We start from the raw sequence: 72,089 nt of genomic DNA on the forward strand, positions 1-72,089 counted from the left end.
CTTTTGCTTTTAAAATTCGATTTTGACCATAAATAAAAAGGGACCCAGATTGTACCAATTAAAGTTTAATCCGGTAGTTGAGCAAGCGGCTTAAACAGAAGGGTATTCAAGAGAAGACGGTGTTTCCCCTTTTGATAGCCAGAAAAGGTAATGAAACATGTTCTCATATGCTTTTGGTACGAGGGTTCGTACGTGATAGCAGAATTATTGATATATAGGCCGACAGAAGCGTGGAACCAATATTTACTGCTAAGCATATTGTATCATTTAGCACAAATGTTTGATTTTTAATTTTTAAATATTAATTTGGTTATCGTGATACAAAAGTTTTTAAAGTGTTGGTTCATTTTATGTAGAAAATTGAAAATGAAATGCTTTGATGTTCTTTTCCCCTTAGTTCAACATGCTTAATGCCCCCTTTCCACCTTAGTCTATCATGCCTAATCAATACCGGTTTGTTGTTGGTACGAAACACATCGTATTAATTTAAAGCTTATTTTAAAAAAATTCTCCAGAAAAAAAGCAAGATTCTGCGAGGATAAAACGAATCCGTCATTCCTTGTTTCACTCCCTCGTTCTTTTATCATGCCGCACTTGAACAATTTACACTCCTCGGTCATTGCAGTCAAGTGCGACAGTTTGAAGCCTTTGAAAGAAAATGTTTCCCTTGGTGAAAGGACAAATCATCATAAATTATTGGATTTGAACCCTCGGTTACGGGGAGCACGTGCTTAAAAGTGAAAGAAAAATCTAACACCATGCCTTCGGAAGGGCTCGTCTACTTTACTCGTCCTGTCCCTAGCCAAGACCAAAAAAGCAAAGGAAAATCGAGAGAAGAAAAAACACGAGACAATGGCCGAACATACGGACGAGGCGTAAAAGAAAAATTCCTCCATAATTTCACGTCACACAGCCTTCCCAGCTGGCTTTCTGGCCAAAAGGTCGCCAAACGGAAGAAGGGTGACACTGGCGCTTTTCCCTCGGCCATATCGACATGCTAGTAAATTATGTATCATTCGTTCACACAAAATGACACTCTCGGCAATCGTAAATCATCTACAGCGCTAAGCATAACCCCTCGCAAGGGATGTATCGTCATAAGGCCCATTCCTTGTACGGTGACCCTTGGCCGAATAACTACCATCGCTAGTCGCTACCGTTATTTCCGCATAGCAGGTTAATTACCGAGGGGCCGGACAACGTCCCTAGCTGTTGGAATTCCCTCTCACTCTATCTCTTCACCCTTGGTACGGGTTGACGATTATGATGTACGAGAAACGTGTTGCTTGCATTTCAGTTGTTTCCGGGGAGTGATTTTCCCCAATTCGCTTAAACATGTGCTCTTCATCGTTTATCATAAATTGAAGATAAACGTTTTAAAATAAGATGGTGTTCCTTCTAAACTTTGCATCCCGGCATGAGCGATAAACCATTCGAGTCCAGCCTTCGGGCTTAATTCTCTATAATGCCAAATGTATTTCAAAATAGTATTCTAAAGTAATAGTAAATGTAATCCCGAAGGACAATCTACATGTTTACAATTTATTAGAACAAACATCATAAATTCATGGTAGTTTAAGGTCAAAGGTTTATGTCCGCTGCCTACTAACAATGATTTGATAAGAATGCTGCATAGTTATGAATGTTATTACCACAATAGATAGGGTTGCAAAGATAGCCACAACTTTTACCACAAATTGTAACCCACATTCAATGGTTGCGACATCGCAATTTATGATTGCATTATAAATTACCTGCTTCTGGGTGGCTTCTGGTAATTGTAACGATAGCAATGCTTGAAATGGAGTAGCAGTAGTAGCAGCAATGGTAGAAGTAGTACTTTTTTAAATTAAACTATGTTACTTATTTGTTAAATATTTTTTTAAATTTATTTATTACATGATGACGGCGTTTGCCGTATTATCAAATTTGTTAAAAATATTGCATCTAAATTTCATTTATATTTAAATCTTAAACACAGCATTAGTTCAATATTCACCTGATCACGAGCTTTACTGGCATGGGTCTATATGCAATCTATTTTCTGTATTGCATAGAATATTGAATCAGTATCTTATTTATGTTTTGTAATTTTATTATATTGGGGCGGCCCGGTGGCATGATAGCAGCGGCGCCGGTCTTCACACGAACGGACCGGACCAAAATCCCATCCGGACCAATCCCCTGTACGCAGGACAGACTATCCAGCTACGGGTAAATAAGGTCTCGGAAAGCCAGAAATGGCAGTTCTACGACTTCTTTAGGTTGTTGTGTCCATAAATAAGAAGAAAAGTTTTATAATATTTCTTTAAATTTCATGATGATGATGATGGTCCCACCTCCACCCCTGCATAGCACCAAGAAAGTGAATTGACTATGCAGAATTTGACAGAAAAAAACTGTCCTGTCGAACATATTGTAAGCAAAATAGGAGGCCCACTTTATAATTTTCCGGTACAAACGAAATGGCACCCGGATCCGACACACGGATCATTCGCCGAGATAAGCTGTTTGATATAATAGTTTGTTTCGGGGACTGCCTGTACTGCATTAATTCGCATCGTTCATTTCTCTAATTTAATCTAATCCATTATTCTTGAAGAACATATTATCTACATTTCTCTATTTATTTATTGAAACTGTTAAGAGTATAGTGGCTTGATCATGACCATAATAAAATAAAGAGTAGAGAATGTTGATTGCACTTTATTTATGCTTCAACTTCGAGTATCTTCATATGGGTCGTCATACAATCGATCGAGAATTTTCTTCTTTAGTCGCCTTAAGATAACATCAAGAGGTCTAATGACGTATTTTTGTATTGTTCTGCCGTATAATATACTGTAAACAGAAAGATGTCTCAAACTACCAACCAAATAATTTAATGTTTTTAATGAAATAACTTCCAATATGGTATGGTATCGTGTGAAGATTGGTGCCACTACCATCAACACTAGCGGGACCACCCCTACTCTAATTGGTGTTAACTCTCTGTCTCTCTTGGTATTTTGGTATTTTAATGAATATAAAAATGGTAGTATTTTAACATAGTTTCAAAGAAATACAATCTTCCTTGAACGTGTCTTAAAATTTAATATTATTAATGTGCCAATCTTATACTCTGGATTGGATCCTTTGGTAGGCTTATAAAGACTTTGCGTCTTTTTCCATTTCGCACCTAAGTATTTTAAACTGTTCCTACCACCTCTATCCTTGTTTGTTGATCGATTGTTTTTTTTATTGTTTGCTCGTTGGAAGTGTTGCATAAAAAATGTACCAGGTTTATTGCCAATAACTCAAGTTACAAGTTTCCACTGCATGCAGGGAAAGTTCTTCCATTATCTGTTAAAATGGACAACGAATATATATTATAATACAATATTTCTGATAATAGTAATACCTTTATTGTAATTTTGCTCACAGTTTTGTTGTTTTTGTAATAGTCTCACATATTTTTTCACCATTTATTGTATTTGCCCATCTACTCTACATAATTATCATTTCGGTTCGATTATATGTTTTTGAAGTTCCCAATTACACGGCTCGAAGACGAACTCGATGAACACCTCAGTCTTGTAATATACTGCAAACAGAAAGATGTAACAAACTACCAACCAAATCATTTAAAGTTTTTAATGAAATAACTTTCGACTAAACGACTTTTATATGGCCCGGAATACTCGGATCCTTCAGCAGTGACCATCCGTGAAAACACTAGGTACATTTCGATTCCAAAAACTCCATTTATGACCCTGTAGGTCACGCACCGGAGTGGCGAAAAGTGCTGAGACGAATTATCTTGTAATGCTGACTACTCAGCCGAGGTCGTAAAACGAAGCAGCTAAGCATTAACGTGCGAAGCGAAAATCCACCCAAGACTGCAGTGGAGTCATGTCGTTTGTTGGTAGCTCGCCTCTTCTCCACTCTATAAAGACGGAATTCATTCTAGGCACAAGTGCCCGGTTAGAAGAAGCAATAGCCATAACAATAAATGATGCTGGAATAGGAAAGCAACAAGAAATAGATCTTAAATCGAGAGCCTTTTTCCCTTTTTAGGTGCCCTTGGTCCTACGAAATCGGAAGACGCTAAGCTTGAGCATACAGCCATATCGGGGGATCACAGTGCACACTGGAATGGATTCGTTCCAATCGGCCGGTCGATTAGTCGTCACCCTTCTCGTGGATAGAAAAATCGAACCTTCCGATGACCAGCGGTCACCGGACGGAAATAACTGTGGGATTAATAAAGGCTAAAGGAATATTCCCTGAGGTAAATAAAACAAACCATAAATGTTTATGTATGATATATAGAAATGGAATCGAAAGAAACGCCTTCCGTGACGATGTTTTCATACAACACGACTTACCTGCGATAAGCTTTCGTAAACCGTACGGAAAATTTCCAATTTTCCCCGGATCAAGTATGGAAATGCACATATTTAAGAACACTGTTATGTTCACTGAAATTGTTCGATAATTTATGTTTGCACTAGCTTGCACAATATTTTAAAACTATTGTCGTGAATTGTTTGAAAGTAACCATCATTTTCTTTTGTTGGTTACGGCAGTACATGATATTATTTCGCGTGTTTCTTGCATTGCTATCAAACGCCATCTCCAACTTCAGACAGACAGAAGCCAACAACACTGTTAAACATATCCTACTTGTTGAAACTGCGCTCCGTGGTTCGCCATCAGGTTGAAGGTAATGGTAAAATGTAATTTTCCCACAGCACATTTACTTTCGGTCGGTGTACGGTCCAGTTTTGCTGCTTCGTCTCGATATAGCCTTAGGGCATTTTTAGGGTGAAAAAACTCCCCCATTGTATGATTCGTTGATTCGATTAACACCCCCTAGTGCTCGCGAAAAATATGCTTCACATTGACTAATCCCAACCCACACTTAAAAAACACGTTGTTAGGATACGAATAAAGAGTAGCACATTAGCCTCACATTGTGGTCGGTTCAAGCTATGGTTGAATGCGAATAAAAATGATTTTAATTTAATCAATGTTCACGCTTTAAGAAATTCGATGCCTTTAGGGACTTGAAAGAGCGTGCTCAAATTATAGATTCATTGTGACTAGCATTACATAGTTTTTAGTCCTTAGTATTGGATCATCGAAATGATGATGCGTTTCAAATATGTCAGGTAATAATTATGAACATTGTCACATGCTACATGTTTCTTGCGACACTTACAATTGTAATGCGACTGTTGAAGATGTACGCTTGGTTGTTTCTTATCTTATTGTAAACAAGAAACGTATATTTTCCACAATATATAATAACAACCATTGGTAAAAACTGTGCAATAAGAATATATTTTCTGCCAGTTCATGTCACACAAACTTGAATATTAACTATGAACATTGTATAGGAGGTGATACTACTTGTTATGATGCAATCTGATTAATCGGAGCTAAGCACTGACAGCCACTCAGCCATGGCCCGCGATTGTCATGTGTGCGATGTGTGCGTGAGTGTCCTGGGGCGCTGACCGCAGGATCGGGTCAGCGCGCAAGCGAGCAGGGATTCGGTGGGAAGACAGCAAAGCGTTCGGTGTGCTGCTGGCGATGCGTGTGTAATTGTATTTAGTAATAAAGTATCGTCTATGTCTTAAAACTTTACAAGCGTTCATTGTGCTATTCGGACACCCCAAAAAAGCAAAGACATAAAAGTAGTGTTAACCAATTATTTTAATACATTAATAGTATGCGGCTCGACCGTTCATCCGATAATAATAAAAAATACTGCTATTTCATGAAACCAAATGGCCAAATGAAGGTCATCACCTTCGGAGTAATCACCTTTCGATTTAATGCACCTTTTCCATGTCTTAAACTGTCATGTCTGTCAAACAAACATGTCTCCCACTCCTCGAAGCAGGTGGAAAACGCGGATGCTGGGATGTCTTTTAGTTCCGCCGTCGCTGCGGCTTCTATCTCCTCGATAGTGTCAAAACAGTGTCTCCAAAGCGGCCGTTTTAGCTTCTTGAACAGCCAGAAGTCGGTTGGTGCCAAATCTGGCGAATTCGGCGGTTGCGGAACAATATGGGTGCCAGTTGTTGAGAAAAACTCCCTCAAAATGATGGCCGTATGGGAGGGCGCATTATCGCGGTGCAAAACCCAGCTGTTGTTTTTCCACAAATTCGGCCGCTTTCGCCGGATGGAGGTCCCAACACTTTCCGAAAGATCTCGGCTTGACTATCGAATTGACTCGCCGACTCTGCTTTTCAGACTAAATCTTTACGTCCCAGCTAGAAGGCTCCGTGCTAGGATGTTACTTGACGACGTTTCGGCTCCTCTGATCCGTTTTTAATTATGTGCCGAGAAATTAATGCTGTTTGTGGTCGTTACGAACCTTACATGTCGCGTTATGCGTTTTTAAACTGTATTCGTGCTGTGCGGTCAACTTCCTGTTAATTTGTTTTCTTTTGCTATTTTGTAAAACTAATCTTAAAAATGCTTCAAAGGGGTCACATGAGGCCCATTGAATTTAAAAAATAAATAACAAATAACAAATCCTTGATTTAGACGACGTTAGCGTCGTCGGTCGAGGTGGATGGTCTCCCCAGACGGTCCTCGTCTTCGACCTTTCACGGCCATTCTTGAAATCACTGTACCATTTGTACACATTTTTCTTCGACATACATTCTTCCCCGAAGGCTTTTTGTAACATCCGCAGTATTTCCTCAGCGTTTATTTCATTGCGCAAACCAAATGTGGTACATGCGCGCTGCTCCACAAACTTGGACTTGGTCAATATGGACAAAAACACTTGGTGCAGCTCCGAAAACAAATTGTCACTAGGTCCCGGCTAGGGGTTCATGTGGTGACTAGAAACGTGGCAGATCTGACAAAAAAATACATATTAACTTATCTATTTTATCACTTGGCATTTTGGTACTTGATATTTGGTTTAATGTTGTTTAATGACGCGGAGGTTTCAGAATTCTTTTAGTTGCAAACAATATCCGTGTTTCTGCCACATAATAAATGGATATTCTTCTTTCTTCTTTACCGGTACAACAACCTCGAGAGGTCTAGGCTTGTCATTTCTGGCTTTCTATAATTTTATTATCTCGTAGTTGGATGTCTTGCATAGGGACGATCGTTCTGGATGGGATTTTGATACTACCGGGTCACCCCAAGGATGTGCATTATCGAATATGTTTTTACCAACATTACAGTCAGGTTTTGATATTAAGAATGGTTCGTTAGCATTTATGACTCCCATGCTATTTTATATGCGTCTTTGTTGATTTGATTTGTTGTTGAAAGGGACTATTTGTGTGTTCACACAAATATTTGATAAAAAAAACTTATCTCTATTGCTAATTATAATGTATAAGGTTTAGATGTAGACGACTTAACAATTTTATTGCATTAACCAGCCAATCCTCCGCGATCAGGTCAAATACAAAATAATCCCAAAACTGCTAGGGGTATGAGTTGTTAGGCAAAAAAAAAGATTCTGTTATATTGCAATGTCCTGTTCGCGTTGCAAACTTTCTTAAGGTTATTCCTAAAAACATGAACAAAAAGTAGATGAAATAAAGCTTTATTAAAACCATGCTTATAACTTATGTTTACTTTATCTGGGTGGCTGGTGCACGAGCTAATATCTCTTCGTAAAATTATGATATTAATTCACTAGCAATACATATGAAAAGATCGTATGTTTTTGTAAGGCCCAGCAAATTTCTCTTTCCGGGTAGGCTGGGCATTGTCGGCTCTAGGTCTCTCGCCCCCCACGGCCACTCAGTCCGCTTACAGGAAGTTCCGTCTCTGACACCAGAAAAGAATAAGAATATAGAAGAGAACAGATAAAATAAATGTTGGGACATTTATATAACCTAAAAGTAGGAGTACATCTGGCCAGGACAGGATATGAGAGTTTGCAAGTTAAACAACCGACTCCTTTTTTCATAACAGAACAGATAGTTCAGATAAGCTAACACCAAGTACTTGGCGGATAACAAAATTTTCTTATTTTTCGATTCGCGGTCTAGGATGTTATTAAGGATTAGGTTAAGGATTTTATCGGGCAGCCCGATAACATGAGCCTCGTATCACTCCTTCTATCCTCCCAGAACTGTAATTTCTGAAATTAGATCATGACCAACCTCCCGGGGTAATTAAGGGCCCCAGCTGTAATTCCGCCCAGGGCCTCCAAGGAGTTTAATGCACCGCTGCAGGTGGACACTATCCCAGAAGAACGCAGCGCGTACCCGAGTGTTCCAGCGTGAGACCCAGCAGAAGAGCGTACGCAGTACTGCTATGATAGCCAGCATGATAATGACGCTTACGTCATTCTTGGACGAAGTCATCAGTGCCGTCAAACAGCTGAAATATAACAAGTCAGCTGGTAGCGATGGGCTGGTAGCTAAACGGTTCAGGATGAGACCGGAGAGGTTTGCCGCTATCATGCATCGGCTGGTTGTAAGGATTTGGGAACAGGAAGAACTACCGCATGAGTGAAAACTGAGTGCAATCCTGTCCAGAATACACCTCCGCAGACTTGCGCCACTTGCTACAGATGTCGTTGGAAGCTACCTGGCTAGGTTTGTTGGAAGTAAATCTACCACCGACCAAATCTTTACTCTACGGAAAATTCTTCAGAAATGCCGGAAGCAACAGATCCCTACGTACAAGCTGTTCGCACCACCTGTTAACTTCAAGGTGGCCTACGATACCACAGATCGGACCGAGCAATGGAACAACGTGCAGCAGTACGGATTCCCTGGGAAGCTGGTGCAACTGTTGAGTATCACTATGGACAGGATGTAGTGCAAGGTGAGGGTATGGACATGCTGTCGGAATCGTTCGCATCTCACCGGGGTCTGAGGCAAGGGGACTGACTCTCCTGTTTGCTGTTTAACATCGCTCTGGAAGGTGTCATGCGAAGCGTGAGCTTTGACATCCGGGGCACGATTTTCATTCGAACTCTCCTATTCCAAGGCTTCACGGATGACGACGACATCATCGGACGAACATCTGCGGCGGACATCCCGTCTGAAACGCGAGGTTGATAGGATTGGATTGAGGATCAATGCGACGAAGACGAATCACCTACTTTCCGGAGGCTCTGATCGTGATAGAACACGACTCGGAAGTCGTTGACGGCAACGATCTCAATGGCTCAAAGGCTCTGATCGTGATAGAACACGACTCGGAAGTCGTTGACGGCGACGATCTCAATGGCGGGTGCTATGGATTATCTTTGGCGGCGTGTGCGAACAGGGCGCGTGGAGAAGCAGAATGAACCTCGAGCTAACTGAGTTATTTGGCAGAGCTGATAACCTGAAGGTAGTCAAAGCCGGAAGGATACGATGGTTAGTGTTATGGACCACCCTATGTCGCATCGGTGGATCCGATACGGTAACTCACCGTTGACATGTAACAGACAGCGGTCGATGGTGTAAGTGCGACCCGGGCGCGTGCGGCCAGACACTTCGGCTCGGACAAGCGACAGTGATGAACTTTTGAGAGGCGGGATTGCGAATGTTGTAAGGTGTCGAATTTTAGGTAAACAATGCATTACTTTGTAATACGTGTGTTGTAAACGGTTCACGTGTATTTCATTTTCGTGCATGTATGGTGTCCTATTTGGCGCGAAAGAAAACATAAAAGTTGGGGCACGTGATGAGGATGCCGAACTCATGCCCTACCAGAAAGGTGCCTGTCAGCGACGTCAGTGACTGAATCAGGTGGAGTAAAATATATCTGAAATTGGTTGCAGCCGTGGATGGAGGAATGCAGCCCTGGACCGAATTTACCCTCTAAGCGGAGCGACCTGGCCATATCTATCCGACGTGCTCAGCCCTGAGCAAGTCTAGAAGAAGAAAAAGAAGACTCTTTGAGGAAAGAAAGGGCTGCTTGAAAAAACCGTTTTTTTTTTAATTTTTTGTTAATAGTTAGCTGGAGGAACAGTCAAACATCATTCATCATCACCGACCAGTGGACGATCTCCTACTTAAGTATTTTATCCCCACAACGACAAACCAAGTCCACCAACAGTTGCAGATATAAACGGGAAGCATAAAGGCGCTCTCTATGCGTAGATTGCGAAGAAATGTACCAATCTCCGATATATTTGACTCCACCTGATCCAGTCACCCAAATAGCTGTGCTCCTCTAAAGCATAAAATGAATTTGATAATGTAAGCAATGTCAATTTCAATTCAAAACGGAAAAACAGCATAATTTTAAAATACTCATTTACTGTTCTTGAAATTTATGTAGTACATTGTGACCTTTATTCATCGGTGAAATCTTGTTTAAAAATTCAACGTACAATTCAAATTTCTGGTAGAAATCGACTGTCTTGGCACGGCACACGTTCGGTTTTCGACCAGTAGCTATAAACGCATCGGTGTTGCTTCCGAAACCTGTCAACGAACATATGTTCTGTTGACCAATTTGCACACAGAAAATAAAATAATCTGTATTTATTTATGGTGCTGCGAGTTTTTTCTGTGATTTCATAAACAGTGCAAACAAATGATCAATGTTATCATCTATATTAACAGCCGGTTGCCGATCTCGGGGTTTTAATCGCCTAAAGCTAATATCCGAAACCAACCATGTGGAAAAGATAGCGAATTTTAATCCTGCCGGATCTTCAAAACTTACGAACTGTCTCTTTTCAACGATTGCCGGTGCGGACCGTTGGGAAGATGGCTTACCTTCGAAATTCAGTAACACTCCACCGAAAGATGCACGGGTTGTCATTTGTGGAGGTGGTATTATGGGTGCTGCCGTAGCGCATCAATTAGCACAAAGAGGATGGGGCCAGCATACAGTTCTGATTGAAAGAGGACGAATTGGCGAAGGCAATCCACTGCATTTTAGTGGTTTACTTGGCGAGTTAAAACCAACCCATTCCCAAGTGCTGCTTGCTCAAACATCGCTGAAATTAATTCGGGATTTGCATGCCAAAGGTCTTCCCACAGGATGGAAACAAACGGGATCGTTAAACCTGGCTCGTACACGCGACCGCATGACCATGTTCCGACGTATGAAATCGCAAAGCGTGTAAGTAGAATTAGCCAATAATGGTTAGCAACATTGTTTAATAGTTTTATGTTTCTTTCATTTTAGGGCTTGGAATGTAGAGTGTGAAATTGTAACACCAGAAAAATGCAAAGAACTATGCCCATTAATAGACATTAGTGACGTAGTAGGAGGATTATGGATTCCCAACGACGGTGTTGGAAATCCTAATGCTTTCTGCCACAGTTTGGTACAAGAATCTCTAGAAAAGGGTCTAACGGTTGCGGAAAACTGTTCAGTTGCTAGAGTTATACAAAAAGATGGTCGAATTAAAGCGGTCGAAACTTCTAAAGGCACCGTGGAATGTGTGTACTTCGTGAATTGTGCTGGGTTCTGGGCGCGACAAGTGGGACAAATGTCGGAACCGTACGTTAAAGTACCATTGCACGCGGCTGAACATTATTACCTTCATACCAAACCGATTCCCGAACTCGGTGAAACATTTCCCGTTGTGCGGGATTTGGACGGACACATTTACTTCCGTGAAAATGACGGCTGCCTGTTGGCCGGTGGGTTCGAAGCAAAGGCGAAACCTGCCTATGAAGATGGGGAAATACCTGTTTCAACAGCTGAACGCAAACTTTTACCGGATTGGGATCATTTTCATCCGTTGTTAGAGGAGCTCCTGCGTCGATGCCCATCGCTTAAAGATGTGGCACTGGAAAGACTTTCCAACTGTCCAGAAGCGTTTTCCCCGGATTGTAAGTGGATCATTGGGGAAGCTCCCGAGGTAAGTGTTTATTGGTGATTCAAAGCGTGTGCACATTCTAATTTGTTCATTGTTCACAGATACAAAATTATCTGGTTGCTGCTGGAATGAAAACTGTTGGAATGTCTGCAGCTGGAGGTGTAGGCCGTGCAATAGCGGATATAATAACACAAGGTAATATGAGTATGAGTAAAGTGTCTGCAGGTTTATTACATTCACAGATTGCTCTACACTTATTGGTACTGATATTTGTGCCTCTTGAGTTTAATTTATTTTACTTACGATATTAGTTTTGTTATGTATTTCATGTTATTCATGTTCATTTTGTTCAACTCAAACTAAATTCAACACCCCTTCTTGATTTTAGGTTATTCGACAGTAGACCTTCATGAACTAGATATTTCCCGATTTTTGGGCTTGCATAACAATCGAAAGTTCCTTCGTGATCGTGTCCGCGAGGTGCCTGGATTACATTACGATCTCAACTATCCGTTTCATGAATTCCGCACCGGACGTAATCTACGCATGTCGCCCATTTTCCCCGCACTAAAAGAAGCCGGGGCTGTCTTCAGTCAAGTGATGGGCTACGAACGACCCGCGTGGTTTGATAAGAAAAATGCCACCGATGAGAAGGGTAGTCCAAAATTTCGTATTGCCACGACCAACGGCTTTGGCAAACCGCATTGGTTCGACCATGTACAGAGCGAGTACGAAAATTGCCGAGAAAGAATCGGAATGAGTGATTACAGCACGTTTACAAAGATCGATCTATGGTCCAAAGGAAACGAAGTGGTCGATTTGCTACAGTATCTTTGTTCGAACGATGTGGATCAACCGGTCGGATCCATAATTCACACTGGTATGCACAACCGTCACGGAGGTTATGAGAACGATTGCTCGTTAGCACGATTATCAGAGAACCAGTATGTATTCTACATGTATCTGTTAAACATTGAAACATTTTAATAACCACTTTATGAGTAATACTTTGAATAACACGTGTTATTGAAATGTATTTGTTTACGCATTGAAATCGTTTAGTTATAACTTTACTGATCTAAAGCGAGCTTTACATTACTTGATTACTCATAAAATGTGTGTGGGATATTTATTCCACATTCAGCTACATGATGATTGCACCGACGGTACAGCAAGCCCGATGCAAAGCATGGATTGAACGACATCTACCACCTGGAGGACGGGTCAGTGTGTCGGATGTTACGTCGATGTACACCGCAATATGTATCATGGGACCTTTCACACGCATCATGCTTTCCGAGCTTACGGATACAGACCTGTCGCCGAAAAGTTTTCCATTTTTCACTTGTAAGGTGAGTGATTGAAGTTTTCTAACTGTCTAAACACACAGCGTATTCGAGGATAATTATACCCTATCGATTCGTAGGAACTGGATGTCGGTCTTGCAAATGGAATTAGATCATTGAACCTAACGCACACCGGAGAGCTCGGTTACGTGTTGTACATACCTAACGAATTTGCGTTACACGTGTACACCAAGCTAATGGAAGCAGGTCAAAAGTATGGAATACGCCACTGTGGCTACTACGCCATGAGAACGCTACGTGTAGAAAAGTTTTTTGCATTTTGGGGACAGGATTTGGACACGTTCACTACTCCGTTGGAGTGTGGTCGAATGTGGCGTGTGAAGTTCGATGTGAGTATATTAGTATTGTGCATGAAGAAAGCATTTAATCATCATTTATACCAACTTCTGTGTATCTTTATAGAAAAAAGTAGATTTTATCGGAAAAGAAGCATTGCTCCAACAGAGAGATAAAGGTGTGGAGCGGATGTACATACAGTTGCTAATCAACGATCACGATCCAGATCTCGATCTGTGGAGCTGGGGCGGTGAGCCAATATATCGCGATGGGTTGTATTGTGGACAAACTACCACCACGGCCTATGGATTCACCTTCAAAAAACAGGTACGAGGCGGGCAATTAGTAACGAAAATATTTTGTATGTTCATGTGCTTTTTTATGCCACAGATTTGCCTTGGATTCGTTAAAAACTTACACTCAAGTGGACGGGCGCTTCCAGTAACGAATGACTATGTGCTAAGTGGAGATTACGAGGTGGAAATAGCCGGAATTCGTTATCCTGCAAAAGCTAACCTTCACTCTCCCAACTTACCCACCAAGTATCCGGATCAAGAACGCGAAGCGTATAAGGCAACGCGCGACAAAACGGACGAGTCGAATCTTTTGGCGTATCGGCCCAATAAGTAGCCATTTGGCAGAGTAATTAGAAAAAGTTTTACTGTTGAACATTTTACTTTGTTCGAATGTGCATTAATTTTTGTGTAAATTTTTCACTTGATTGTTATTTACTAGTGTTCAAATAAAGGGATTTATTTATGCCATTTTATATGTATTCTGGAATAATAATTTTCTAGTTCGCTTTTTATCTTCCATTATTGTAGAATGGCAATATAATTGAACGGTAATGTGATCCTCTAAAAGTAAACTCAAAAAGGTATGACTGCTTTAGTGGCATTTTTTTAAGATGTGGGGGATGACGTAGATAACGGGGTCGGGAAGAATTAAAGGCACAATGGAAACAGGGTATTATATTTTTAGTGTAGCGCACGGCTGATCAATTAAATGTTTCCAACCTTCGAATCGTCACTCTCCCAATTTGAATACCTTCGAGATCCTGACACCAACATTATTTAGCATACATAAACATACCAAGAAGAAGTATATCTCCATACCCCATATATGTTTAAATATCGTTTCAGGATTCCTTAGCTCGGACTTAGCTATGGGTGATCATCCAGAATTACGGATTGCTTTTAAAACAATCGATGTAGTGTTAAATTTCTTTCAACATTTAAAATTCTTCGTTGATTGAAGCATTTGGACGGAATTTCCTACTTCTCCTTCAATATAGCCTTGGAATATGGACTCACAAATCCAAATTATCTCTTACCTTATATTATCAAATAAGTACCCTTTAGCAGGAAGTTTCCGGACAAGGAAGTTGCAGGGATGCAATGGAATGAAAACCGGGACGATTGGGACTGAACTGAATACCAGTTAAAGATGTCAGTGGAATCTGTGATATTTGTGGGCAATGCTTATACAGATGTGCCAGTGGATGTTAGTGGAATCTGTGATATTTGTGGGCAAAGCTTATACAGAAGGAGAATCGGCCAGGAGGGGACTGAGCTGCTGTCAGTACTAATATCGAAAAGAAAATATATGTTATAATTTAATCGATAAAGTGTAAAAGAAAAAAGAATTCGGTAGGCCTTTCAACATTACAGTATTATGGTAGATAGAAACTGTCTACACGTGTCCTGTGTGCTCAGCGGCATTAATTACAAAGCACCATCAACGGTATTGTTGCTAAGTGCCTCGCTAAACAACAGCAGCGAGTCAAATCGGTTCGAGCGTAGCAGTCCCTTCCGACGGATCAGTGGTCGGCTGGGGAAATTAGCAAACAAACTTAAAAATACCCCCAACTTGAACAGACTTGTAACTTCCAAATGATAGCCAGAAGGTACGTAGCTTGACACCCGTTATACAGAACTGTATATGTAATATATGCCATATATTTAAGAGTGTTATAATCAATTTCAACGATTCTTTCTGATAGTCACTAAATAGCAAGCGATAGTTTTGTAGAAGTATACTTACTCTAAACAAAGAAAGAAGCAAATGAGTCATTCAAATCACTTTCTGTGATTAACAATTCCTCATACGAAAGCCAAAGCATAGTTAATAATTTGCATTTACAATACGTTAAAGTGCTTTACCCTAATCACTTCGGCGATTGTCACAGCAGAAATTCGTATCTCAGTATCCTTACTGTTGAACGCATTCCATTAACGTGTCCGCTTTTGCTATAATTACCATCCCCGAACTCAAAACGTAAGGTACTATACTACCTACGGTTTGATTGACGGCTCTATTATGAATTAAACGTTCAATTTACACATTCAAGCTAATCCCCTTATCATTGGACCCCTCGCAAAGGCTCGAGTGGGGTGTCAAAGCTGGACAGCTGTCCCGGCAGGGTTAAAGCAACAAGCATGCAAATTACCGTTCCAGTACGAATCCTCTTGGAGCCCACATGGCATGGGCTCACAGGTGGTGGAAGGCAAACGCCTTCCTGGTGGTATCAGCGCTGCGATTTCTATTCGGTGCACAGGCAGTTATTTTTGCCGACCGTGCTTCATCATCGAATCGTGATTGCCGGAACCGGGAGGGACGTCCTCTTATCGTCGGGACACGATGGAGAAGAATTTTCAATTTCGCAGCTGCAAGCGAAGGTGCTGCCTGTAGGCTTTTTACGATGACGGTCGTACTGCTATCATCATGCGTCGGATTCGGCACTTATTGGCATTGGTCTGATGAAATGGCGTTGACAAATGGCGTAATTGCATCGTCCAATTGCCACAACCAGAACTGTGCTAAATCAAAGCGTGCCTTCAGCATGGAAGTGATCGGTGGATTTGCATTACCACTGCTAGTGACCGTTAGCATTTATCTTTACCGCTGGAATAATCGACCGTTGATTCGGAGCCTTAATCGCAATTCCGAAACTATCTACCACAGTCAGCAAAATTATCGGAACGACCAACGGCGCGATAATTCCTGGAAGCTGTACATTCGACTCGTCACCAAGCAGGTGTTTGAAGTGGTGTCCCTGGGGGTCCTGTGGTTAAATCTCAGACCCTTTAGTCACATAAAACAGGACGGTGATGATGGGGATTACCATGTAGGCAAATTAATTTCATCGATGGCATCGATGCTTCCGGCCACCGTCTGCCTACTGGTGTCAATCGAAATGGGTATTAATTTTTCATCATTGGCCCGCAGATTAAGCACCTTAAATGTGTCCCTGAACTATTTCGTCCGTTGCATTTGCGTCAGCGATGATATGACAAGAGTTAATCATGACACCAATGTAGTGCAAGCACAGTACATGCACAGAATCAACAAGAGTTTATCGTGTAAACCAAATAAACGTAGTTATTTGCGCCATCTAGTCTTACAGTACGATGCACTTGGTCAATATACAGTAGATGTGGTACAGTTTTATGCTCCAATCCTACTTAGTATTGTTGGAATGCATTTTGTACTCCTCACTATGCAGGTAAGTTAACATATGACGAAAATAGTCTTTTGTCCTATTTGTTTGTTTCTGTTGTTTCTTTTTTGTAATTTCATTTAATTTCAGTTAATAATTTCTTAAAGTATATGGATGTGAATGAGTGAAAAGTTAGTTAAAAACAACATTTTATTTGTCTCATAAACTGTACACACATTTTATTCGGATTCTTCACATTCCCATTAATTCATTAGTTAATAATTAGTACAAGGCATTTCCTCCTTGTCAGTGTCCATGTTGCCTTATGCTGGACATGTTGTCCGAGCAAATCTAAATGCTACAATAAATACCCCTTTAAACGAGCAACAACTCATATAATGAGTCTGTTTGTGAAACTTTTTGATGATTTTTTTTTTGCTCGGAGTCACTGCACTGATAGAACTTTTTCCTGATGTAGAATGTTCTAAGGTAGCTATCAGCTGAGAACCATTGTAAATGTACTTGAAGCGTTGACCACCACTTCGGGATTGAGAATTATAAACTTTAGCATAGAAGAGTCTCTAACGAAGCACATCGTTAATCCTTTAAAGAACCTTCTAATCGTCTAATCCTCTAAAGAACTTGTAGATGTCTGAATGATAAGAAGAAAATAGTTATTGCAGCAAAATATAGAAATAATTCTCGATTTCCTGAAGACATGCTTTTAAATTATAGGTTTTAAAAGCTTCGCTTATAGCTTTCTCCTATGTTAGCAACACAAATAATGCACTAATATGAGATAAATACTATTTATCATTTTCCAGAGCGAAAATTAAATTAATTTGGAATAAATTAATAGCGTGTATTTTCATGTTCTACGTTGGTATATGTTCTTTTTTAAGTGTAGTAGCAATAAACCACTGTTATGGGGATGGATCTGAAGCCTCTAGACGGATAAGCTCTGAGATAAGATAAGATAAGCTCTCCATTCCCTACTCCAACACGTTACGTCCACGGCGTACAGATCGGTTAAGTTGTTTTTCCAAATTTTTCAACATTCAAATATGGGTACACGGGAAATCCCTTGGGAGGATGGCTGATATGGATAAATAGGTTGAAAAGGATGAGGAAATTAAAAATCAAATATGCCCGATGCGATTAAAAGATCTTTAGAACCGTATAGCGTCCTTCTTACCGGAATGAATGAATGAAAGCTGACGAAGCACACGAGAAGGCGCGTACAGCGGAATTCTGGTTGGTAAGGCAAGAGAATCAATCTCGTTCCCAAGCAAACCACTAATAAGCAATGCTTGAGCGGCAGAGCGACGATCCGAGCGATGTCCTTTCCCCAAGGACTCTGCTGGTTACTCTCGTTTTGGCTCGCTGCAGGACTCTAAACAGCCAGTGATCGTAGGATCTACGCCGAGATTGGAAGTTGGAGGATAGGCCTTGCAAGCCAAATCCATAAATACTGGAAAACAACAAACAGTCAGTTACTAGAAGGACCGTATCAGACCAACCGGATTACGCCCTCACTAAGAAAGAGAAATACGATTGGAAGCTCGGAACGTGGAATTGCAGAGCCCTCAGTTCGTTATCAATCTACGAACGGTTGTGCTAATTGAGGAATCGTGGCAGATTCTTCAACCTGATCATTATAAATGTGCTCAACCCGCACCTAGGGAGCACCGATGAAAAAAATGAACTCTTCTTTACTCAGCTTTACGATCGCTGCCCACAACACGATGTGAAGATCGTCATCCGGGACTTTATTCCTGAGGTCGGACGGCAAGAGTCATATAAACCATCAATTGGAAGCTGCAGCACCCATCAACCGACAATTGACAACGGTTTAAGGCTTACCAACTTTGCCTCCTCCCAGCACATGAGCAATCGCATCTCCTTCTTCCAGCACGTGTCACGCTTTAGCTACACGTTAGACCACCACAGCAGACATATTCCCAGATTGACCACGTTCTCATCAATGAAAGACACTTCTCAGACAGAGCAAACGCAAACGTTTTTTGGTTATTTTAAAGTTACACCAGTGTAACATATCTGCTAAGGTCTTGCGCACATGCATAATATTATACCGAACTCAAAATTGTTTATGAGGCGTCAGGAAAAACACATGGCCAAGCGCTACAAGCACACGCGGAAGATTCTAGCGCGGGATAGTAGGACAGTGCAGTTAGGCTCCGTCCAAAGACGGAGCAAAGGACCCAGAGAAAATGAACACTTAATACATACTCGTGCCGTCTTTCATTTACAACCATTGAAAGTCCCCCGACCCGCGGTAAGGACTCAATTCGTGCACCGATACCGTCAGATCCGAAACGCGAAATTCGAACGTGAGTTCAAAGTCCTCTGCCTTTGATCTGTTAAACCGCTCACACAGCTAGTTCTCGCGCTTAGTGCAAACCACATGGTGACCCGCAGATCATTTCCACACCAGAAACATGTTGTCGCTAGCAAGTTTCGTGGACAGCCAATCGGACTTAACTCGGATTGGCCGAAGTTGTCTAAAGTGGCAAGCAACTTTGGGGTTCCGTTAGGAGGAGTGCTGCCCAAGGACAATACAACCGACGCGATGTCCCTAAACGATCACAGGCGGATACTGGTACAAGCTAGCGCAGCCAAGCGTTCTATCGGCCGTAAGCCACGTATCCTGGTGGAGGAATAATTCGATGAAGCTTGGAGACGAGCACTGTGCGAGAACAATACAGCCCGCTGGAATGCTCCAACATGAGTCTCGGCAGAACGTGGAGAAATATACACGACTGAGAACGCAGCAGACATAACTCTTCCAGGAAAAGGAGAGCTGATTTGAAGATTCGGACGAATAGCTAATCCAACACCTATTTAACTGTGAAAACCGAGCAACACCGAGTCAGGGGAAACTCGAGGAAGCAAATGTTGAATGCGGCACGGAGCGAGTACACTCCCAACATCGTCATTTGTCGTCTAGAGGGGTGGGGGGAAGAGGTGCATCATTACGGACGAGCGAGAGGTGATAGACAAGTGGAAATTCTACTTCGATGTACACCTTAACGGTACAAATATATGAACTTCCGCACCACCACCGCACTGAAGATTAATGCGACGAAGATAAAGTACCAGCTTGCCGGAGGCTCTGTCCGTGATAGGGGATCATCAGGGGATCAGAGTATCAGTTGACGAGGACGATCTTGCGACTGTAGAGGAGTTGTGGAATGCTGCATATATCGTATACTGATACGTCCGGTAGTCCTCTACGGGTACGAGTCCTGAAATATGCTGATGGAGGATGATTCTCGAACGATGGTTGCTACACACCCATCTATGTACACCCCATATCTTTGGCGGTATTTGTGGAAGGCCATCTGAAGAAGGAGGAATCATCACGGCAGGACTTGGGCGATTGTGAGATTTGGTGCAGCCAGGTTTGGAGGAGAGAGGCCCTGAACCGAGTTAGCTGAAAACGGATTGGTGACCATGTCAGCACGACGTGCTCAACTGTGAGCGGGCCAAGAAGAAGCAAAAGATATTTTTATAACTGTATTAATTGATAAAATGAAAAACAAACAATATTAAATTTATACTTTGAAGGAGCATTATTAAGTTGTGGAACAGAATCATTCTCTGTTCACACAAATTGTATGTCTCTTATAACGACAAAAACACTGGAACGGTTTAAACTCGCTACAAGTGATATGACTGTAGTTTCATTTTGAAATAAATTATTCTTTAATTTCCCTTACTTACATCGCCAAGCATGTTTAGCAAATCTGTGTGGGGGAGATTTTTTTTTATTTCATTTATTCATTTTTTATTCTTCATGCAATTTTATTCTGTTCCACTGTTCGTACACAGCAAACGATAAAATTACGTAAGTTAAAATCATCTTAAATCACAATCTCGTAAATTTGATTCCAAATTTTGAAGAACAGTTTAGGAAATTAAAAAATACGGAATTGATGTCTAATTTCTTAATTTTTTTTCGTTTCATGAAGTTAGCACGATTTAGTTCGATCTTTAAACGTTGACGATTTCTCCTTTGAAACACGCATATGCCATATTTAAAAAAATTGTATGTATGTTTCATTAGTTACAATCGTTGCGATATTATTTGAACCCTTTCCCGGATTTACGTGAAAGTTTTGTTTTCCTTAAGTGTTTATTTCCATTTTCAAGTCTACATTGTTCATCCAAATTATTTTAACTTCATTTTCTCAAGCTGTTTCTTTGCTATCGACAAATGTCACGCACAACGAGCGATTCAATGAATATTAACCAACTCGGTCAAACGCTGTTACCAATGTTGTCAGCGATCACCAGTGCAGGACAGATTATGTTTCTCGTTGATATAGCAGCGGATTTCAACCGAAAAGTAAGCTAGTGATTTTTTATATGATGCAACGATTTAATAATTACTATAACTATACTATAATAATACTATAATATTCTCTTAGCTTGACGATGAAACAGTAGCAATTTTGGGGCGTTTATCTTCAGCCACGCATCGTAAAGATCGAAACATGATATCAACGTATGACACCAGGGAATTAGATAAATGTGTAGGTGTTTGCTGTAGTTGGAACAAAAATAATCATCTAACACATCTGCTTACATTGCATTCTACTTATATATCATGCGTAGGTTACAACAATATCCTTAATTGTGAACAGAATTCGAGATGGGACAATGTTGTATGGCTACTTCGATGTAGACCGCAGTCTCGTTATGACGGTAAGCATGACGGTAAACCCTGCATGAGGTAATATTTTTGTCTAACGCATCTCCCTTGTTATGTTTCTTGTTCCAGATTGTTGCTTCGACTTGTTCGTATTTAATCGTGCTAATGCAAGTGATGTAAACAATACGAAATATCTCAACTCATGCATTGAGGTACAAGAATATTATGCAAAGAAATATATTTCCTGAATGATTTCAATGCATGGCGGTGTTTAGGACATTCTGAATAACGCAATGCACGATCAAAATTTTAGTGTTTTCCATCTATTTGTTGACTAAGCTTGGTTTTCAATAAACTGCCATTTGTGAGATCAATTATTTTCACACTTACTTATTCGCGGGGTATTTGCGTTGCTTAACCAACACACACTGCCATTGATTGTGTCATGTATTCCGTTGTTAAGCTTATACACAATTTAATGACTTTTATGCCCAAACGAACACGTCCTGGGTCAGCATTTGCTCTACACAACTATTTCAGCATGTGAACTATGCTTAACACAAACGAATCCCTTTCACACTTCCTCTGATAATTTTATCTGCATTAGTAGAACGATAAAACCGAGAGTTGAACCCGATATCTGGAACACACAAAAATATTAGCATTTATTGAGAGATTACCTTACAATCAAAACAATTGTTAAAAGGTACGTTTTATTAACTTTATAGTAATTTCCATTTCATTACAGCAACTAACCTTAAATAGAAGAGAATTATTCAATGATATCACATTGGAGATGCCAACCGATGAGATTTTCGCCATCATATGCATTGTTACTATTTCGTGCTGTAATGGTATGTCAATTAAAAATCAAAAAGAATTCTTCAACTTTTTGTGTGTTTTCAAATGGTAGTGGTGCTGTGCGGTCAACTTCCTGTTAATATGTTTACGGCTTGTAATATTGTCAAACTAATCTTAAAAATGCTTCAAAGGGATCACATGTGGCCCATTGAAATAAAAAAAAAACTGTTTTTCTGTAGTGGAATTCTTCGAAGAGTAATACATTACCAATCTACCATAGTTGATCCCTGAGTGGTCTGCTACCTGAATGCTCTGACAGATACTGAAGGCAGTGTGAATTTGCTATAAATAGTCAGTGTAATTGTTCAGCTGTAAGCTAAACGCCACTCTGCAATATTTCAATTTACAAACTATCCTTCAATATCATGGTTTCTTACCGTTTGATGAAATTTGTTAAATCCATAAATCATCGAATAAACATTGGTACTACGAAGCAGCAACCTCAAACCGCCTAGAAGCAATGTTGTTCCATCCAGTGCATGGTTTCGACGTATTGCATCGTGTACCGCCTTTAATCCCACGAACAGCTCGTAACTCTGTCAAACAAATTAAATTACAACTTTCTATTTTAAATGCATTACACACGCAAGTATTTTATTCTGGGGATAAATCTAAGTATACGAACGTCTGAAACAGTTCCAAAAAAGTGATAAAACAGCACAAACGTTATGACCGCATTCTGATGGTTGATCGTTGCAGCAACTGAGCTATTCAATTCGTCATCGGCTTGAAGCATTTTAATGATCCCGTGATAATCATGGAGTTGATTCATTTTCCTCATTCTGTCGTTCAGGTTTTGGTGCAAATTACGCTTAATATGATCAACAGATAGCATATAGAGTTCCAGCGATCGAACAAACGTGCAAAGTATGAATGATGAACAGAACAAGGAAAATCTGTAACTCACTGAGTGCAACGGATCGTTTGACCATTGTTCAGGAATTGCATCGGTTATGCTTGCGACAAGCAGCAGATGAAACAATACGATTATTGCCAGTTTGATTAGCCAACGACTTGCGACAGTTCGCGAGAAGTTCGAATGAGCTTCATTTTTCAATAAAATTCTTTCACTGATGTTGATTGTTTCGTTCAGTAAATTCGTTATTTGCGCTCGATGATGCAAAAAAACGGCATATGCCAGGAGAGCACAAAACCACTCCAGCAATAGCTCCAACAGTGATATCCATTTCGTGACGTCCAAAGCATTTAGATCGTAGATTAATGCCAACAATGGTGGTACTCCTGATAGAAACACCAGCACACCAGAAGCGACTGTTACTGTTGTTCGAGTTACTGTAAGCGTAAATCGATATTTGCTTTTGCAAGACGACAGTTCGATAGGTATATACGGTAACGCGCAGTATTGCACTATTTTAAGGACAAGTGGACCCATGTTACACTATCCACATGTAATCCTATACTAAATGTTTCGGTTTGTTAGGAGAGGGAAAAAATTCTTCCTAGATCAAGTCAAACATTGTCATGGTCAATTACATTAATCATAACGCATGGAGTAAATATATAGTACGGTAGAGAGTAGTGGATGATTTTATCGCATTTATTTAAATTACTATAACTATGGGTGTTTTTAATTCATCATCCTATGCGAGTATTCAAGCCATAGATAGTCAAACCATTAAACATACGATTGTAGAATCAATCAATAGGGAAACAACAACAATGTATATGTATATAAGTTGTCGAGTCTGCACACTCTGTTGGTTGCTTGTCGACTAAAGTATTATTATAAATGACACGCATCTTACACCTAGCTAGAACTAATACATCGATAAAATACTTAAAGCTAACATAATGCTATACGATCGTATACGATGCGGTAACTTATATATACGGCCAGGCCGTACTGCTTATAACTAAAGGAAACTTAATCTTTAAAACTTAAAACTTTATTTCACATTCGTTTGAAGACATTTCCTTCTACAAATAGTGAAAGGTCATCTTATTCCGGGTGTACTCGACCGTGTTGCTGCTTAATATACCGTCTTTCAATAGAGTGGCTCTTTTTGCGAGGATCTAGATCGTCATTTTGGCTGTGTCACCTTTCTTCTGCCATTTTTACTTCTTCGGCCATATTTTGCCAAATCACTCTGACAGTTCTGCAGCCGTCGACTTGCTTTATCGTACCCACAACTTACAAACATCAAACTTATTCGTGGTCGACGGGGTCACACAGACAAACCATTAGTACGGTAAAATTCCAAAACCACATCGAGGTAGATTACATCCGAGCCCCCCAACAGGTCCCGAATTAGGATATCAAGGGATCTTCCTATACTTCAAACTGCGTCGAAAGAGAAGGGTCTTGCAGCCTCGTATTCCATGCTGGAGCGTAAAAGATGATCCACATCGTGCAATCCGATATCGTACCTACATACCTTGTAGTCGATCTGTCCTATACGATGGAGATGTGCGCCCAATGCGAAATTGTTAGAACCTAAGTCTAGACATCATTCGAATGAAAGCTCGATCACCAGAGAACCAAGGATTCAAAGAATCGCAAGGAGTGATGGAATACAAAATCCTCCCGAATTCAGCCGTGTCATACATACTTTACCAACGTGCCATGCAGAGTGACTTTGGGTCACAAAGGTGTTAGTGAGGTAGGATGAGTTAACCACAAAGAGCACCTTCCGAAGCGCCTCTTTTGGCCAATTGGTCTGCTTTTCCATTCCCTAGTATACCGCATTGAGAAGGCAACCAAACAAGTGAAATACAAAATGATTTTTCAAACTACGAGCTAAAGACTTTCCGTATTTCTTTCACAAAATAGTCTGAGTTCTTTGTTAAGAACTTTAAACAACCAACCAACAAGAACCAATAAGAACAACCAATAAAGGCTGTTGCCTTCTCGGACTTCAGCACTTCGATGGCACTTAAACTATCAGAAAAAAATAAAATATTCGTCCGGAGGGCTGGCACTTATAATCAATAAGGCGTAAAAGATTGCGGCGAGCTCCGCTACGTATACCGATCATGGTTGGCGTAACTTGACAAATGCTTCGGATAACGTGTCGTATACGCCAAAACCAATGCCGTGCTCTGATGCTTATCAGGTAATCTTTATCTTATCTGATGGAAGTTATCAGGTTATAACAGATGTTATAATTCGTAAAAACTTTTTACATGCGTTCTTATGTTTTTATCACAATTTTGCCTTTGGCGACATCCAATTTTATTCCACATCCAACAATAAAACACTAATAATAATTAATAATTAATAATAATTATCACAAAAAGGATATATACCTGTTATCCATGTTTTCCAGTTATCCTACAATCGTCGAGTCCCGATGACCATGGATAATCGGCGTTCCTCTGTAATTTGAAAGAATGCGCAGGGATCATAAGGACAACCGATCTACTTAACAAGGTCAAACGAAATCTTTACGGGGCACCCAGCCGTACTGACACAAAATAGTGTGTGTCAGGTTAGTCTCCATGCATGTCGCCATCCATACCAGAGAAGCATGCTCAAGCAGGAGACACCCCGCCCAGGGAACTGCCCTATTCGCCGAAGCACCTACGGACTAACAAATCTGTAAGTCAGATATCATATACCGAATGGCCGTTAGAATATTTAAATAAGTAATAACTTTTTAGGTCCATTTTGCCCTTACTAAAGAAGCTAACATAACTCCCAAGGCGCCGCATTAAGACAATTCGTTAGAAAGTCAGGCGTTCGACATTATCAGCGACATCAGCTTTGAAAGTTACCGTACAGGTACTTTGCACAATGTACGTAAAGAGAAAAAAGAGAAGAGCGTTTCGTGAGATAATTTTTTGGGCATGATGAGATCTACGTATGTACTAGAGGTTGAAAGGTGGCTAATCCTCCATATCTCAAAGTCACCCTTCAGCATACCCACCCAACGAGCCTGTGTTGCAGTTGCAAGTTGTCCTTGGCTAGGCACACCTCCACAGCGACGCATTCGATGTTGTCTACAGAACCGTACACTGCTGACAGTGAACTATCAACGGCCGTGCGTGAGCATTCAGTTGGTATAGACATCGATCTGTACACTTGCCACAGAATACACCAGTCAACTACCACTGTACGACGGGTCCATCCCAGATGTGACTAGCATCAGCATTCAAAGCCGGTGCGGTGTATTCGCGATCACAATTTGTTGCAATCGGAAAACTGTGATGCACGATATTAACCTCACCTAAGCCAGAGGAGCTGGACTATGACCCCGATATATAACCATTAGTGAGTCTTTCCTGTACGTCTCAGATGAGAATCGTAAACTACTTATATCGGCTGTATGTAATTGATATCAAATGACCTGCGAGGGATCATACGGAATTCAATGATCCTTAAGTCATGATAAGGCCTAATCTAATAGGCCCGCGAGAAGGGATATCAGTGCCAAACTAGTATGTCTATCTAGTGGTACCGTTGTGTACCCCAGATTTTGGCACAACGTAATTTGAGGTTGTTCAGGGCCTTCTGATTCTTATATCATCGATCCCAATCCCAATATCTTGGGATCGATTTCGCCGGTACCTACTCGTTTCTGCTATCAAATCGCATGAGCAAACCACCGTGCTCTACCTACAAACCTTTTCGTTTAGAACCGCCTCCTTTGGATTCTCTTCCAACAACAGCTGTCAACGAATCGAGCATAAATGTTTTGATAATTTTTATCGGTAAACGTATGCAAATGATAACAGCCCACTCAGTTACATGGAATCATGACTGTGTTAGCTTGTAAAAATCTCCAATGCATGAGATAAATATACCAAAGGTGTGCTGTTCGATGGTCCTACTTTGGCCCTTTCAAATCAAATGCTCCTAGCGTTCAACTTGTCTTTAACGCGATCGAACACAACCGGTGCTTGTACAACAACGGTCAAACAATCGTCATCAAAACACATGAGACTGGGTCAGTGAGGAAAAACTCTCAAGAGAGATGAATGAAAACAGCTGCGTTGGGAGTTTTCTCGCTTGGTAAATTTCAAACTGATATTCCACACCAATACTTAAACTCCTCCTCAGAGTCTCGATAGCCGATCTCACTAAACCTCCCAACAGCTAGAAAAAAGCAAATCGAATATGTTCGATGCTAAGGAAAACTCATTGCGGACCGTTTTCTTCTCGTTGCGGGACGCAACACATGTTCATCGGTGCTTATGAGAATATATGTGCCTGAATGTGTTATAACGATCGTACGCGTCAGCTAGGAATATTTTCATAACACGAGCGGTATAATTCGAGCGTTCAGTGTACGGTTTGCTATTAGAGGGATTGGTGTGTGTCCTTCACTGTGTCATAATACTTTTAATAAATTTCGCTCTTTAGTTTGTAGGGCCCAAGACCGGTTTTGTGCTACTTTTTTATGGTAAGTTTGATACCGATCAAACTGTTCGTACTTCCACTGAAGAATAGAAAAACGTGGCGTGCATGATTTGGCTAAGCAAAAAATACTTTGCACGATGTGCGTGTGGAGCAAAGTCTGCGTTTCGTGAGAGAATGTGAGCTGGAAGAGCATTCCTGTTGCCGGTGTCGTGAAATTGTCTGTGTATTGGAAACATGCGTCACAAATTATAGCATGCAATAAGTAGTTTATACAAGTAGAGCTAAAAATAATGGAGTGAATTGTATTAAATATTACAAAAAATTTACCTCTCTTTGTCCTATTACGTAGCGTGTATGTAGTGTTGTGGTTGTTAAGTTCCCTTTATAAGCTTTCTTGCAAAAGATTATCGTTGATGTCTACGTCCAAAAATAAGTTTCTGTGTTTCTGATTAAAACCCGTGTGTCAAACCTTGGATGTCTCATATTGTGACTCGGTTATGAAGTGCACATTTAATAACCCGAAGCAGGTCAACACATCAAAATATCAAATAGTGCTTGACAAGCTGGCCAAACCAAATGACACGTGTAAAATAGTAAAACTGAAGTAGTGTGATAATTAAACTAGTGAAAAATATACCGATTTTACTAATTTAAAGCCATATTTTCAAAATAATAGCGTTATCGCGTAATTTGTAGATTACAAAATTCCAGCTTCCCAATAGGTGTAAAGTGTGAATATTTGTCTTAAAACGCAGCAAAACATCTAAGCAAAATGTCATCCAGACGGTCGGCACCTCCACCGATGCAACAACTGCAACCACAGATGTCTATATCCTACGGTGAACCAGAAAAAAAGCAGCGAAGCAAGTGTATGTCTTTCGTGTGCTGCATGTGGAAGGTGTTTACATGCATTTTTTCGCATGTGACTCTCGTGGCAACAGTAGTAGCGTACTGTTTTCTCGGTGCATTTACTTTCGAACATTTGGAGGCGGAAAATGAACGAAACGTGAGTAAAGCTATTTTTTATCCAAATTATTCGTAGATCTCGTTGAACAATGTTATGTTGTCTTTTTTGATCATTACTATCATTATTACGAGCACCCTTATAAGAATGTGATACAAAACAATACGATAAATAATGCTTCTAGCAATTTACGATGTGAAACAACCATCGCATAAGATCATTGAGAAAAGGTGAATTAATCGCATAACTGTCACTGCTATAGGTCGCAAATAGTGTAAAATAAATATAGGTCTATACATTAAATCATTTAACTAACGCTAAAATCAATGTATTGCATTTCAATACCCATCAGGTTTCGTTAATTTGCAAACTAATTTTAAAGAATATTTATTATTTTTTAAACAAGTCCTTTTATTTGATGCATGAGTCGACCTTTATGTAATATAAAATAATATATAAATATAATAATATATTTATACAAATATGATGGGCCCTTTTATCCCATAGGTAGTTATATTTTTTAAAATCTATTTTCGGGGCGGCGCTGCTGTACTTGTAGCGGCCCAGTTTTACACGACAGAACCGGTTCTAAATCCGGACCAATCTCCTATACGTAGGACTTAGTTTCTCGCTACGGATAATGGCAAGCCTAGTCCTCTTTAGGTTGTTGTGTCGATACAGTAGAAGAAAATCTATCTTTTTCAACTCTGAACGATCGTTATGTTATTATAAGCTAATATTTATTATGTTATTATGAGTAATTATTTTGCTGATATAACTTTTTACACGCTCTATCAAATGTGTGTTACAGTTTTACAATTCACATTTCGGCATCGTCTGTACGCCAGCGGAGAACACGTTTCTTGATTTCTCTTTTATTTCTTGGAAAATTAAGAACACCCGTTCTTTCATTGCAAGGGTGCATTGCATTGTGTGCTTTATAATCACCTAATTCTCGATATCGTTTGCACGGTTTTCAGGTTAAAAAAGGAATCAGCTCTATTCGGGTCAATCTCACGGATGCTATCTGGAAAATGACCAACGATAGGCCAGTTTTACATCAGCAAAATTGGACTTCTGCTGCCATAATGCATCTTCAGGTTTGTTGTGATGGAATCTCAAGCTCATTCAGATCGTTACGCTGGAAGACTTGACTCGTGGCAGTAAAATTTATTATGTTAATCAATCTAAATATGTTATATTCTTCTGCTGAATGTTTATACCGATCCATTTCTCATTAACATTCTTTCAAACTACAGTCTTTCGAGAAAGAAATACTCACTGCCATGAAGAAGGATGGTTGGGATGGCAATGAGGACGTGGATCAAATTCAGTGGACATTTTTCGGAGCTCTGTTTTATTCCATCATCGTCATAACAACAATCGGTAAGTAACAATACTTGCGTAGGAAACGTAGAAATAAAACAAAAACACACACAATCGCTTTGGATTTTTGCTACAACAAAACAACGAAATTCTCTGCAATACAATCCCAGTGGCGCTAAAGTGGGACATCAGATTGCTCTTCTAGATCGATTTCTTTTCCACCTTCTTCGTTGCCTGACGGGTTTGGTCGAACTGTGGACCAAATTGAGATCCACCCGGGAATGGACCGAACGGTCTTGGCCCTATTGCACCTGGACCGAAAGGTTGGGGAAAGTAGCCTCCCGAGGGATAGCCACCGGGCGAGAAAACTCCACCCGGATGTCCATTGTACAGCGGATTTCCGAAACCTCCACCATAGGGATGCTGTACATTCCCACCGGGATAGTATCCGTGCCCGCCGTACGGAAACCGGTTATAGGGACGTCCGATGATACCGGTAGGGCCCCCGGGGCCCACGAGAATTCCATTACCACCGGCTCCGTGGCCCAGACCACCGTATCCACCGCCGAAGTGCTGTTGACCGGGATAGTATCCACCGCCCAGTGCGTTCCCACCATACGGGAAACCGCCCACACCCTGCAGTCCAGGGTTAATTCCGTACGGGTTCGGTCCAAACTGCCCGTTAATAAGTCCCCCTCCGCCAAACTTTTGATTGAATCTGGTAATTTGAAGGAAAAAACGCATTCAACGAAAGAAAGAAACACAAAAACATACATCCGGTTGTTATTGTGAAGTTCCAACCTTATTAGCGGTCCTTACCCGAAATCATTCGATTGATTTCCTTCTCCAAATTCTCCGGAAAATTCATCATTCTGAGGCCTCGAGAATGACGGTCGTTTGGTGGTGGTTTCCTTCACTTCATATCGGCTCTGTCTGCAATTGGTATACTACTGTTAATGCTCATCAATAAATCAACGCTTTTACGCGAATGGAAAGGTGCTTTAAACGCTTTAAGGGTTTCCTCTGGCTACAACACTATGTCATTTCCACTCAACGTTATAATTAGATTGTCTATTATGAACTATTTTTTTATTTAATGACCCATTTCGTCGAACCAACACATTTGTTAAGAAAAACCTTAACATTGTTACATTATATCAATGGAAGTAAATATCAAACCTTTATTACCTTTCTGAAAAGGAATTTCTTTTGCCATTAGATGTTGGAGCTTTAGACCCTACACCCTGAAACTCTAACACATCGCTACGCACATTAAATCGGTCAGTATTGCCTTTCACGTCGCTGTTTCGTTCGCCGTTTCCGCCGCCCGACCAAGACCACCGTTCTTGGGCGGTTACCGTGAAGAATATGGCGCATATCACCAACAATCGTATTAAATCTACAAAAAGTAAAACAAACAAATTTCTCTTACTCAAATGCACCACCTTTCATCCGCCGTTGTATTTTGCATTCTATTGATGATTGTATAGCTAGTTGACGACAGGGTTCTAACAATACTCACATGGTACCATTATTGCAGCCGTCCAAGCAATTTCACTGGACTGTTCTATCGAGTTTTATTGATGAAAATCCGTCGTGAAGAAATCTCTACTATGATCGTTTGCTAATCAAACTTGAGAACGTATTAAATTAAATAATGACGTATTAAATTAAATGGCCTGACGAAACCATTATTTCGATAAAAATGGTGATTATATTGCTAACGAAAAATAATAATACAGCCCGGACGTTCTTCAACAGAAAACGCCAGAATACATTTATGTCTTGATCAAATTAGAAGAAACTACAGTTTAGCGTACATAGCACATAGCACATAACATAGCAAAACTATTATAAATTTTAGTTTTACCAGCAAAACAACAGTAAAGCATTCAAGAAGAGCTTAGAAACAACTGACTTAAAAACATTGCAAAATTATCATAATATCTATAATTTCAAAAAGAGTGTAGACAAAATGTTTTGTTCGCCAATCCCAAATGGAGGTGTACCCTAGAAGTGTCTAGTTCGCGGATACAATCGCTGATGTTGCATTGAAGCTTGCCAAGACCTACAACAAGGGTGAGCAAACTTTGATGAAGCAATTTATCAAAATTCAACGTGCAAAGAACAATATGAAACATGTTCCACATGTAAATAATTACTTCAAGCTATTAACTGTGATAATTTAGAAACTGATTCATACTAAATTTAGCAAAAAACGACAAAGTAAAACAAACAATGGCATATAAAAACTGTGTCACACTATTAGAGGGAAATAATTGTGATTCAAACAAACCATCAGAAGTCCATTTAAGACATACTGTATCAAGCTGGAAAAAATAGCCGAAAGAATTTAGCCAGTTTGCGGACGGAACAATTAAATAGTCCACGTTATAGCAAACAAACATGTTTCGTATGCAGTTTCTAGTTTCTCCTTTTATACAGTTTTTTTTTTCAAATTTCAATTTGTTTGTTCCACATTTTTGTTTTCACATTTGATTTTCATTTTCATTCATTCACCAGATCCAATTTGTCGTTTATTTACGCTTAACAGCAAGAGATTTATGCTTTACAACGTATAAGTTAACGTCAACGTCGGGAGTTATTTTTTTGTTGTTGGTTATTATTTATTATTAGTTATTTATTTTTGTGTAACAAATCTATCTTTGGTTCGAACCGCGATGGTAATCCAAAGTGTCCATTGTCGATTGTCCATTCCGTGTGTGGTATGAATGACATGATATTAAAAAGAATTGTATAACACAACACGAATTTCACAACATATTTTAAAATCGAAGCTTATTACACAATGTTCAAAGTGCACAAAGATAAACACATTATTCTGTATTTTCCACTCTATGTTATTATAGAAGGATAACACACACACAAATCTAATTAAACTTATTATATTGGTCTTTGTAACTTGGCCGTTTTAATCACAAATATTTTGTTAAGAAGACACTATGGATAACATTCTTCAAATAATAACATCCTCAATAGTTTGTCAATAACATTCACACGAAGCTTAAAAGCTTTACTTTGATGCACACTGGCTAAATAATATCATACGGTTCTATTTCATAAATTTGTTATTGCGTTAACAATCATTCACTTCATTTTGCACGTTGTTCCGCTTAACTTTACTTAACTGACCAACAAGATTCAAATACTACACTTTTTTCAAACATAAAACCAAACTAACCACAAGCATAAGAGTAGAAGCACTATGCCTTCTTCACCTTAATTCCCATGCTGGTAGTAATGAAACGGTATCCAACGAGTGAACCGAAGACAAACGTCGCCGTCGCTCTACTAAACTACCGATTTTAAAAGTTTACAATTCTTATACCAAAAAACCCATTCATCGCACACGGGGATGCAAACAAACCGATACTACTACTAGCGCTCGTGACGCTATTCGCTATTCAACGTGGTTTGTAAGCGCTTCATTGTCTAGGTTGAGCACGAGAGCTCAAAACTCCAGTCATCAACTTCACGCACTCCTTCGGTCTAAGTTCATGTAAATTTGTGCAACACCATCGTCTCCAGTCCGGATCCGGTGAAACGAAAACAAAAGATACCATGAAACGCATCACGCTGTCACGCTGGTCACTTGCAAGAGAAAGGAAACTGTCACACGGTGGCGTGAATGCCAAACCAGACACAAACAATCAAAGCAAGCAAATAGACAACTTACGGCAGCGAATCAACGGCCGTCATCTTCTGCAACCGGTGCGTTTAAAGGCACGATTTGTAGTTTCGCCGGCTTTGTCTGGCTCCCTGTGAAAATTCCCAGTAAACAAAGCATGGGTTTTCAGTAGCAGGACGTTGCATAACACACTATACGGATGACCGACTAGACACCTAGCAAAGTAAGTTGTTTTTTTTTAACGTACCAGTTGCCATATTGGCCAGTTCAACATATTTTTCTTTCATGGAAAATATTAGATTAATAGATATATGCCAATAAAACGAATTGTTACACAGAAAGTAGAATATGTGGGACTTATATTCAAGACCATTCTTGATCAAAGCATATTTCTGTTCATTTCTTATTTTCACTTATTCAACGTTGAAACAAAGAGTTATGCAACTCCTTTTGAAGAGTTTGTTCATGTGAAGTAATACATTGTAATACATTAATACATACATAATACATGATGTCTTTGTTTGTGTTTCGCAGTTTTTCTTCTAATTCATCGCATGTAAAGGTGTCTAGGTTTCTTTATTAGAAATAGCATTGAATTACATTATTCTGAACTATTACTTTATATATGTTTAGCTATTTTGAATCCAGAATCATTTTCTAACACTGAATATATATGCAGCTTCCGGGCTGAAAATAAAGATGCTTTATGATGCTAAAAGCCAGAATTTATGAATAGCCCGGCTCTACAACCTGTTTTGCTAATATGTTCACCGCACCGCTGCAGAGCCATTCGGATGTGGGTTAAGGTCAGCATTGCCAAATACAGTTTCACACCCACAGCACCTGAATGAATGCATGACTCTGCTATGATGCTTTCAAGATTTGCCTGCTGGTGGGCAAAGACATTTCACTTCCTGTGGACCGTGTCTGTGTCTTTGCTGTATGGTCTGCATTGCCTTTGTGAAACCGTTTTCAAGTTCGTTCATCAGGTATTTTGTTTTCCTTTTTTGCGCGCTTCATTGCCGTCTGCTTTTAACACAAACCGGACATTCTGTTTATACGCGTAATACAAAGGTGGATGCTTTTTTTCCAGCACGTGGCTCCCTGATTTGGTCAGTGTTTACCGAAACGATTATAATCAAGTGCTTTGCCTGCCAACGAGTTAAATTACTCATACTATTAAATTATTCAAGCACGTGACGAATACCTATTTTTGCACTAAATCTAGTTGAGAAAACTCTTCTGCAATCAAACACTTTCTTTCATTTCACTGAAACTACTTAATAATTGACAAAGCTACGAACAATTCGGTTTTTACCCTATAGCATTTATTTTGTTAGCTATTAAATTATATTAAAATATTACCTTTTTATTCTAACGCTCGATACTTCATACTTCTTGCATCTTCATAGCTTTACTACTGGTTTCAAATAAGATCAATTGTCTTTACACGTTTTCCCAGCTCCACTGTTTTCAATAATAACTACTAGATGGCAGATAGAGACACAAAGAATAAAGATTTTGCAGCTGTGCGGAAATTGTCAATGACATAATATAATAACTAATGAAGTGAAAGGCTGTAGTCTCACTAGAAAAAAAACCTTCAACTTTCAGCTAGATGGCTACTTCCTCAATAATTACTTTTTATTACGTTCACACAACAAGGATTTCATATTCATTAAAGCTATACACTATGCTGAACATTAAACATAAAATACAATAGAAAATTTTAATATGTAGTAAGTACAAGAAGTTCTAGTTCGTAATATGTAAAATGCATACAAAATTAAATGAATCACAGATAAAGGATTGATTTAACTTAATTACATTGCTACTTTTTTCAGATCTGCATAGGTTTCAGGTTCAGAACAAGCAATTAAATGCTGCACCATTAGTGACTCGCAATGCTCTTCCGTTTAGTTCTCATTTCTTTTCCCTCCGTCCGGGTTGTAGCCGTTTTCAGCGTTGCTTTACCTGTTACGATTCGACACTGACGTTCTTTTTCGTACTAGTTTGGTGTGAAAAAGTTAAAAAGAGAACTACAACAGTAAGCATATACTGTTCATAGCAACGATTCACAATCTCAAAGTCACAGGCATTTCGTTACGATGGTTTAAGGCATGTCGTTGTGTTAATGACACAAAAGAGGCGGAATTTCCTAGTCGAAAATGAGACTCGATCCGCATTGCAATTATAGCTTGATGATCTTTGCGTTATGCATATCCATCATATCCATCATTAGTGTTTTGGATGTTGTGCAACGTACTGTAAGTTGTTGGACCGTTGTGGTTTAATGCACAAGGTATTATAAGTTAGATTATGTTGTTTGCATTTCTAAACGACTGATTAACTTAAATGCTGCATATTCCCTTTTGATCGTAAACATATCCTTGATGTGTAAGACAATCATCTATAATCATACAATTTTCTTAACCTCTTCATAATGTGTATGCGAATTTATGCAAAACGAACTTTGATCCTGGAAATATCATTTACAGGTCTTCTAATTCTCTCGAAGAAACATGATTGCAAACGGGTTTTTATTATTATTTGACAAGAGCGGAGAAAGGCCGTATTGCTTATAGCTAATGGTAACTTAATCTATGGTACAATTCTCATTAGTTTGGCGACATTTCCTTCTCCGAACAATGAAAGGGCACCTTATGCCTGGTGTAATTGACCGATGTTTGCAAACGATAATATGTTTTCCACTATCTCCTCTCATGTTTTCAAGATTTGCTAACCGGTAATTTGGTTCGATAACGATCATACTCTTTTTCACGTTATGGGGATCTAAATTAATCGGATCCATTGGAGGGGATCCATTATGATGGATCTATATTAAGTGGATCCAAACATCTTTTGTCATCTTAGAACTGTAAAAGTCTGCTTGGACCTTCAAGACCTTGGAATCTTCAATGATCTTCCTAACGGTTTTTAATTTTGGACTCACTAAAAGATCGTCGTTCTTTTGGCCAATTAATATCCCTGCAAGCATAGATGCACTTTCGCTCCTTTCTTGTTTTTAGGTTATCTTTTCCAACGTTCATTCCTCATTCATCAGCACACGGCAATACCTGCTCTTAAAGGTGCACGCATGACAGAACAGGATGCATTAACTCACAGGATGTCTAAATTCTGTGTCCCATTCTAACGTGTTGATTCAAATTTATTTACTTCCACCGAATTTTTTAATTGTCTCAATATTCTCCTCATACCCTCGTTAAGATAGGCATTATAATTTAGAACAACGATACCCCGGTTTTAACCCTGATTTGATACGCACAACTATGCAGCTCAGTTTTGCAACATGAAAGTCGTGGACAAGGAGGTGGTATTTGATAATTCATAGCATTCTTACTATTATTGCTCAGAAACATTGCAAAATTATTATAATCATTCAAACGTCAAATATCAACAAGTCGCAAATGAGTACGATTATCTAACAATCCTAGCATTGAATTTACATTTTAAAAACAGTTTAAGTAATACTTTCCAATGATTTTCATGCAACAACACATTTCAAATTGTATCTCTTCATTCATTTATTTTGTTTTCGACTTACTTAGGATACGGTCATATAGCTCCAAAAACATACATGGGAAAAATATCGACCATCTTCTATGCTATTTTGGGCATTCCACTCATGTTGCTATGTTTATCCAACATTGGAGATATCATGGCTAGCTCCTTCAGGTAAGATTGATTGATTGACGATTGATAATACATTTTTGAGAAAAAGTCAGAAATAAATCTATGTACTTACTAGTAATATTTTCTGTATCTCTGTTCCTCAGATTTCTTTATTGGCGTGTATGTTGCTATGTCTGTACAAGAGAACCTAAACGTTCCAATTCTAGACGGAGCCGAAGCAGTCGTGGTACAGTAAGGCAAGGGTGAGTCATTACATATCAATATATTTTTTGTATAGTGCAATGCATATAAAAGTGTGTACAATTTCGATCGAGCTACACTAAACATATATATTAGTTTATAGACAAATAGAAAATTCATTCGATACAAGCGATACATCCTTTCAACGCATAAAAATAAGCAATTGTTAATAGAAATAATGTAGCTTGACTTGATACACAACTTGATCAACTTGATACACATTTTTTGGGTTGGGTCATATAGTTAAAACAGCCGGTTTAAAATCCATTTAAGGCCTGTAAGCCCATTACAGTGAATTAGTAAAAGAAAGGGAGTAGGGAAGCTTAATTGGTAATGCGCCGGTCTTCACACGACAGATAAAATATAAATAACGGCAATGGTTTCAGACATTTGCGAAGGAAAGACAGCTTTGGCACGAACTCTCATTCATTTATTTTTACCAATATCTTAAGACTGTTGGTACTGTATTAGAAGCCTAGCTGGACATCTTACAAATCGCTTACGTATTGTTTGTGTCAAGAGCAATATTTTCGTACACTTGTAAATCAATTACGTCAAACAATTAGGAAGCTCTATTGAACATAGCTACTAATAAGTTCAACAAATTTACGATCATACTAAAAAAAACACTACACTACGGTACATTACATTACTGCATTTAGTATGAACATAGGTATAACCAACCATGTCTCATATATAACATCTTTAGAAGAAGCTCCGTCAGATCAGGCCAAGCAGCGGGAACGAATTTAAGACGTTCAGTTCGAAATTCACAACGTTCTGCTGATTCAGGATTCGACCCATACTATGAACCGGGTCTCTCTCATTCATATTCGGATACAGATTGTAGGTAGGTACTTGCATGTTTTGCCTCCGATAATATGTTATTTATAGCACAGCATAATGCATTTCACTCTCTTGCGACAGGTACAACGCCGCCATGGATGATCCGTACTATCCAGATAACGATCGGGGTATGCGACAACAAGCGAAATATGATAACTCGAACTCCAACAATTCAGGTGGAATGCGATCACAAATGAGAGGTCCACCCAATAACGACGCATTCATGAACGATGAGTATCTGTCAGCCTCGCCACAAGTAAAACGGCCACCGCCGGGACATTCCCGTGCTGAATCAATGGGTCTTGATCAGTCGCAACGTTCGCTGCAAAAACCTAGACAGATCGACGGACAGTACAGAAAACAGCAAGGTTTGTTACGTTTGTTCTTTTATCCTCTGCTAAGGTGCTCGCTTAAGCGTCAAAAGAACAACCTCCTTTATATACGTCTTCAAGCTCGACTCCTACCCATACATTTTATGATTTCATTTGAATAGGAATGCGTGCACAATCGCTAGATCGTCGCATGTTTCGACAGGACTCGCAGATGATAGACATGGACGATGATTCACCATGTAAAACGCCAATACTATGCAATAAATATGCGCTAGACGACGTTGACGACCAAGACGGACGACCAGCGAGACCGAATCCACGCAGTCAATCGATGCCGCGTCAGACCGGTCGCTACGGCGACCGTTTGATGCCGGACCGGATGCCCTACTACACGGAGGACAACGAGATGCCAGAAAATTTGCATACCGTGCGCAAATCAGCCCCTCAAAGACGACGTGAACCGCGTCCCGGTAAGCGAATGCGCCGCTTCTTAGCAAGCGTGCCGTGGATTGGCAACCTTCCCTAGACCACCAACATGCCACAAGACGATGATAAATTACACTTTCATACTCTGCTAGTCCGAGAACCACAGTCGGAATCGGTCCGTTTAGCACACATTGGTCAAAGCAAAGGGCAGAATTTTTCAAATTAATGAACGTGGAGGATCGTGGCAGCATCCGGGGTGCCATATGAATTATTTTCGAAGGATCAAACGATCTTCTAACTTTAGTTTTTTTTCCAATGGACTGTGTATCATTCACAAGTTTGGAAATATTTTTTGTATACTTTTCTGTTTCATACAGTGTGCAATATTTGTTGCTAAAAGATTCATCACATGTGTCACTCACCCAAAACGTGACATTTTGTGGTAAACTTTTCGCCCATCAGCTCGTCAGTAGACCATAGTGTGGCGCCACCATTCCATCCCCGATCGCCACTAACCTGGCTGCCGCTCTAGTGCATTTTTAAATTCAATGCCAGCTGTTGAGCACGAGCCAACGCAACTTTATGATAGCTGTCTGAAGAAAGATGCTGCTCAAATCCCACCAACATCAAACTGCCTCTGCGCGTGGGTCATAATTTACCGTTAATTATATGTTTTTAATTAAAACGCTTTCTGTTTTTTCCTTCCTTGTACCGTTTTTGTACACACACATTTCGACTACAGTGCCAGCGCCATCACCACGCATAATGTCACCGATGGGATTCGCAGTTCATCGCCAGGCCCGTCATTTACAGAATGTGATCGATGATAACTCGCTCTACGATGACGAATGGGACATCCACAGTGGCGAGCTACCACCGTCCTCCATCGTGCGACCAGTGCCGATCTGGTTGTGCGTATTTCTAGTCGTTAGTTATATCATTGCCGGCGCATTTATGTTCTCTGAATGGGAAGAGTGGAGTTTTCTCGATTCCGCATACTTTTGTTTCATCACCCTCACCACTATTGGTAAGTCAGTGTTTTTGTTCTATTTTCATCAGGTATTAGTTGTTTCTGCGCCAACGCAAAACTTGTACACTAAAACACATGTACATACAACCGTTGTTATTGTTAGTATACATCAGCTTCAACATTTACAGAATACAGTTTAAAGTTAGTATTTGTTCCAAAATCTAAAGACCTCTTATCTCATACAAGCCATCATGAGAAGATTAAGAGTCATAAAAAGTAACACTAAAAGAAATGTGATTGATCGATTGATTGATCGATATTTTTATGAAAAGCAATAAATGCAATGCACTTTCAATGGCATAGACCTACCTCTTGAACAAGAAATGAAAGACTAAACAAACCCCTCTTTTTAAGAGGAAGTCTTTTAAATTGGGGAATAATTGATGGTCCGATAGATGGAGAACAACGTGTTATCAATTGAAGTTCTAAATACTGTTTTTAGCTGACATTAATATCGCCATTGTCGAAACATTTGGACCATCGTCTAACACTTCTTCATCGATCAGGAAACACCACTCACCTTTCCAAAAGCTTTCTTGGAAGTATTCCAAATTTTAATGCATCAACCAAAAAGCCCATTCCAGATATGAAGCGAGTCCGACTGTTAAAATTGACTATTAGTGTTTGACTTTGATTGAAGAGGGATTGTTACGCAAATCACTTTATATTTGTGTTTATTGTAAACCACTTTATCAAAGTGCTAAACTTTGTTAATTAGTATGACCGGCGATAAACCGAGCTTTGGAAGCTCGCTACACCAAACAGAAGGTCCATTGCTTATAATTAAGCTTATGATATGCTTATAATAAAGAGACTTGCGGCATTTAAAATGCTTAAAACGACGCAGATTTGAGTGAAAATTTCAATCTTCATACCAATTGAACAATTTTTTTTTATATCCGTAAACAATCAGTAACAGGCCGTATTTCTTAATTGTGTTGGAATCTGAACCTAGTGTACAATTTACTTTAATTTATAGACATTTCCTTTTCCAATCAGTACAAAGGGCACCTTTTCCCGGGTGTACTCGGTCGATTTGAATGATTTTAAAATGTTTACAAATACCTCACCCGCTTGTAGTAGCTTTATATTTATATTATATTATTTATTCCCATTTCTTTTTTTCTCTCTCTCTCTCTATCTCTCTTCTATTTTCATTACAGGTTTTGGTGACTTTGTACCGGCACAAGGCGTTAAAAATGATTCCGAAATTTCGATAGCACTCTGCTCGCTTTATCTCCTCTTTGGTATTGCACTCTTGGCCATGAGCTTCAATCTCGTACAGGAAGAAGTGATCTCGAACGTCAAAAGTGTTGCTCGCCGTCTTGGCATACTCAAGGAAGAAGAAATTGATGACTAGATTCTAAGATAGAACCTCTATCAGATATTAGTAGTTTGTTCAACTTTATAAGATCTATTTTGCATCCAGTACAATCCGTGTCACAACAAAGTCGTACTTGTAGAATACTTCACGTAATGTTTTAATTATCATCCTGTAGATTTCAAATCAGTTGTACAACCGATACGATAAACCAATGAAGTTATTTTTTTAAATATAATTATAAAAAAGAACCACTTTTTTTAAGTGTTCCATATCATATGTTATGAAGTGGAAAATACAGCATATGGTTTTCGTTTTACGATTGGTTACTAGACATTTAATTATGTTACGTATGTTTTATTACTATTCAAAATTATTAATTTTTCAAATCTATTCTATAAAATTAGAATTGCTCCTCATTAAACAGTTACCATATAAGCTGAATCAATTATGAAATAAAATTAATTTAAAATTATAAAAAAGTCTTCAACATCATGACACAGTATTAAAAATGACTCCCACTGGAAGCAAATTCACCATTATTGCTCATAACCTTTATTAACCGTATATTGCATCTGGTTTTCTTTCAAATCATTTGGTTGACATATACATTTCACTATCGATTAGAATATGCGTATTGCGTTTGGGCGACTATCACCAATCGCGTTCGTTTTCACGCTCATCATGTTTCGTCCTTCGCTGCCACACATTTGCTGATGACACGTATCCCATTTTCAATTTTGACATCCTATCAACCGTAGGTTACCATTTGGCTGCCCAACCCATCTGCATCAGCCACGCTCTGATTCTATAATTTGCATTCCACACGGTTCCAAAACACAACAAGCATGGCTTTCATCTTCGGCTAGTATCTTCTGGTTCGTACGCAGGGGATCGATCGTGATCGGAAAAAGCTCTGTAGTTTCCGTCAACATCATCATCATCATCATCATTTTATCAGAGCAATAGGTGCCAAAAATGTGCCGACTCTCACGTGCGTCTAATAACATTCGCATACCAACGGCAATCTCTTGTGACGACCATATTGTCCTGCACTATTGCTACTCATTGCTTGTCAGCCACAGTCGAATTCTGCTGGTAATGCTTAATTCGGGCGATGTTCCGAATGTGTGTGCAAGGTCTGATATTTTTAGATTGTCTTCGTGCAAATGTGTCGTGTGTCGTGTGAATTTGGCCCGTTCCTTTTTTTTTTTAAACGCGTGTCACAAAGTCTATGTCGCCAACAGCACATGACAAAACACTACCGCAATGTCAACATTGAAACGTGTACACAATTGAAACGTTAAAGTCTTTACAAGTGTTTTGAGCATTACTCACCCCCGCAACATAGCGACGGGTTCATATGTCGTGTCTGTCTTGTACAGCAATAGCATATTTCTTTCTCAAAATCCATATTCTCGATTATTATTTAGATCGATCAAGCTACAGTTTCAATTTCCTCTTCACAAATATACTGAAACCATATGTCAGAACTTTTCATCCTTCAAACATCACATTAAAATCTCATATTTTACATGTGAGATACTCTCACTTAACAAGTTCATTGCCGCATCACCCAAATTTGGGCGACCAATCTCATGGAAATCGCCTTGAACGATTTTGACACGGTGTGGAACGTGTTAATGATGGCTGTGATTTCACGGATAGCTTTACCGAAACCGAGATCAATTGAAAAACCCGAAAGTTTGCTGTTGGGTTTGCTACTGTATTTTCGATTGGCAAAGTTCAAAATCAAGTCTGATTATCACTAATCAGTCTGATTAGTGGTCTAACCTATTTGGAAGAAATGTTTCATGAAACCTTTCCTTTTTCTATTTCCTTTTCCATGTAATTAAATTCCATAAAACAATTCTATGCGATCCTATTCAGATTTGCCACACTATATATATCAAGTTTTAAAATGCACCTTAATATATTGTGACGATATATACCCGAACGTCGAAATACTGAATCACATTGTACCTACAGTTAAATTTCCGTAACGTACGTCATTCGTGTTACAATTTTATTAAAACTGTGCGCAAGTTCAGCATTAATAATTTTATGCTTATTCTCTTTTCAAATCAAAAAAAAAAATAAAAACCCTAACCTAAGCAGATGTACAATAATGCAAACATTTATTTTAACCATATGTGCCGATCTATTTCTACACAGCGCTATCAGAACAGTTAACTTTTCATAACGCACATCTGTTTTACATTATTGATTGACTGTCATTCAAAATATCAAATTTCACGGGGCCCACCGACTGCCGCCATCGTAGGTAACTCTACCGTGCAACCGCAAATGACACGAATAGGCAAACGCATTCGCTTCACTAAGCCATAGCTGAGTACTCTCGAGGTGTCATAAATTTTCCTTAGTGACTACCTTAGAGACGACAACATCCAAATATCTCACAATGACGAATTGTTATTTACGGAATAGTCTACCCAGGTAAACCGTGGCAAAATGCAATAGATAGAATGCTGTAAAATCTGTACAGAAATACTCTGATCACAAGGGAGAAATGAACTTCTTCTGGTTGTTGTTCGTTTGTTTGTTTTTTTCTTGTTTTTCTTTATTTTTTTAAACGACATCGCTTAAACAGAGAGACACTTTTGGCCATCGTCCATAGGACACGTTCGTTATTCATATTCACGTGAACAAACAACAAGAAGAGCCCTCCTTCTTTATGCTTTCATGTATGTTAAAAGAGTTTTTCCTGATTTTTTTTTCCATTTTGTGTTTTATTATTTCTCTTTGAATAGAAAACTACTGTAAAATTTCCATGAATATTATTTTTAATATCATTCCTTTTCTAACAACGATCAACCATTTATACTATTACAGCATAAAATAGTTAAAACATATTGTTGTAAAAAAATCAAATTATATTTCTTTAAAATGTTGTGAAAGTTATAGAAAATAATAAGATTTATTTTTAAGTTAGGACACGATACATCAGAGAAAAATGAAGCAAAACATTAAAAAATTATTGTACCATATATAAATTTATTTATGTACACAAACAAATCGATTGGAAAACATTATGTCATGACACATGGCAAAAACTCATTAACAATTGAAGAAGAAATGTTACCAAAGGCTACACATATATATTTCCTAGCTACTAAATATTCATGAATCTCGAAAATATCTAAAATATTAAACAACTATTCAACATTTGAAAACAACAACCACAAACTAGTGTTGAGATTCAAATTAATGAATCTAAATGAATCCTATAACTGAATGAATGAATCTAAAGACTGACGATTTCTCAAACTTAACAAAAGTAATAATAACAACAATAATAATATGTCATTAAAAGAACACCGTACGACCGTAGTAACAAATCTTTATGGATCTAGCTTGTTCTATCTTGAGTTGATATCTAGCTTCTTCTACTATATTGTACCATTCTTTTGCCTCAGTATTCAAATTACTTTTAATTTCGTTTTTGTCAAAATTCTTGATCGATTAAAACATTTCCCTAAATATGTTTGTTTGAACTAATTTGAATATACTAGATTAAGTTATCAATAGTTAAACCAATATCAAAGTCTATCAAAGGCATAGCTGCAATTAAGCAATGTTTTGCTAGTATTTTGTCTATCTAGCTTCACATAAATTTTCAAGTGCACTTTTTTATTCATCTAATGTAGATTGTTGCAGCAAATATAGTCTTGCGGTAAACAGTAATGCTATTCAACATTCACACACATTCATGTATTTCTGTTGTCGTCGTTGTCGTCGTAATACTGCGTTCTCAAACAGAAGGAATTATATTCTTGTCTCCAAAGGATGGGCAGTAGAACGAGAAGGGAGAAAAATATGTTCTATTTTCATACCAGACAGCGTCAATCGTAAACACATAACGCAACGCATCGGTCGTCGTCTTCGTGGTTTAGCAGTACCTGCCACCAGTAACCAACCCTTGCATGCATGTTTCTCCTTGTGGTCACTACAATCATTCAATTTATTAGCATACGTCCTGAAAGCCCTCGCATAGATTTTTCACGTTTGCAAAATCAACCAGCTACTCCCGTTGAAGATAATTGAACATGACAAGTTGGTTTCTATGCAATTCTCTGCGGAGGACATTACCTACCAGGCTACCAGGGTAAGACATTTATCAAGCAGTAAGAACGACACCACTCCGTGCGGGAGATGATCATGATCGAACGTGTCATGTTTATTTTTGGACACTATTGCACGAAACACACCACACAACGACGACAGGAACCTCCGTGTTGGAAAACCGTGTCAGACCACTGAAAGCGAGTTGAACGCCGGTTCGAAACTAAATTTTGTGTAAAATCAATAAATCGGTCTACGTTTCGCAGCAACTAGCGCGATATGAAGGAATGATTCATATTGACGAATAATTTCACTCACGAAACGTCTTCAAAACGGTTGCAACGTGTTTGCGCTAAAGAGGCTATGAGAGTGAGCGAAGTGAGCGAAGCGATCGTTCGCTCTTGTGGAAAACATATTCAAATGAATTTTCACTATTTTCCTCCGGCCATCTCTGAACGAAAGATCGCACCAACATTATCACAAAGCATATGCTACAGTGGAAACCTGCGTTCCTTTGCACACACAGCTGTAGATTACTGTACTCTGCTCTACTCGGGGGGTTTGTGTACCACGCAAAGTTATGGTTGTCTGCCTGATGCTATGGGAAATATCTAAGGAAAAGAAAACGTTAGTGAAGCAAAAAAATACTACTCCTCCAACGCATGTAGTGGTTTTTCACATTGGAGCTAGTCTGCTACCAGAGAGCACGCAGCTCTGGTGCGATCATTGCTTGCAAAGGCCAGTTTGGATGAAAAATTCGCGTAGTGAAGATCACGTCCCGATCGTAAAGCGATCCATCACTTACGATGTGCGGAAAATCTTTATGCGTGTCCTTCGTATTCGCTTCATAACCACGTGCGCAGCTTCGAGACCATTGGCGTTTGTTACGGTAGTGTCAAGTGAACTTTTGTCTAGAATTTCTACTACGACGATTAATTGTACGATTTGCTATAACCGTACCTTATTTAATGATATAATCATACGTTTTCATCTTGGTTCTCCCAGTTATAAAGTCACGTAGTAAAAATCGCGAGGTGCATGACTATTGTGAAATGTTTTTTTATAGCCGTGTATCGCGCAAACTAATTTGTCTCTGCCAGTGCCTAAAATATTGATGTGGTTTTCAATAAGCGCATATTACAACAATCGACTTCAATCTTTTCGTGCACAGTTTGTGGGCTATAAATATAAGCACGATCGACCACCTCTATTGCTAACCTAGTTTGTCAGTGAGAAAACACAGGAACAGTTACAGTTTGGGCCGGACAAGATCGATGGTAATAGCTCCGCGGTAGAAAAGGTTTTAAACAAAGTGTAACACGATTATTGCAAAGTGTGTTGTGCCATAATTTTTTTTTTTTTGAGCTCATGCTCCCATCATGAGCTTTAATTATAATTGGGTATACAAATTGTTCATTATACTTCCATCAAATGAAACAAAACCCCAGTGATAAAGGCAATATTTCGAATATAAATTACATCATTTTCACGTATTATAATATACAAAAAAAAATTAAATCTATAACAAAAATGTTTTTCGGTGTTACGTCTTGTTTAGAATTCCAGTGTTCAACAGTTCTCGGAGTTGCCAAAAATCAATACACTAACAGTGATGGATCTACGATAAGCTACGTAATCTATGCTGTGTGCTACGTTCAAACAAGTGATGGTTTTCAGTGGTGTTTCGATGCTGTCACAAGTAGTAAGCAGTATCGGTATTCCAATTATCTTAAGCCACTTCGAATATCTGGAAAGTTTTAATCCTTACCAAGCTTTCCGTGGCAGTGCTGGATTCTAAAGAACGTTACTCAATCATAAATTAACAAAACATAACATAACTCAACTCCTTCGCACAATGGAACGAAAGCGTTCGATAAGACGTCGTCAAAAACCACCATTTGCTGAGCGAGCGAAGGATCATTGCAGAAATTTCACGGCTTTTATGTTCAGCAATGTGGGAATTATATTCCTCGTAGTTTTGTACATGATAGCAGGTAAGCATCTAATGATTCACTTCAAATTTATGGTCATGGAGAAATCATTTCATTTTAAGTTAATAAAAGTTGTGCTTCGGAATACGCACACACACAATAGTCATCAAATAGTTAGAGTAATAATTCAATAACTTGTGATTATTCATTCAGGTCTGATATTTATTTTAATACATTCATCTATCTAATTCTATTTCAAGAGCTTATATACATTTTTACTAATTTATTACATATTGTTGTACCCATTAATCAGTTAATCAAGGCTTGCTAAGGAGGTTCGTTCAAGATGAGATTATCGATGTATTAATCCGAACCTCCAAGCTAAAAGTATGTTAAGTTAAGTACGGTATGATCGCCAATGGCGAAACTAGGTGCATGCTTTACAGGGTTTACATGGCCTCCAGTTGGGAAATTTGGAGAACTAGAACTAGAAACGGGTTTTGTCTAGCTGGGCCAAAAATAAAGCATCGGATGTTTCTTAATTATTCATTTTACTTCAATCTATTCAGACATTTTTGTGCTAAAGCATTTATTTATTCATTTCATTTTATTTCAGTTATAACGGCTCTGTGCCGTATTACCAGCATAATATTGACTGAGGAGAGTACAAATTCCTCAAAGCATTTCCTCCTTTCTTTTGCCTTATCCAGGACATTTGAAGCATTTTATTTGCATTAAAAAATTTGGAAATAAAACAAACCATATAATCAAATTAAACACGCGAAAACATGGTATCCAAAAATGATGGCATCTCTAACGTAGAATTCTAACTAAAAATAGCAAGAATTGATGAAAACAGAATCATTTGGGGCGGCCCAGTGGTGTATTTGGTATTTGGTACAGCTTTCACACGACAGGACCTGCCCAAAATCCCATTCACACTAATCTGCCGGTCGCGCTACCTGTCTATCCAGCTCTATATGAGGTTGATGTGCCGTTAAAAAGGAAGATAGTCCTTCTTTACGATTTTATTTTCGTTAGAACGGCCTGGTCGTATGGACTTATTTTACCACGTATCCTGATAGTCAGTCCTTGCTAGGGGGGATTGGTCCGGGAGGGATTTTGGTCGAGTGAAGACTGTGTACCGGTACCATCAGCATCACCATCACGATTACGATTGATAAGAGGGATAAGACTGTTTGAAAAAAATATTTAAAGGCACTTTCTTATAAATTTATTACATTCGAACTGAACAACACCACGTATCCTGTTCGATATCAACTCCTTCCTTGTGTCCGGTATTAGATTGTTGACCATCTTCAAAGATCCCTTAAATTACTGTTCTCCTTAAATTATTTAACATATTTTAGTCTGATTAGCTGACTACCAGAGGCAGAGACGGCTCGGTGGTATATTGATAGTCGCGACGGTTTTCACACGACCAAAATTCCATCCGGACCAATTCGTACGCAGCATTGACTGTCCAGATGTGCCGATAAAGAAGAAAAAGAAATAGAAGAAGAAGAAGAAGAAGAAAAAGAAGAAGAAGATGAGGATTTTAATACCATTGTGTTGATTTCCGATGGTTCTAAGTAGGCTCTTACAGCCTTGCTGACCCAAAACGAAACGTTGTCCTGTTGAAAAATCACTCAAGGTTGGGAAGGACCAGATTAGGCATCAAATGATTTTCTAAAACGTCCATATCATTATTTGCGAGTTTAAACAGTTTTAATGTTGCCATAGGTATACGTAAACATATATTTCAAGTTATCCTTCAAATTATTAACATCCAATGCTTTATATTGGCCCCAGAAAGGATGATGACACAGTGTATGAAGAAAATTATCACTATATACTACACACTATACTGTGGTACTACACAGGTGTGTTTCTTTTGATCGATTTTGAGACAGTCCTCCATTTTTCATCCCTTTATCCCGTCTTTAGACTTTTGGACAAGACGATCTTTTGGCAAGTACACACGTTTCGCTTAATAAGTATTACCATTTGTATGACTTTAACTTTTCCACATCACCTTCACTAAGTGCTGTATACCAACAAAACACACACCCTGTAGGCGAAGGAAATCATATGTTCCATTGCGTATTCGTTTTGGTTCTGTGAACTTTTCGAAAAATGTTTTCAATTTGCCTTTGAATGAAAAGAATTCTAATTTCATCCTTAGAATGTTTAATGTAAGCAAAACATACAAAACAAGATTATACGTCCATCCTTTTTAACACTACACTTTTAGTAGTGTATGTGTTTATATAGAGCATTGTGCAGCAAGGTGTATGGTGTTTTAGCAGTATGTACCTACATTTATTTTTTTATTTACAATGATCTGTAGTAAACCTGTGTATCCCATTGCAAGAATTATTTAATGTAAATGGCATTTTTTTAAGACAATCGCAAATTAAAATAAAGCATACTACTTCTTCATAAACATCTTTTTAGTATTACTGCTGGGCTGCAATTAAACCAATCCAGAGCTTTTTCATAAAATGTACAATATTGTCAAATGTGGAAGCTAGATTCCAACTTCATGTTTTATGCACATTTCAATTACAGGTGCGTTCATGTTCATCGCGATAGAGGGCAATGAAGCACTGGAAAGGTTTGCTCAAATACCGTTTAAGCGGAACGAAACTGCTATGAGACTGTGGCAAATATCTTGCTGTGAAGTGAATGTGTTCAACAAAAGTGTCTTCGAGGAGAAGTAAGTAATGTGACTTTTTTGTGTTGCTCTATTGCTTCGACTTCTTTTCCCTTGCTTTAAAGCATCTTCTTGAAGCCTGCTAACGTATGAGTGAAGGGATATTGATTGCAAACGACTATGTATGATGCTGGTTCTAAACGGCTTCAAAGACCGGCATTAGACATCTACAGACTGTACACGATAGGGTTACTGGGTGGTTTTGTTTGTCCCAACTGCGGATGCCACAATATTGCAAAGATAAGCAAACATTGATCACGTTACACAATACATAGCATCACGCAATACGACCGCGATAAGACGGACAGCATACAGACAAACAAATTACCCAAAAATGCTCTTGCCCAGCTGTAGTTCGTACAAATATGTGATTTAACTCCTGTTTCGTTTTAGAGTAGGAAATGAAATACGTGCTTATCAAGAAAAAATAGTACTCTGGGCACGGCGGGGCTGGCAGGGCAGCGACATCACATTGGAGAGTGAAAGCCCCTGGAGTTTTTCTGGAGCATTTCTTTACTCGCTAACAGTTATTACTACGATAGGTAAGCAAAATTTACACTTCTTTAAAAAAATCTTCAAAATACTGTTTAACGCAAATTGTGATTCTGCTGGCAACATGGAGCAAAATCCGCAACATTTATTGTAACACAAACTATATTCCTCACATTTGAAGTAATAACTGAAAACTTCAATACAAGATCCGAACATCTGTTAAATGTAATGTAATGTAGAGTAAAACTGCTCCATCCACCACAAAAATATAACAAAAACATCGTTTGATGAGAAAGAGTGGTAGAAATAATGATTTTAGTCGAACCAAACGATAAATATCCTCAATGCTATTTCCAAAGGGTGCACACAGCACTCCTTTACATCTTTTAAACGAAATTAGTTAACTCATTTTTCTCATTCCTCGCAGTTAAACGGGATTCCTTACGAGGTTTCCTTATACTTAATTCCAGGAATGTACCGTCTAACAGAAAAATTCCTCCTTTTTTCAAAAAATGAACATAATAAAACACTAATTTTCATCTTAAATGTTTGCGTTCCTTGCAGGATACGGTAATATCGTTCCTCGTACAGAGTGGGGGAAAATAGCAACGATATTTTATACAATAATCGGGATGCCGTTGTTTCTACTCTACCTCTCTAACATTGGTAAGACCTGTATAAAAATTTAAAATATTTAACACATCTCGGTATTAATCGAACGCTTATCTACACTAGGTGATATTTTGGCTAAATCATTTAAGTGGATATATGCAAAGTTTTGCCTATGTCGTGTATGTCCTGGAGTTGCCAGAAGAAGAGCAATGCGAGCAAGACGAAGAGCTCGTACAGAAGAGCGAGACTACTCAGTAAGTAAAAATATTCTAGCTTTGTGACAGTTCCCTTTGAAATACTGCACTTGTTGAAATCGTGGAAATGAAACTAAATATGCTAATAACATACTCTTTGTAATATGCCAAACTGCTTCGTACATGGTTCAAATTTCAAAATTTTAGCAACAATGAATTGTTATTTTAATTATATTATCTTTCTTCTCAATCCAACATACGATTCCACAGAAAAAACACCCTCTTCATAATCCACATAATGATTGTTAAGTTTAAATTTGTTAATTTTTCAAACCTCTTAATATTCATCAAGTTTTAATGCACACGCAAAGTGTAGTTTCTGTACATTCTCATTTAATACGCTATTTCTTTCATTTTTTTAATCCTCTTTCGCCACAACCAAAACTTGATTTAATCTTGAATATCGTATAATGGCAGTCGGAAATGGGTGATAATGGATTCGACACTAATACCATTACGACGTCCAATGTTGATGAAGAAATTGAGGAAGAAATCACTGCCGAGACGAATACCGTCACTGTTCCAATAACTATTTGTATTATGATAATGATAGGGTAAGTAAACGAAGTCAGTCGGACGCTATAGTGCATACCACTGCACATTGCACATAGCACTCGCTATTGTGTTCGAGACGATGTGTGACCATATCATTCTTACAGATACATATTTTTTGGAGCACGTCTTTTCGCCGATTGGGAAAACTGGGATATACTTGACGGCAGCTACTTCTGTTTCATCTCCCTAAGCAGCATAGGTTTTGGTGATATCGTTCCAGGCGCATCGGTAAATTGTTTGTGTTAAGCAAAACATGCAACGTTTCTATTCCCTTCAGACTAATGTAGATACCATGTGTTGGTATTATCATTATCATAAACATCTAACACACTTCCTTCGCATGGTTTTTCTGTTACTAATACAAGCCCAAAAAAGCTAATGTTTTGTTTATTGTTCGCAACCCACAGCTGCAAACGAAGGGAGATACTAAAATGGAAATCAGTTTCATCCTTTGTGCCGTCTACTTACTACTCGGTATGGCGTTAATTGCAATGTGCTTTAATTTAATGCAGGTGAGTGGTGATGTTTTCTATTCTATATTCAGCAGCTCGGCATAACCATTTACTTTTCGACAGGAACAAGTCATCTACAAAATTCGATCACTTAAAAAGTGTGTCAGAGGATGCTTCCGTTGTGCTAAAGCGGTGCCAATACCAGTCGACGAACCTGAAAGCTAGATCAACGCGTGATCAAGCGATCTTACCAACTATCGAAACAATAAACTATACTGCAAGCTATCAAAGACATAATATATGACGATAAACCAGTTAAGACACATTTGAGTAATAGTGCTATACTTAATGTATTGATTAATATTATTATGTAAAGCGTAGGTTTTCACCAGATTCATACATTCCAACACCTAGCAAAAATCAATAAATTCGTAGACGTACGTCTACATTCACGATAATGCTCATGAAGCACAGCTAGTCATCAGAGTTTATCATCGAACTATCATCATACGTCAAAGCTAAGGAGATCCTGTAATTGTGGCATTAATCCAATCGAAATAAGCAGCAACACGTGCGTATAATCCAGGCAGAGCTGAAGCACACCCAATTCCAACCGATATAACTCCTACCAAGTATATATCATTGCCCTGCTTCACTTGTAATGGTCCACCAGAATCTCCTTGGCACGCATCGCTATATTCATTAACAGGTTCCACCAAGGATCCCCGAGCGCAGTACTGTTCAGCCAGTACTCCATCACTTAACCTTTTGCCTAGAATTGCTGCTACCTCCATATAGTTGTCTCGGCATTTTTTTATTGGTACTGTCCGCACAGTCGCATACATCAAAGATTTCGCATTCGAAAGATCTAGAACACACGATGGATAATAAAGATGAAAAAACTTTTGACACTGGTCGCATAATATTTAAACCAAATTCTACAAACACATAAACTGAATACGCACTTTCCGTGGTGCCCCATCCAGCAATAATCATATCTTCCGTGTCCGGTATATCGTTCTTATTGGCATATGGACAGATTGGAAGAACGCGCACGTTAAACTCTATATTTTTATGTAACTTCACTACAGCAATGTCGTGATATTTTTTTGTTGGATTGTAATTTAAATGTGAAATGAAGTCCTGCAACAAATAAAATATCGTCAGTGGCATCCTGGCAGTAAATATTTCGTCCACAACTGTTTTACCTTTACAGTAATCTGTTGTTCACATGCTGCTGCCCCAGTACACCCAACTCCTGCTAAGGCCGCCGCTGCTTTACAATGAGCGGCTGTTAGAAGAAATTTCACCGATATAATATTTGCACTGCACCTCCATTCGATCTCACCGTCATCACTTTTAACACCCAACCGGGCAAGGTGAGGAAACGTTCCTGGTTCCGCTTCAGTACCGTGCGCGATATGAGGTTTTTTACGATGTTTACAGAAATCCAGAAAAGGTTGACAGCAAAACACATTGTAAAAAGCATTTTGTTGGCAGGCGGACGAATGATCCTCATACGACAACGAGTGAATAAAAGCTGAATCACACAACTCTACATTCATACACTTTCCACCGTCCAAAAACTCCGTCTGACAAACTTCTCCCTCTTTGATGGGAACATTTATGATGTATCTTACAAAACCAAAAGTATTGCAAATCCACAAAATTTGTATTAGCACAATTACGCGCATTTCAACCATGTTGCTCAAATGCTTTCGCTCTACTGAGGCAAATCAAATTCCATACACAATACACACACAAACATGCTTTAATTTTATTGATAACCCGAACATGACGAGTTATCAGCAAACCAGCATTACGCTTGGTGCACGATCATAATTCCATTGACGGGGTATACCTGACAGTCATTTACACACTTTGAAAGCGCGAGTTTCAAATGGTATTTTGAAAACCAACCAACCAATGAATACCAACAAGAATTCATAGTAACTGTCGCAATCGAGACAAACGGTGGTCTTCATAAGATAATTGTATAAGTTTATGAAATTAAAAAAAAAATTAATCGGCCTTGGATATTTAGCAACGATCTTGCATGGACAACTTCTGCTCCTCAGATATGTCAACTATCCTTAACTCGCACGGGAGCACAGGACGAAAACTAATTTGAATTGGAAGTTGATCCAGAGCACTTTCGGTAGTGATCAATTCATATCCTATGTCTCCGCTATTTCTTGATAATTAACATTTGCGTCCTTGAAGTTCAAACAAGTGGCACCCACCAGACAAGGGCATTTAACAACTCAATAAAAAAAAATGTCGTGAGGATCGAACGCCACATTGAAATTCATTTCATTTTATACATTTCATTCCTTTGCCAAATTTACAAGGATTTAGACTTAACCTCTACTTAATTAATAGGTTGAACCTAAAATAAAGAGGGAAATTTGGAAAGGGAAAATTGAAAGAATTCTTTGGCCACACATTGAAATAGAGGAAAGAAGAAGAAGAAAATAAACATGAGACAATGCATGCGTAATTAGGATGCATGTGTAATAATGAAGCTCCGAGCGCGTGTGTTCTCTTTGAGTGCTGCTTATCGATTAATTTATTACATAGCTCTTTCTTAATCTACGCCTACATTTATAATTAACATTGCACTAATACTATCGTGGCGTCTAAAATAATGGTGTTGCTAATCGCTAAGTACACTTGTGTACGGAGAAGTTGACAGAAAGGGGATACCGGCAAAGACGAATTAAAATCAAACATGCATGGGCTGGATCACGGCTACCGAAATGCGTACTACGTTTATTTATATATTTACGTATTTAATTATATATAATTGATTACTGAACAATATCTTAAAAGTCTAAGGTAAGACGCCGTACAGAATAAAGTTTCAAGTTGCTGACAATCACGGGGCCGACGAGAGTGATCGTGGATGAGGAGGAAGACTTTCCACTAGGAGAGTGGAAATGGTTGGTAATGCATAAAAAGAAAGGAATTATTGGAATTATTCAACTGATGGCTAGGGGTCAACGGAGATTAAGCGATCAAAGGAGACAAAAGAGGGGACAGCGAATTTATAGTCGAAAAGATCAGAGAAGCGGTTAAAATTGCGCAGACAGACAATAAACGGGTCGTTGTATCCGTAACCAGTACGCCGGGCAACGATATCTAACAGGGCGCAGGGACGAATGGATCGGGAGGGGACATAGAGGCGAGTACATGTCATAATCAGGAAGCGATTGCCTTTTTTAAAGACAGGAAACAGCCCAGCTGATTTCCAGGCAGAAGGGAAAACAAGGGTACAAAGAGACATGTGGAACATGATGGAGAGCAGAGTAGCTAGGGTATTTTTGCAGTGGGTAAGTACGAATCCAGAGATACCTTTAGGACCAGATGAGGCGGACCAGATTTAGGGTGTTTAAGGCGCGCATGACAAAGTCGACGTCGACAGGGAAGGTTAGATGGGAAAGGGATTTGGATGCGTGAAAAGTACCACTTGTCGCTCGAACCGTTGTACCGACGGTAGGTTAAGTATAATAAAAAAGGTATTTGTTAAAAGACGATCGGCCACGTCGTCAAGATAAAGGGTTCTTTCCGGGCGCAATGACTACGGATCGCGAACTGAAATGCAGGGTGGATAGAATGGAGGAGTTGAAGAACGACACGAGGTCGTCTATAAAGGAGAAGATCACAGCACAGTCCAATCGGCAAGATCGAGAATCTCGTCGACCCGGTGGCAACCAGTTCTTCTCAGATTTGAAAAATTGGGTTGACGGACTGTAAGTCGTAGAGCAGGGATCCTGAAGGCGCATGCAGCGAAGCTTCTGCACGCGATGCTGGGTTTTGGTTGGGAAGCAGGGAAGGAAGGTACGAAGGAAGGTACCGGTAGACAATGTCAACCTGGACTGTCGTTGGGGGGAGAGGGAATGTATTGACCTGATGCAATCAGGCCTGGTAGGTGGGGGAAATAATTGGTTTTGAGTGTTGGACTATACCGAACTACTCTTAACCAAGGGAGGAGGATGAGGAGTAGTAACCAAAACCTGGCAAAGCGGACCGATTATGTCAGAGAGCGCATTATGGTGTCACACAATCGCTACATCTTATAAGGTATCAGGCTGGACGAATCGGGGAACATGTCGACTCCTCGACTCGTTGACCGTAGTAATTCTTACATTTTATTTCTATTATCCTATGACTAAACCGAATAATGCTGATTTAGCGATCTATAGTATTATCTCCCAGATAACAAATATTAATCGCAGGGTTTACCCAAGTGGTAAGATGCCATATTCATTTAAAATACATACATTTAATGGCAGCGCTCGCTTTGATTCCAACAGTTCCAAAGAGAGAGACTTCAAGCGCCGCATGATGGACATAGCTGTAGATCAACGCGTTCGAGCAAGGGCGAACATTTTAGGAAGCGGCGGCGATGGGATTAGTCAGGACCAAGTCCGTTGACCACATTACTGATTTATTGAAGATCTAGGAGCACAAGATGATCGATGAAATTGGATGTTGAAAAGAAGGAATAGGAGGGTTCCGTCGAGGGCTGAGGTTGTCCGGTAGGTTGAAGAGCGGTAGATCTCAGGGGATCGATGGTTGATTTTAATCGCCGAGAAGTAGGAGGAAATCAGCTGGGTTTTTAGGAATAGACGAGAACGTGAACGGGGTGCTTGGGATGGATAGAACATGGCTTAGAGTCGGTCGGAAAAACTTGGGGTCGGTAATGAAACTCCAACAACTTCACGAAGGAACTTCGACAGTGAAGTTCCAAAACCTGAAAGTGGGTGAAATATGGAGGGAGTTCTTGGCCTGTTGCTAAAATATTTTGTAGTGCAAACCATGTAAATGGTTTTTGCGCAATCTCATAAGCCTGATAAGAGAAAGAGAGAACGGCGAGACTAGAAAACTTTATTATTTGGAAGATAATTACTAGACTACGATATTGAACCTTCATACATAACGGGTGTTAAATATTAGAGGCAATGCGGCGGAGAAGGTAAAGAAAACGTAGGGCTTGCTAATAATTTTATCAAAGTGCACTAAAAAGCGTTGGGTCCGTTGTGCTTAAACTGTACTAATGTCAGTTGACGATTTTAAAAGCTAGATCAACGTACGATGAACTGTTTTTTCTAGTGCTTTAATTGATTTATTGATTGATATTTATTATGTAAAGTCGCCAAATCCAAACATTCGACTGACGTATGTCTACATTCACGATAATGCTCACGAAAAAATGTTAGTCATCAGAGTTTATCATCGAACTATCATCATAAAACAAAACTAAGGAGATCCTGTAACTGTGGCATTAATCCAATCGAAATAAGCAGCAACACGTGCGTATAATCCAGGCAAAGATGAGCCACACCCAACACCAGCCGATATAACTCCTACCAAGTATATATCATTGCCCTGCTTCACTTGTAATGGTCCACCAGAATCTCCTTGGCACGCATCGCTAAATTCATTAACAGGTTCCTCTAAAGATCCCAAAGCACAATACTGTTCATTGATTATTCCAGCACCCTGCATCCCTAAAGGTTCCATCACCTCCTTATAGTTGTTTCGGCATTTTTTTATTGGTACGGTCCGTACAGTCGCATACATCAAACGTTTCGCATCCGAATAATCTAGAACACACGATGGATAATAAATTTGATCATTCATACAACTTTCCGATACCTTTGACATTATTCGTATAAGATTGTAGACAAGCTTTGCAAACATATAAACAAAATACGTACTTTCGTTTTTGCCCCATCCAGCAATAATCATATCTTCCGTGTCTGGGACGTCGTTTATATTCGCATATGGGCAAATTGGAAGAACGCGCACATTAAACTCTATATTTTTTTGTAGCTTTACTACACCAATGTCGTGTTGTTTAGAAATTGATTTGTATTTTGAATGTGAAATGAAGCTCTGTAACAAATGATATGCCATAAGTGTCATTCTTGCAGTAAATATTTCGTCTTCAACTGTTTTACCTTTACAGTAATTTGTTGTTTACATGCCACTTCCCCAGTACAATCAACTCCTGCTATGGCCGCCACTGCTTTACAATGAGCGGCTGTTAGAAGAAATTTCACCGATATTATATTTGCACTGCACCTCCATTTTATCTGACCGACATCACTTTTAACTCCCAACCGGGCAAGGTGAGGAAACGTTCCTGGTTTCGCTTCAGTGCCGTACGTGATTTGAGATTTTATACGATGTTTACAGAAATCCAGAAAAGGTTGACAGCAAAACACTTTGTAGAAAGCATTTTGTTGGCACACGGGCGAATGATCCTCATAGGGCAATGAGTGAATAAAAGCTGGATCACACAAGTTTTCTTTCATGCACTTTCCACTGTCCAAGGCATGCGTATGACAAGCTTTTCCCTCCGGATATTTAATTTCGCATTTTGATACACCAAAAGAGTTGCAAACCAACAAAATTTGCATTAACACAATCACGCGTACTTCAACCATGTTGCTCAAATGCTTTCGATTCACTGCGGCTACACCAAATCTCAATAGATTATATACACTGTTCAATGTTTTTATTTTATTGATAACGCGTGCATGATGTGTTATCAGTAAACTGCCACCTTGCACGCTTGGTTCATGATCATAATTCTAGGGAAAGGTTGTATCTTTAAAGTTGTTTACGAAAGTCACGGTACACAAACGATATTTTAAAAACGATTAAATCGAGTTATGTGCTGGCACGGGTTCAATAACCACACTGCGGTCGATCGCGTCATCGATTGGTACCAAGAAGAGTACTCATCAATATCAATAAGGCAATGACATTAGGATGGACGCAGAGTACAACACGCATTACTGGATTTACATTTCCTGTAATGTATAGAAGTCTAGCATAATCGCGGATATCGTGGAACTAGGATTACGATTGAGAACACGGTACTTCCGCAGACACACATCTTTGATGACCTATGAATACCAATCAACCAGCCATAGCCATACCTCATGAAACCTTTGCCTTCTTTAGTGCTTTCCGTAATTTGTCAAGATTATGATGTGATCGCGTCTGTGAATCTTGGCTACTGTTAGTGCTAACGCTCATACCTACGCCTGTAAACGCGGATTGGATAGCTAAACGTCAGGTCACGCATCCGGCGAAAGGGTTGTGCGTGCGTTACGTCATGCGATCGTCCTGTTTTCCAACCAACCACCGGGGAGACACGGACGCTCGCACTCAAAACACCTGTTTAAATAAACGTAACAGCTATCGTATGACTTATTTGCGCTACAACGATCAACACAGTTCTCGATTGCATCAACCACTAATACTCATCTCTGCGTCTTGGTGACAACTTCCTGTTCATTGGTGATTTTAATCAACCAACGAAATCCTACGCCTGTCGATAATGACATTTAATTCGATTATTTCGAACCAGCTACTCATTTATCACAATTACTTGATGACCTTCAGCAAAATGTGCTCTTTCAACTGAGCAACACGTTGAACTCATCTGGAAATGTACCTAACCTGATTTTCACCAACTCATCAACAGCAGCTACTTCATCAGCGGTGTCCGTTAGTTCTATCCCGCTTCTCCCGATCGGTGAAGGAAATGAAGGACGATCTCCTCGAAACACTCACAACTAAACTACACTCTGGTTTCTCAGACTCGTGGTAAAACTCCCCCTCTTCCGGTTACTCTGGACAGTAGATGCTCCATGAAGAAAGAAATTTTCCTTCACGGAAACGCCGCTGACTTGTCGTTGATTTTTCATCATCCATCCATCCATACCATCCGGATTATTATTTGATCATAACTATACTATCTAGCGCACTGATCGAAACGCACTTAACAGCACTCATACATGCGGCGGCAGCGTCCTGACTGCCGTTTCGCTAAAATCACGTGAGCGCTATACCGAGGTTGTTTCCTTGGAATATGTGTGGGTCTGAAAGAATTCGGAATTCTGAAGAAAGGTGTTCTCTTTCTCGCTAACATCTACTTCTTCTTCATTATCGGCACAACATCCTCAAGAGGTCTAGGCCTGCCTTTTCTTTGACATTACTTACCCGTAGCGGGTTAGTCAATCCTACGTACGGGGGTTTGGTCTGGATGGGATTTTGGACCGATCCTATCGTGTGAAGACCAATACACCACTTAACCGTCCCGAACATCTACCTACCGCCGAACAAAAGCGAAGACTCAACCACTCTATCCTGCGTATCGTCATTGCTCGAAAAATTTCGGAACTAATAGGGGCTGATGATAAATTAATTTAACTTGGCGATTCTCATCAGCCATCCATCACATGGATAAATAACAATGAACCCACAAAGCACATCACATAGCAGAACATTCCTCAACGTTTGCGTTCCTCAACATGCGTTTGTATCTATTACAGCAGTTCAACACCGCACAAAAAGCCATGGGTAGAATTCTTGATCTGGTACTCGTTAACGATACTGCAGCACTGATAACCAAAGTATCTGTGCCCACAACCAAAGAACATATGCTGCCAGCTGACATCCTCCACCTCGAGTTACCGTTCATCTCTCGTGCCCAACATACTCTCGCACACTTGATCGCACGGCTCAACGGTTAAACTAAATAAAAGATAACAGATATCTCTATTGATGAAACTATAGAAACTTTCCATGCCAAAATACTACAAATTTTAAATGATAACGTTACTCTATTTGGACCTCCGTGTAATTCCCCGTGGTCAAGCAACACATTAAAGGAACTAAAAATTGTTAAGAATCAGCAACGACATCCAAGCTCTCAAAATCAAAAAGTAGCACGTCTCGCAATGCGCTGCTATCGGGCTTACAACAGACGTTACATCCTATATAACCGTTTCATCATGCGCATCCAACGTGCCCTTAAAACGCATACTACAGACTTCTGGTAATTTGTAAAATCCAGACAAAAGAACAATGTACAGCCGGTCTCCTTACATTAAAAAGGTCCCAGGTAAATACTCCTTACGACATATACGAAACCTTGCCAAAAGAGAATCTCAAAACATCATATAACCCTGGTCCTTACGGCATTCCGGCAGCGGTTTTGAAACAGTGCTCTAATGCATTACGTCCTCTTCTCGTGAGGTTCTTCAAATTGTCTTTGAAGAAAGGTGAGATCCTTGCTATTTGGAAACCTTCATGGATGATCCTCTTGTACAAGGTGACAAGCCACTCACATCTAGCTATGCCTCTGTCAGATCGTTATGCGCTTGTCTGAAAACCATAGAAATTTCCGACCACGAGAATATGCTCAGAGCGTCTATACATCGAGAGTAAGTAGCACGGTTTTATGCCCAAATGTTCCATCTCGACAAATTTAGTGTGATTGGTCTCAAAGTGTGTGAACTATATGGACCAGGTCTTGCAAGTGGATTGAAGCTGCACCGACCTGAAAACTACCTAAGATGCTGCTGCCGTGTGATATACTGCTCGATACTAGAATCGATCCTAGCGTGGTTTAGCTGTTATATCCGCAACCTTATACTCAGTGCGGGTATCTATATAAGTGGGGGTCAACCTCAAAATTGGGTAACCGTACCTCACGCTCATTTGTAGGCATATCAGTGTCGTTATCTTGATGTGATCCGGAGGAGGGGAGGGGGGGAGGGTGGGGGGGGTGATGCATCACAGGAGATCTCGTAGGGGGGGGGGGGGGGATTTCAGAAATTCTCGGATGAAATGTCACCACTTTATACCACACCACTGTCACCAAACTGTATATATATAGAACCACTCAAATGCGCTATTACGAACGCGAACAGAAAACTTTAGCGAGCGTCCTAGTACCAAGGAGAGGTAATCGTAAAATTGAGAAAAACGGAAACAGGGAATACAGACATGTGAACAAGCGCATTGGAATTCATAGAACGTAAAGGGTACCAAGGGAATTCCGACGAGTGTGTAAGAACAGAGATGCATATAAGGGAATAAACAATACGAGCATCTCGAGCGGCTAAAAATGCAGCAGATGCATTACGACTAATAGGGTAAACGGGATACGCCCAACGGTCGAGTAATAAAATGACCTTCTAACATATCTCAGAATATACTAAAACAATACCGCCTTCTAACATACAAATAACGACCTACGGAAGGGTACACCGACAAAGTAAGATGATGTAAAATGTACGGGAAATGATTCGGATCCCCTTTAAATCCTTCATCTCATTTTCACTTACAAATCTTAATACATAATGTTAGTATATAAGTAGGGAAATTTGTTAATAAACTTCGTTTGTAATCCAAACCCCAACGGCTTCAAGTCATTTCTGTGTTGGCAATCAGAATCGATCGGCACTCCATGCCTAGATACGTCTCCTGAACCTTTAGTGAAAAAAGGCTATTCATCAGGAACTACGAATCCAGGAACAAGCCTAAAGTCAAACAAGCCAAAATCCAGTAACAAGTCCGCTGTGTCAAAAGGATTGTCTATGGACAGTATACGACCCACCGGCAGGAACTGATTCTGGTTAATCCAGAAAAAAGCCTGACGTCCAGTATGTATTAAGACTACATACCTAAAGATAATACCCCTAAATACCCTAAGACTAAACCTAAAGACAAAAGGCAAAAGGATTTCCTGAGTTAACCGATCTTCGCTCGGTCAACTCCACGGCGGTGGTAATCGCAATTTGTTCCCGCAGTGACATACGTGACATAGGTGTTTTACTTGACCAAGAATTGACGCTTGGACTTCACTATGACAACGTTATCAGCCGAGAACAGATCGTTAGGATTGATATATAAACTGACTCGAGACTTGAACGACCTTGCGTGTTTAAAAAGCTTTGAATTGCTTTCTAGTTCGATACTTACTCGAATATTGTTCAACGGTGTGCTGTCCATATAAGGTTTGGTTAATTTAAAAATGAGGCATTTTGGCATGTTTCAGTCTACCAGTTCCCAAAAATGTAAACTTTTGACAGCGTTTTATTGACAGAAGTAAACGCTGTAATTTGTGCAAATTGTCACGCAATTTCTTTATTTATCTGCCAAAATATTCGACATGCAAGAGGAGAAGCGAACATTCATTGTGCACTGTCATCTGCATGATCCATCAGTGTCAACTCGGGAGCTGGCGAAACCGTTAAGTTTGCCTTATCCAAATTATCCATTATCCTTTTCCGACTGTTGCGCGAGTGATTAAAACGTACCAGGAAACTTAGACGAATGTCAGTAAGGTTCAAACTAAGCGACGGAGTGAAACCGTTGATCGTCCAAACCTATGGAGGTCTTTTAATGGACGATGAATGCCGATTTCTAACAAATTCCGGGCGTTAAGTTTGCAAAATAAAAAAAAAATCTTTGCGCTAAGTCTATTCTGCACTCTTCTCCGCTCGGTGCTCGAGTACGCCATTTGGTGGCCTACCGCCACGACTCATCATGCGAAAGATTACTCGGTTCACTCTGTGCTCCTGAAATCACCACCTGAGTTAAAAAACGAAATGCTTGCTGTTAGGACTAACCCCCCTAAAGGAGAGGATACTGTCTAACGCCAGGCGTTTGTTCATGCGAGACTATTAAATGGTCACATAGAGTATCCTGCTACTACTACTCTCAGCCATTAACCTTTGCGTTTCTGGCCGTGCCCTACGTGTGCGGTATCCATGTTTCTTTGCTTGCGGTGGATGATCGCCGTTTGGATCGTCCAACCCAGTCCAGCTCATGTATTGAAACTTCAATTAGATCTAAGGCTTGTTCGAACCTGGTGTGTCGGTATTTGTCAACCACATTAATGTACTAATCGAAAGGGGTCCTGCGGTCCTTTGGTCAATAAAACAATTACAATATTATTAACCTTCCTCGACCCAAGATTGGACTCATTATTCACAACTGTGGCCATTCTTGTTTCTTCTTTCACAGGTTCAATATTATTTGTTTCTTGGTTTTGATATGGGAAGCTCTAAATATAAGAACTCTTTATGTTATTAACAACGGCCTTAAATTTGAAATAAAGTAAAACTTACAAATATCTTTAAAAAAAAAAAGACTATACTTACGTTTATTTCATCCGCTTCACACGTTGCTAGACCCAGAAGCAAGCTGCATCCACGAATTGCACGGACATTGTTTCCGAAATTTAAGTGTTACCGTCTTAAATTGTTCCAAAGTAATGATCTTGTTTTCATGAAGAATCGACGTCATACACAACAAAACAAACAGCGGATAGGAATCATATTCAGGGAGCTGAAGTCCACTAAATTTAAACCAATAAATCGGTTGGTCGATCTCAAACTAGGTTTCGACCAAACTTCCGTATGTTCTGGTGCACCGTCCTGTTGGAACATGTAGTCCGTATAGGTTTAGAAAGGTAAAGAGCTACCTACACCAAAAACTAGATGTTAAAGTACGCTGCGCCATAAGGGGGTTTCCTTCTTTTTGATACTACCCCCGAACCCATCTAGTCCTACAGACAAAATCCTGTGTGCAAACAAACAAGTCCTTTGCTTTTCACCACCCATGTGAGACGTACATCGTTGCAAAACGTGCATCAGAAACTAAAGATGACCATCGAAGACAAAGCGATCTGTGCGTACACACTGATTTCCCTGAATTCTCTCCGAGAAGAAGAACCTGTACAAGATGGACTTTGCTATGTACAAGTGTTTGTCGAGATTAATTGCATCCTACCAGCAGCCAATCTTTGCAGTATAAAATACTTTTCGAATGGTTAAGGATTCTGCTCTACCGATGACCACCAATGGCATTCAGAAGCGATGGATAGAACTATTTTGGGCAAACCTCAAACAGTCAATCAAATCCAATAACTTTCAGTCCAACGCGGTGTGACATTTTATAGCCAAGGCCGCGAAACAGTTATAGTTTTCGTTGGAGAGAACTTGATACCAAGGTTATCGGACCACACTTTAAGGTTATCCAGAGTGTATTTCGATGGCGTCCCTGCTAGCGACTGTAATGACACAGTCGTCTGCCAATTGTCTAATGGTGCAGTTGGGTGCTAGACAATAATCTAAACTCACTCACTCACCTAAAAATTATATAGCAGGGGACTCAAACAGGTCCCTTGTGCAAGTCCTTGGTAGCTGGTTCGGTTCAATTGAACGTGACCATTATTAAAATGCATTGCCTTTTCCGACAAAAGATTGAATAAGAAGGTTTTCAATGTTAGTCCCAGCGCAGCACTTTGCAATTTTTGATTCAGTTTGTGCGGAAAAACTGAGTCAAACGCCCGTTGTAGATCTAGGAAAGTAGACCCCATGTTTTCCTTGCGAGTACGGGCAAGTTCAATTTCTGTTACCAGAAGCGCTAGACAGTCATTAGTATACTTTGCTTTACGGAAACCAAACTGAGTATTTGAAAGAAGGTTGTAGAATTCTAACCATTCTTTTAAACGGAAAAGAATCATTCTTTCAAGGAGTTTTCTCAGACACGACATCGGACGATATGAGTCATGTCTTGATGGCGGTTTGCCAGGCAACCAGAAATAGTGACAACTCTCACTTCTCTCCATTCTTGCGGGACGATATTGAATTCCAACATATTGATAAGATTCTGAACAACCGTTTCTTGCCCACGTCTGGTAGGTATCGGAGCAATTCAATGGTATACAAATGCATTTATAGAATGCACCTTTCGAACGTCATCATTCTTTCTGAATAAATCGATGACCAATTCAAGTCTCGTACTCGCCGCATGTACATCTTCATCGCCGCAAGCAAGACAAGTCTTCATCGATAGTGAAGTGAAACCAATTACGAAGAAAATACAGTTTTTAAAGAGACTTTTTATACTAAACCAAAGACTCGTATGATCTATCTTACCGTCCTGTATTCATTGATTCGTATTCTGTAGAATGCTCTTTATAAAAAAAAAACAACAAATGTGGAGCATCTGAGAATGAGCAGCATATGGAAGCTCTCTCTTTCTCTCTCTCTCTACTAAAACCATTTTCAGTGAAGAGGCATGCGCATAAGAAGAAAATGCCCGTTTCCACTTGTACCCTAGTTTTCTCAATGGAACCTAGCAACATTTTTCCCTGGGAACCGGAGAGTGTGTTGGGCCATTTATTCAACATTTGGCATGTTGAATTCCCCTCTCCCCTCCCCCCCCCCCCTTCCCCTACCTCCACGCAACGGTGCACACTCCACTGAGATGCTCTCAACAATAGAGCGGTTGGCGTACTGAGCCTCCAGTGTCCTGCAGCCTCCATTCTCTTCTGTGTGGTAAGATTAGTAATACGCGAGACTCCAGTGTGTGGGAACAACGGTTTTGCTGCTATCCGCAGAAATAACATTTGACATTCCTCCTTCGGGTCAGGTACACCCGACAGCATCCTGAAATCCTGACGTGCAAACGTCACTACAGCCACCGTCAATAGTTAGTGGTGATATTGGTGCAAAAAATGATACCATTCGTGGTGAAAGCGTCGCGTTGAAAATAATGCATCTTGCTCAATAATCAAGTTTGGAATGGAAAGCAAACAACACGGTCTGGCTTGGGCTTAATGTGAAGGTGTGTGCACTGTAATAAACCGTTTAGAGGCAAATCTATTGCCCGTCAACGGTGTGATGTGATGGTCAATGTGGCCAAATATTGATGTTCCAAATATCTACATTACCGAAAGTGTAACACCGCAATAATCTCACCTGAAAATCTCGAAGAAATGGCACTCCTTCATGTGAAATGAATACCAAATATTACGTGTATGGATGTGATAAGGCGTTTAATGATCCGTAAAATGGTGAAACGGTTTCTCCTGTCCGTATTCCATCGTGTATCCATGAGTCACAACATCATCCGATGTGGGTGTGGGCTTTGTCTGGTTTTATGGGCTTAAAGCCATGTAGTACTAAAGCTGCAACGAAACATGTGTGTTAAAGCTGGAAGCTAATAAGTGTACACAAGCGTGAAACCATTCCATTGGCGCAGCGGGTAGTGTAAAATGCATTATTAAATCGGAACAGCATCCAATGTGTGTGCGCGCAAGGTGTGGCTTTTCCCGAAATAGCACAAGTGATATGAAAATGAAATGATTCGAATTTGATTACAAGTGAATACGTGTACGGGAAAACAAAATCGATGAAATTTCATATTAGCAGTGTGCGGGTGGGCTAAATGTGAGATAAAACCGGGCACAGCTTTTGGGACACGCAGCTTTGTAAAAGCAAGAAGTAGAAATACCTCTCGCATTATATTTGCTCCCCCATTTTGCTCAACGCGTTATATTATCTTACGCGGAAAGGATGCCTTAACGCACCTCGCTCACTCTCTGAATTTTTGGCTCTCTCAGCAGCTTCGATCTCTTGGTAAAACTATTCTGCTCAAATCAAAAACCCAATTTCCACAAAACCAAAATCGGATTATGCTACACCACGACGTCCGTGGTGTTTTCATCGTGAGAAGTTTGAGAGTTTTGCCCGATATTTGCCATGTTTGGTGCGTTAGTACAGAGACAATAGATTACAAAGAACCAGTGAACGTATCGTCAACGAAAGGAAGCACGAGTTATAGAAGCCATAAGGATTAGCTGTAGTGTTGGTATGTTACGCTCGGAAATGCGTTAGTTATCGGTTTTGCGCTAGCAAAAAAAAAATAAAAACAAAGCTCTGTTGAACATAAATAACAGTCTTTTTTATTTCTTTTGGATCAAGTTCATTCCATTTAAATATTAGGATGATTCTAGTCCGCTTACAAGCCGATCGACTACCAGTATTCTCTAATTGTGTGTCTATTGTTGTGTGCACCCATCCAAATTTTTGTCCTTTTTACATACATACACCCTTTACATACCAAAGCATACCTATTGTTAAACAATTCTACGGCTTTTGTCATTCTTAACTAGGCAATGCCTAGCAGTTTTAGTTTTAACAGTGTTAGCAGTTTTTTAGCGTTCAATCTAAGGTAGTTCAGTTGATTGATTGTAAAGCCCGAAAGTCAAACAATCTATTAGACAAAGTATACAATAATATCATGGAATTGTAGTAAAATAGAATATCACGAATATCTCCTATCGAATATCTCAAAATAGGGGGCGGAGATCAGAGGCAGATCTTCCTAAAAGCGAACTGAGCGACCGCGGGGGGCCCGGACCCAAAAGAGAGCCCCGAATTGTATCTCGATTCACAAAGCATTACATTTTAATTTTATTTGAAGAACCGTATTTTTTTAGTTTATTATTGCATATACCAACAGTGCACTAAAATATCAACATATTCATGAGAAATCTTTAAGATAGTGGGGTATACTAAGGTTTGACAGACCTTTAAAAAACAAATCTTTTCAAATACATTTCTTGTGACATCTTGTAGCATCGACACGAAATGTGTCCTATTATTTATTACCGTTCATTAACACAATGTTTTATCATAACTCCATAACCAATGGAATGTTGGTCAATCTGAACGCTTATTAAGGTTACTTTTTAGTGATGTTTAGAACACATACGTTAATTTGTGTTTATGCTTTCAATAAACATCAAATCTGACCAGAATTCTGAGAGCCGAATGAAGCTGCCTCGCTCAAAGTCTCTATAAAAAAAATAAACAACAACCAGAATTCTGGCTGTATAGCAGTTTTTTATCGTATTCCACAATTATTCTAACAGTTGCAGGCGAGAAGCAATTAGATACTTCCTAGAGCAGTGCTGGGAAGATGTTTAATTATAATTTATTAAATACATATTAGAACCTACACCAGCAGCACAGATAGAGTTTGAACAGCTTATAGGTTTGTTTTTTAATACGGTTTTACATTATCCAATATTTCTTTATTATTCATGTCTTCCTGTGTCATCTTCAAATGTGAAACACGACCAGGTCATTGCTCTATAACCTAATATATTTGTCTAAAAATTCATACTCCCAGTAGCTTCAGGGTTTTCTTTGGTATGTGACTAATTTTGGGGAAAGCTTATCGATTGCTGTTTTAACAATAAAAGTGATCGAGAATTTTATTTTAACATGATAATCCGACTATGGCAAATGGTAGATAAATCCGTCTCTGACTGGGATATTATTTTCATTTAGAGATCTTCAAAAGTCGACATAAATTAAAAAAATTCGTTTTTTCTTCGTATTTTGTGTCAAAACATTTTGTTACAGTTTTCCATGATCATATCAGCACAATTTTACTACACTATTGAGTTCATTAGAGTGTTAATTTTCAACACTTGTTTCCTCAATGTGTTCCGTACATTGCACACTACAAATGTAATGTAACAGGAAAATTTTAACCAAGTTAAATAATAAAGCAAATAATAATATAATAATAATTCTTAAGAGTTACTGCTCTTAAGTGTATTAGAGCAACTAATTTGCTAAGCTGTGCCTGACAGTATAAATGAATGATGAGAGAACATTTCAGTATGTGTTATTGTTGCCTTTCAGTTATCTTTCTAACATTTGAAATCAAATCCAACGAAATGCCATTAATATATTGTTTCCTTTGCTACGAAGCCTTCAAATGTATATGTTTTCATTTGATCTAAATAAGCTATTTAATGGAGGACAAAATCCACATGCAAAGGCTTTACCTTTAACACTTAAACCAGGATAACGAATTATATTGTTAAATAATACTACTTACTTATTTATCAGCCGCTACAAACTGTCTGTCAATCCATTATCCCGGCCTTTCTGGCGGACACACCAACGCCATCACTCCTTCCCAATTTGGGCCTGTCACGCCTCCTCGGTCCATGTGAACGTCCTAAAAGGACTTTACCGGCTGGGTCGTACGGTCTCATTCTCATGAGCTCACCGTAGCCTTTCGAGTCTAATCCACTGTACGGCAGTAACAGTTCGCCGTACTGCTTCTTTTTTAGCTCGTCATTCCAGCGACTCCTCCATTGTCCTTCCACACCAATCCCTGGAGCCACCCAAGATCATCTTACAAGATCTTCCTCTCGAACGCGGCTAAGAGGATTTCATTAGTTTTGGACAAAGTCCATGTCTCAGAGTACTGAATGTGAATACTGGAACTATAGAAGTTCTTTATAGTCCCGGCTTCAATCTACACGACAGGTGTTTTTAGTTGAAAAATTTCTTGGCGGACCGGTTGGCAGCCTGCATCCTAGCACGTATCTCAACATCAACGTTATTGTCGGTGCTGACTTTTGACCAAAGATAGGTGCAATTTTGTACTACTTCGCCACTGTGCAGACATCGCTCACCCTTAAAGTGCGTTAGGGCTTTTTAGCAGAACCGCTGGTGGTGCCACCATTAAGTTGGATTTTGCCTCGTTAATCTTGACCTTATAATCGATCCATATTAAAATTTCACGTATCCTAACGTTCATATTGCTACTCCTCAATATCTGGGAACATAATCAAAATTTCGTTTATATTCATTCATACATTCTGTACTGAATTGAAATTACATTTGTACTGACTGTGACACTGTATTAGTAGCTCATTCCTAGAGGAATGCAAGTTATGATAAGCACGAAAAATCAGATCAATACTTAGTAATTATGCACTAGCCTGAGTCGAAAAATGTTAATCCTGTTTCATGGTTTCTTGAATTAAAAATATTATTTATTTTTTATTTCATATTAATGTAAAAAAAAGAATGTTGACTTTGAGGTGTCGTTAGCTCATTATTCAGTACCCGTTCATCCAGGATAGGTTAGCCACATATCAATTTATTACTATTGAGTTATTATTATTGAGGCACCACATACACAAAACAGGACCGGTCAAAAATCCCATCCGGTTCAATCGCTCGAATGTAGGACTGATAATCCTGCTTCGGATATATAAAGTCAAAGAGAGCCATTTATGGCAGGCATAGATCTCTCGAGGTTGTTGTGCCGATAAAGAAGAAGAATTATTATTGGAGATTGCATCCTACATTGAAGTTTTGATTTTAATTTTGTCTCAATACATTGCAATTACATCAACTACAATAAAAAATAAACTATTAAAATTATCCGCTCAGATAAACTATTTCATATGCTTAACGCTCAATGATAGTTTACATCAATTGGTAGATTGAACGAGCAAAATTTTCAACACTTCAACTGAATTTGAATGGTCGATATATCGAAACAGCTAAGAACTATTTCACTCATTTACAAGTGTGGAGAAATTCTTATTTACTCAGTATTAAAAATAAAACCCTTAAAAGTGTCTTTGGTTACATATTTCAGAGTACCCAGTATAGATTATTCAGTTTTTTTATTGTCTTATGTACTATGACTCAGTAAATTCCTTTCCTAGGTTGGTTAGGACTGGTCGATTTACTGAAAATAAACATGTTTTAACAAGAACACAAAAAATATATTTTTCTTATGTACATGTTGTAACAAACTGTGTTTCTAAATTACAACGAAACTTTTACTTCAGAACAACAAGTACTATCGCATGAATTGAACAAGGAATCAAAAAAATCATTAATGAATTTGTATGAATTTAATATGTTTGCTAGTTTGCTCCGATTAATTTCGTGAGCATCAATAGCTCTAATAATGCAAGTAATAAAAACATACATTCAACAACGCGAAGGATCTCCTTAGCATCTGTTTATGTTACAAATGCTGACCATTTATTGAGAAATCTATTTTAAACAGTTTGCTTAACATGCCATGG

General features: G+C 39.3%; 6 protein-coding genes across 6 annotated transcripts; 4 read left to right on the forward strand and 2 right to left on the reverse strand.

Annotated features, from left to right (window-relative positions):
- The first annotated feature begins 10,513 nt into the window (after positions 1–10,513).
- LOC128713444 (pyruvate dehydrogenase phosphatase regulatory subunit, mitochondrial) lies at positions 10,514–14,019 on the forward strand. Its single transcript, XM_053808304.1, has 8 exons — positions 10,514–11,040; positions 11,107–11,788; positions 11,848–11,941; positions 12,135–12,690; positions 12,891–13,098; positions 13,173–13,442; positions 13,516–13,716; positions 13,780–14,019. The coding sequence occupies exons 1-8, from the start codon at positions 10,514–10,516 to the stop codon at positions 14,017–14,019; spliced, it is 2,778 nt and encodes a 925-aa protein (XP_053664279.1).
- A 1,849-nt stretch (positions 14,020–15,868) lies between these two features.
- On the forward strand, positions 15,869–21,683 carry LOC128715342 (uncharacterized). The gene is made up of 6 exons (XM_053810225.1): positions 15,869–16,678; positions 16,730–16,894; positions 21,045–21,197; positions 21,280–21,384; positions 21,467–21,556; positions 21,633–21,683. The coding sequence occupies exons 1-6, from the start codon at positions 15,869–15,871 to the stop codon at positions 21,681–21,683; spliced, it is 1,374 nt and encodes a 457-aa protein (XP_053666200.1).
- A 6,773-nt stretch (positions 21,684–28,456) lies between these two features.
- LOC128711781 (uncharacterized) lies at positions 28,457–41,511 on the forward strand. The gene is made up of 10 exons (XM_053806668.1): positions 28,457–28,690; positions 29,629–29,748; positions 29,908–30,034; positions 37,193–37,319; positions 37,421–37,519; positions 38,227–38,367; positions 38,445–38,731; positions 38,857–39,165; positions 39,864–40,148; positions 41,315–41,511. Exons 1-10 carry the CDS (start codon positions 28,457–28,459, stop codon positions 41,509–41,511), a joined length of 1,926 nt encoding a protein of 641 aa, XP_053662643.1.
- A 5,899-nt stretch (positions 41,512–47,410) lies between these two features.
- LOC128713629 (potassium channel subfamily K member 18) lies at positions 47,411–52,792 on the forward strand. Its single transcript, XM_053808490.1, has 9 exons — positions 47,411–47,549; positions 50,058–50,205; positions 50,596–50,744; positions 51,259–51,360; positions 51,430–51,560; positions 51,978–52,114; positions 52,220–52,343; positions 52,523–52,627; positions 52,691–52,792. The coding sequence occupies exons 1-9, from the start codon at positions 47,411–47,413 to the stop codon at positions 52,790–52,792; spliced, it is 1,137 nt and encodes a 378-aa protein (XP_053664465.1).
- Positions 52,793–53,085: 293 nt separating this feature from the next.
- On the reverse strand, positions 53,086–54,279 carry LOC128712642 (CLIP domain-containing serine protease C9-like). The gene is made up of 3 exons (XM_053807531.1): positions 53,776–54,279; positions 53,533–53,710; positions 53,086–53,435 (listed from the first exon to the last, which is right to left on the reverse strand). Exons 1-3 carry the CDS (start codon positions 54,268–54,270, stop codon positions 53,086–53,088), a joined length of 1,023 nt encoding a protein of 340 aa, XP_053663506.1. The 5' UTR covers positions 54,271–54,279.
- A 3,550-nt stretch (positions 54,280–57,829) lies between these two features.
- On the reverse strand, positions 57,830–59,031 carry LOC128712644 (CLIP domain-containing serine protease C9-like). The gene is made up of 3 exons (XM_053807532.1): positions 58,534–59,031; positions 58,291–58,468; positions 57,830–58,176 (listed from the first exon to the last, which is right to left on the reverse strand). The coding sequence occupies exons 1-3, from the start codon at positions 59,020–59,022 to the stop codon at positions 57,830–57,832; spliced, it is 1,014 nt and encodes a 337-aa protein (XP_053663507.1). The 5' UTR covers positions 59,023–59,031.
- Positions 59,032–72,089: the final 13,058 nt, after the last annotated feature.

This window comes from Anopheles marshallii, chromosome 3, assembly GCF_943734725.1.
Source record: "Anopheles marshallii chromosome 3, idAnoMarsDA_429_01, whole genome shotgun sequence".
Lineage (NCBI taxonomy): Eukaryota > Metazoa > Arthropoda > Insecta > Diptera > Culicidae > Anopheles > Anopheles marshallii.

Coding starts and splice junctions, on each gene's coding strand:
- LOC128713444 (XM_053808304.1), top strand. CDS start 10,514: ATGTTATCATCTATATTAACAGCCGGTTGCCGATCTCGGGGTTTTAAT. Junction 13,099..13,172: donor TTCCATTTTTCACTTGTAAG/GTGAGTGATTGA, acceptor ATCGATTCGTAG/GAACTGGATGTCGGTCTTGC. Junction 13,717..13,779: donor GATTCACCTTCAAAAAACAG/GTACGAGGCGGG, acceptor TTTATGCCACAG/ATTTGCCTTGGATTCGTTAA.
- LOC128715342 (XM_053810225.1), top strand. CDS start 15,869: ATGGCATGGGCTCACAGGTGGTGGAAGGCAAACGCCTTCCTGGTGGTA. Junction 16,679..16,729: donor GCATTTGCGTCAGCGATGAT/ATGACAAGAGTT, acceptor CAGTACATGCAC/AGAATCAACAAGAGTTTATC. Junction 16,895..21,044: donor TTGTACTCCTCACTATGCAG/GTAAGTTAACAT, acceptor CATTTTCTCAAG/CTGTTTCTTTGCTATCGACA.
- LOC128711781 (XM_053806668.1), top strand. CDS start 28,457: ATGTCATCCAGACGGTCGGCACCTCCACCGATGCAACAACTGCAACCA. Junction 38,732..38,856: donor ACAGTACAGAAAACAGCAAG/GTTTGTTACGTT, acceptor TCATTTGAATAG/GAATGCGTGCACAATCGCTA. Junction 39,166..39,863: donor ACGACGTGAACCGCGTCCCG/GTAAGCGAATGC, acceptor TTTCGACTACAG/TGCCAGCGCCATCACCACGC.
- LOC128713629 (XM_053808490.1), top strand. CDS start 47,411: ATGGAACGAAAGCGTTCGATAAGACGTCGTCAAAAACCACCATTTGCT. Junction 51,361..51,429: donor ACTCTACCTCTCTAACATTG/GTAAGACCTGTA, acceptor TATCTACACTAG/GTGATATTTTGGCTAAATCA. Junction 52,344..52,522: donor ATATCGTTCCAGGCGCATCG/GTAAATTGTTTG, acceptor CGCAACCCACAG/CTGCAAACGAAGGGAGATAC.
- LOC128712642 (XM_053807531.1), bottom strand. CDS start 54,270: ATGGTTGAAATGCGCGTAATTGTGCTAATACAAATTTTGTGGATTTGC. Junction 53,711..53,775: donor AACAACAGATTACTGTAAAG/GTAAAACAGTTG, acceptor TATTTGTTGCAG/GACTTCATTTCACATTTAAA. Junction 53,436..53,532: donor TGGATGGGGCACCACGGAAA/GTGCGTATTCAG, acceptor CGTGTGTTCTAG/ATCTTTCGAATGCGAAATCT.
- LOC128712644 (XM_053807532.1), bottom strand. CDS start 59,022: ATGGTTGAAGTACGCGTGATTGTGTTAATGCAAATTTTGTTGGTTTGC. Junction 58,469..58,533: donor AACAACAAATTACTGTAAAG/GTAAAACAGTTG, acceptor CATTTGTTACAG/AGCTTCATTTCACATTCAAA. Junction 58,177..58,290: donor TGGATGGGGCAAAAACGAAA/GTACGTATTTTG, acceptor CGTGTGTTCTAG/ATTATTCGGATGCGAAACGT.